This window comes from Eptesicus fuscus, chromosome 8 (genome assembly GCF_027574615.1).
Source record: "Eptesicus fuscus isolate TK198812 chromosome 8, DD_ASM_mEF_20220401, whole genome shotgun sequence".
Classification (NCBI taxonomy): domain Eukaryota; kingdom Metazoa; phylum Chordata; class Mammalia; order Chiroptera; family Vespertilionidae; genus Eptesicus; species Eptesicus fuscus.
The window spans coordinates 11535896-11607984 of record NC_072480.1 but is presented as its reverse complement, the minus strand read 5'-3'; positions in this window follow the sequence as shown (position 1 = coordinate 11607984).

Sequence of the window (72089 nt, the reverse complement as noted above, 5' to 3'; positions counted from 1 at the left end):
TGGCCTCTGTTTCTATGAGTCTGTTTTTGTTATGTGTGTTCATTTGCTTTGTTTTTTTTTTTTTTGTTTTTTTTTTTTTCTTTCTTAATGCTTCTAGCCTCTGAAAATTGTCCATACCTTCTTTCAGCTCTACCATACATTTTAAAGCACATTTTTAAAATGTATTAAGTGTTTCAGGTATCTCTGGACCTCTGGATAGCCAAATATTTAGAAGTAGAAGTATCAAAAGCTAATTCGCTGATCAATATAAGAGTTATCATTCTTGTTTAAAAGTTAACACATTCACCAGCAGAATAAGTGACTTTCTTGATAAATAATCAGTCTGAACCAGAAACTAAGGCAAGCATCCTACTTATTGTATTAACTAATCAGGCAGCAGTGTTTCTACTAGCTCATACCATAAAGATGTTCAAAGGGCAAATGATGGCCTTGCTTCCTACTTTTTGAGAACAAAAAATTAGTTAGACAGGAAATTGCACTGCCAAATCCACCAACCTACCAGCTTTCGTACTTATATTTTCTTTTTACATTTTTTTCCTCTATTTTATTGACTTTATTGGGATGGCAGTTAATAAAATTATACAGGTTTCAGGTATACAATTCTTCAGTACATTATCTGCATATTATATTGTGTGTTTACCACCCTAAATTAAGTCTCATTCCATAATATCTATGTTTTTCAAAGAGTAAATTGTATGTTACTTTTTGGTCTACATTTTCTTGTTATTAAAAAAATCTCTTTATCAGGAACTTATCAAGTTTGAAAAACTTTAAGAACTTTAAAATTAATACAAAAGAACAACAACAACAAAAACATTGTCAGTGAAAAATATGTAAGATACAATTTCTTTTTTGGGGGGGGGAATTCTTAAGGCCTATTTATTTATTTATTTTATTTAATAAATCTTTATTGTTCAGATTATTACAGTTGTTTCTCTTTTTCCCCCCAGAGCTCCCCTCTATCTGGTTCCCACTCTACCCCTGCCCTTACTCCCCCACTGTCCTTGTCCATAGGTGTACAATTTTTGTCCAGTCTCTTCCCACACCCCCACACCCCCTTCCCCTCAAGAATTGTCAGTCCATTCCCTTTCTATGCCCCTGATTCTATTATATTCACCAGTTTATTCTGTTTGTCAGATTTTTATTCACTTGCTTTTTAGATTCACTTGTTGATAGATGTGTATTTGTTGTCACTTTATTGTTCATAATTTTTATCTTTGCCTTCTTCTTCTTCTTCCTCTTTTTAAAGAATACTCTTCAGCATTTTATATAATGCTGGTTTGGCGGTGATGAACTCCTTTAGCTTGTTCTTATCTGTGAAGCTCTTTATCTGACCTTCAATTCTAAATGATAGCTTTGCTGGGTAGAGTAATCTTGGTTGTAGGTTCTTGCTATTCATCACTTTGAATATTTCTTGCCACTCCCTTCTGGCCTGCATAGTTTCTGTTGAGAAATCAGCTGACTACCATATGGGTACTCCCTTGTAGGTAACTAACTGTTTTTCTCTTGCTACTTTTAATATTCTCTCTTTGTCTTTTGCTTTTGGCATTTTAATTATGATGTGTCTTGGTATAGTCCTCTTTGGATTCCTTTTGTTTGGGGTTCTGTGTGCTTCCTGGACTTGTAAGTCTATTTCTTTCACCAGTTTTTTGTCATTATTTCTTCAAATAGGTTTTCAATATCTTGCTCTCTCTCTTCTTCTGGCACCACTGTAATTTGGATGTTGGTATGCTTAAAGTTGTCCCATAGGCTCCTTACACTATCTTCAAATGTTTGTATTCTTTTTATCTTTTGTTTTTCCGGTGGGTGTTTTTTTGCTTCTTTGTATTTCAAATCTTTGACTTGATTCTTGGGATCCTCTAGTCTGCTGTTGGATCTCTGTATATTATTCTTTATTTCAGTCAGTGTATGTTTAATTTCTAGTTGGTCCTTTTTCATATCCTTGAGGATCTCACTAAATTTCTTGGAGGTTTCTAGAAGATTCTTGAGTAACCTTATAACTGTGGTTTTGAACCCTATATCCAGTAGTTGGCTTTCCTCCATTTCTTTCATTTGTGACCTGTTTCTTTGTCTCTGCATTTTGGCTGCTTCCCTGTGTTGATAGAGTGGTCTTGTGTGCTAGGTGTCCTATAGGGCCCAGTGGCTCAGCCTCCTTAATTACCTAAGGTGGACACTCTTGGTGCACCCCTTTGTGAGCTGTGTGAACAGTCTTGTTGTAGTTAAGCCTTGATTGCTGTTGGTATCACTGGGAAGAATTGACCTCCAGACCAATTGGCTGTAAGGATCAGTTTAGTCTACAATGGGAGAACTTCTGTGCTGGAGACAACCTTATGAGGCAAGACTTGCTTCAGTGGGGCTTTGGCACTAACTGATTCTGCCCCCTGAGTGTGTCTCTTGTGGATGTGAAGAGTTGTAATCTGGATGGTCTCACTCTGACCACTGGGTACACTGGCTCTTGGATCTCCAAGGAGGTGCAAAGTCAGCCACTGCCTGAGGCCACCCAGCAAGAGCTACAGAGAGATCTGCAGAGTCCTCCTCTTTGTTTGGGGTTTGGAGGTGTCCAGATGAGGCCCAGCTGTGAAGCAATGCAAGCTGCTATCCAGCCTTGGGCCTTCTTTTGGAGGCTCTGAGGCTCTCTGACGCAGCTGCAGTTTGTTAGGTTTTAGATTGCAAAAGGCCAGGCCATTCATATGCAAAAGCCTCTGCTCACAGCTTGGGTGGTGTTGTAAATTGGGTGGAGGGGGGTCTCAGGGAATCACTAGGGCAGAGCAAACAGCAATGGCTGACCGTAAGCCCTACCCTGAAGAGGTCCCCGGGTCTCTGTGTCCCTCAGCACCGTGCAGGAACAATGATCGCTGCAAGCACCTCTGCCAGACAGTTCTGTTTCTCCCCGTATGAGTCTGGGTTCCCAGAGTCTTGCCCTGAACTGGAGTTCAGAGTAGTCGGGAGCTTGTATCTCCCTCCCTATTGAAAAAGACAACAACATACCCAGTTGCCAGCCTTTTTCTGCATGTGCCTCTGTACCTCTGCATTTCACTTCTGCACCTCTGCACCTCCTCCCAGTCTCAGTGTGCTTTTCTCTTTCCTTCTAGTTGTATAACTTCCACTCAGCCAGCCTTCCCATGGTTCTGGATGATATCCGTTTTGTCTTTTAGTTGTAGTTTTGATTTGGTTGTGTGAGGCAGCAAGTTCAGGTGTTTACCTATGCCTCCATCTTGGTTCCTTCCCTTCTTTATACTTTTTTAAATAACTTATTTATTAAGATGTATTTCACATACCATATCATCCACCCATTTAAAGTGTACAATTCAATGGTTTTTAGTATAGTCACAGAGTTGTGCAACCATCACCACAATTAGTTGTAGAACATTTCATCATCTCAAAAAGAAGCACTGTATCTATTAGCATTCACTTCTTATTTCCCCTTACCTTCCATCCACCAATCTACAATTTGTCTCTGGGAATTTGTCTCTTCTGAACATTTCATATAAATAGAATTATATAATATATGGTCCCTTGTGATTGGCTTTTTCCATCTAGTATATTTTCAATGTTCATCTATTTTATAGTGTGCTTTAGTAATTAATTCCTTTTTATTGCTGAATGATATCACATTGTATGCATATACCACATTTTGTCTATTCATCAGTTGATGGACATTTGGCCATATTTCTACTCTTTGACTATTATGCATAATGCTTCTATGTACATTTTTGTATAAGTTTTTGTGTAGATGGATATTTTCACTTCTCTTCAGTATGTGCCCACAAAAATATCTGGGGGCACTGGGAATATGTCTTGGTATTTATTGTCCCACCTTCTGTTTCTGTGGGTGAAATTTCTGCTTTTACCGAAGCTTGCCCTTTCTATCCATGCTTCCTTCTCATTGTATCCTGGCCTCCTTGCAATCATCTATTTTATTTGTTGCCATGCCAACTATATAACCCCTTCCATTTAGCTACTGGTCTTTACAGTAATTAATTGAAAGTGTTTTCTAAGTTATGGCCTCTACTCCCCTCCCCTCCACTTTTTTTTTTAAATATATTTTATTGATTTTTCACAGAGAGGAAGAGAGAGGGATAGAGAGTTAGAAACATCGATGAGAGAGAAACATCAATCAGCTGCCTCTTGCACAACCCCTACTGGGGATGTGCCCGCAACCAAGGTACATGCCCTTGACCGGAATCGAACCTGGGACCTTTCAGTCCGCAGGCCGACGCTCTATCCACTGAGCCAAACCGGTTTCGGCCTCTCCCCTCCACTTTTACATTCTCACTCTCAGCCCACTACAACTAGGCTTCTATCCCTTGTAGTTGCACATGTCAAGATCACCTTCCTGTTATGAAGACAGGTGATCACCAATCTGTTCTTTTTAAAAAATATTTTTAAAAATTCAAATTACAGTTAACATTCAATATTATTTTGTATTTATTTTAGGTGTGCATCATAGTGGCTAGACATTTATATAATTTATGATGTGGCCCCCTATAAGTCTAATTCTCACCTGTCACTATACACAGCTATTATAATATTATTGACTATATTCCCTATGCTGTACTTTATATCTTGTGATTATCAATTTGTACTTCTTACTACTTTCAACTTTTTCACTGAGTTCCTCAACCCTCCTCCCATCTGATAACCAACCGTAAGTTTGTTCTCTATATCTATGAGTCTGTTTCTGTTTCATTTGTTTTTTCTCTTTAAATTCCATGTGTAAGTGAAATCATATGCTATTTGTCTTTCTCCATTCTTATCTTTCTTGACCTCTGAGCAGCATTAACCATTCTCTTATTCCCTGAAACACTTTCTTATTTTGGCTTCTATGATACCACACATTCTACTGGTTTTCTTCCTATCATATCTTCCTCAATCTTAAGTCCTTCTCCTCTGCTGGACCTCCAAATTTTGGAGTTCTCTGAGCCTCTGTACTGGACCTGCTTCCCCTCTCCAGCTCTACACTTGTCCTGGCTGATTACTATAAGTTCAATGACTTTAAATTCTAACTATTTGTCAATGACTCTGAAATCTGTACCTTTGGCTCAGAACCCCCACTCTATCCCCAGTACCTAGAATAAAGTCTAATACATAGTACTTACTAGTACAAATGAAGATAGAAAACTAGAATCAGAAGATTAAACAGAGCCTTTCAAGAACTCAAAGTGTGAAGCCTGAAGAGTTTCCAATCAGGTGAAATGAATGTAAATACAGTAGTGTATATCATGGACTGACTGCTCCTTGTCTGTTCATGCTGACATCTTCAAAGACTTACAGCAAAAATCCATGAAATTCTTAGTATTCCTTAGAAGAAAAAAATCCATGTGTTTCTTCATGTGAAGCTTGAAAACCCACTGGTACAACCTACTGTTCCTTTAAGTAGTCAAGACTTTAAAACAGAATGAAACATTTAAAACAGGAAAGAAATTCACAAACCCCGGGGCTATAGACTTCAGAGTAATGGGAGCAAACCTTTTTCAAAATCTGGGTTGCTTTATTCAGAAGAGGGGAAGTGTGTGTGTGTGTGTGTGTGTGTGTGTGTGTGTGTGTGTCTATATGTATCGGTGAATGTGTACCTGTGCCACTGTGTGTTTGTGCATCTGTGTGTTTCTGTGTGTTTCTCTACATCTGTGTCTGTGTCAGTGTGTGTGTGTGTGTGTGTGTGTGTGTGTGTGTGTGTGTGTGTTGGGGGAGAGGTGCTGGCCTGCAGTTAGGTTGGGGAGCACTGACTATAACATCAGTGGAGGAAGGGATAGGGAAGGTAATGTCTTAGAAAAATAAAACCTGTGTGGTGTCATGTCTGGCAGGATAGGTACCGATTGACTCAGCTAATAAATCAGGTCCAAGAAATGTAAGATGATAATAAATTGCACATCTCCTTCAATCCAAGGCATTCTCAGATGGACTACTGCAGGGGTCCCCATTAGGCCTGGCTTTATTTGAATTCTGGCTAATGATCTGGAGGAGGGTGTTGGAAGTCCACTAATGACTCTTGGGTTGCCTTCATTTTGAGGGCTGCAGTCATCAGCATGAAATGAAAATAATGCACATTATTTTAACTTTTTATTGCTGCAATTTTGTAGTTTAAAGCAATATGAATTTTTTACCTTACAGTTGTGTAGGTCTGAAGTCTGACAAAGGTCTTCATGGACTCAAGTCAAGGTGTGGACAGAGCTCCTTCTGGAGGCTCTGTGGAAGGATCTGTTTCCTGGACCTTTCCAGCTTGTACCATTCTCTTGGTCCTCGTCCGCACCAGCAAGGGGCCATCAGGTCCTTCTTCCACTGCTGTCGCTCTCTGGTTGTTTGCAGCCAGGCAAGGTTGTCCCATCTGAAGGACTCTTGTGATCACACTGGGCCATTCACTTAATCCAGAATACTCTCCCCAGCTCAAGATCTTTGACCTCAATCCATATGCGAAGTCTCTTTGCCATGTGAGGCAACACATTTATAGGTTCTGGGTATTAGGATGTGGACTTTGGAGGCCAGGGGCATCATCCTGCACACAACACATGTAGAGGTTAGAAATTGGAGCAGTGTAAACAGTCTCAACATTAGAAATCAACTTAAGAGGGAAAATGGCTAATCTAGGCTGCCGATTCAGCAGGCCAGAGATGAGTAGAGATTAGAGACATGGCAAGAGCAGAGAGCTGAGACATACCCTGCTGTGAGCAGGAAGCTTACCACTTAAGTGCCCTCTAGACTGGGCCCAGGGAACCCGTTTTGAGAAAAGCAAAGGGCAAGCCATTGCCTCAGAAGTCTATGGATATTAATCTTAGTGTTTGCTGTGTTGTTCAAAACCAAACATCAGACTAATGTGTCTTAAATAATAAATTATTTCTTCGGATGGGGCGTCTTGAAAGTGGAGACTGCAGGGAAGGAGAATGTGCATGCTGATGATTAAGAGGAAATCAGAGTAGGCCTAAGGACATTTACAAAAATGATGCCTATGAAAACATCTTAAAGCATAGCCAAGGAGATAGGTTAGTTGGTTTAAATCAGATATAAAAAAAAAAAATAAACACTATTGAGACTGGGACTTGGGTAGGCAGGAAAACAGATGTCCAAGTCCTAATCCTTTCAACCTGTATATTACCTTATATTTTGACATTATATAATAGTATATAGCATACTATACTTGCTGATAAAATTAAATTAAGGACCTTAAAATGAAGAGGTTATCCTAGATTGTCAGAGTGAACCCAATGTAATCATAAGAACTATTTAAGAGTGGAGGAGAGAGGCAGAAGAGTAGAGAATCAGAGAGATGGTAGCTTGAGAAAGACAGTCTGATGTTGCTGACTTTGAATGCAGAGGAAGGGGCTAGGATCCAAGGAATGTTAGTGGTCTCTAAAAGCTGAAAAAGGCAAGAAAGTTGATTCTTCCATAGGAATACATTCTTACCAATGCCCCAATTTTAGCTCAATGAGACCAACGTTGGACTTCTAACCTTTTGAACTGTATGATAATAAATTGTGTTGTTTTAAGCCCTTAGGTTGGTGGCAATTTGTTACAGCAGTAATAGAAAGCTAATAAAGCCCTCGCCAGTTTGGTTCAGTGGATAGAACCTCGGCCTGCGGACTGAAGGGTCCTAGGTTCAATTCCGGTCAAGGGCACGTGCCTGGGTTGCGGACTTGATCTCCAGTTGGGGGTGTGCAGGAAGCAGCAGATCAATAATTCTCTCATCATTGATGTTTTTATCTCTCTCTCCCTTTCCCTTCCTCTTTGAAATCAATACAAATATATTAAAAAAAAAGAAAGCTGATAGAACATGTGTCTTTGTGGATCTGCTTCCTGTAATGGAGTATAATGCTAAATTGATGCCCCCTCAAAGTCTAACTGAAAAGATGAATGAGTAAGTAAATGAACCTATAAACTATGGGAAAATCTTCCCAGGACACTTAAAATAATGTCATTGTTTTGCTACTTAAATTAATTTTCCTCTTTTATAAGCTTTATTTGCTGAAGGGCACAACCCACTAGCAGAACATTTCAGACACACATGCACAAATGAACAACTGTGGGCTTCTAAAGGACAGGAGGATGTGTCCCCTTCTCAGTGATCTTAAACTAAGCCCGGCTTGGAGAAAACTAAATGCTATCCAGTTTGGAGCCCAAGAGTGATATGGCAGGATGACCTGTAGCATCTCTAATGTTACAAATCAGGCTGTGAAATGTTCTTAATCTTCTGACTTAGACTCCTGAGTCAGGTTAATTAAGCCTCTCCTGACTGTACAGAATGTCTTGGTCTACCGCAGTGGTTGGATAAAAGTTTCTACTGCAGCCTTTGCTGTGGGAGCTTGCTTGATTTCTTCCATTTCTCTTTTGTTTCTCCATTCAGGATTCAGGCCCATGTGGGCTGTTTCTTTTTAGTAAGAATGCAATTGGCCTGGTTCTCTCATGGGATCTCTGGGCTTGTGGCCATCAAAGAGACTATTGTTGGAGGTGGGCAGTGGGATAGAAGCAGTTATCACTACCTCCAGCAAATCTTCTTTATGTCTAATGGCCTCTTTCCTCTCCTTCCAATTGGGAATGCCTCCCAATACATATTCTCAGATGGGTTTGGAAGAGGAGTCTGCTGCCTTCTGTGTCTGGAAAAGGGACAGTGTGGGAAAGGTCATTCATTGGTAGTCAATGAGAGAAAATGTTGCTATAAATGAGTATGTCTCCAGAGTTAGGGTGGGAGAGAGCAGCTGTGTATACTTTAAAATCTATTTTATCAGATGTTCCGTAACCATTAACTACTATTAATGATGAGACTACATGGCTTGTGTGTTATGGTGTTATCTTTATATATATATTTTTTATTGATTTTTTTACAGAGAGGAAGGGAGAGGGATAGAGAGCTAGAAACATCGATGAGAGAGAAACATCGACCAGCTGCCTTCTGCACACCCCCTACCGGGGATGTGCCCGCAACCAATGTACATGCCCTTGACCGGAATCGAACCTGGGACCTTTCAGTCCGCAGGCCGAGGCTCTATCCATTGAGCCAAACCGGTTTCGGCTATGGTGTTATCTTTAAAGAACCATCAAGTGATATGGGTGAAGAGCAAGAACTCTTAGTGTATAACTGAGCACATTCTTGGAGAACTACTACATCAGTAATTAGATATAGTTGGATAATTACTGATGTAGTAGTTCTCCAAGAATGTGCTCAGTTATCCTAATAGCCCCATAACAGACTTTATCTGCAAATGAGTGTATTGTACAGCACAGCAGTAGGTGTGACTTGTTTTCTGATATTATGAGGAGAATATTATGGGAGGGCACTGGGTGAGAAATATTCCCTTCCAGGTGTATATAATAATAACAGCATAATTCTTCATTTGTTCCAGTTACTGTGCTAAGTACTCTATATACATTATCATATTTAATCCTCAGGATAACTTTATGAAACAAGTGTACGTATTATCCCCAATTTACTGGCACTTAATGAGGTTGAATAACTTTCAAGGAAATTGCAGAGCTAGGATTTGAGCCCAGCTTTTACTGATTTGAAAGCTCAGGTCCTTACCTACTACACAAAGGCAGAAAATATCAGGATGGCATGTGGGTGTGAGGCCTTGGGAATCAGAGCTGAACCCAATCAGGCCACTAATTTCCTGAGTAGGCAAATCACTCAATTTGGCTTCTCAGTTTATTCTCTGGCTAAATGGAAGTAATAGAATTGCCTTAGCAGAAAATTAATGACTATATATGAAGTGGTTTAAAATAGAGATTCTCAGATAAAAAGAGCTAATAGGGTAGAAGGTACATTTGGGAATGACCTTTTGAGACAGGGTGACTAATTAATGTGGTTGGGAAGGTACAAGGAAGATTCTTTACCGTGTCCTCCAGGAAGTAGTTCTCTGCCATTCCTTAAATAATGGGTTTCTTAAGCAACTGCACTTCTTATCTTGCCTTCCCTTGGAGTCCACCTGTAAAAGATCGTTATGAGGAATCCAGCAGCAAAGATTCCTGATAAATTGGTTTAGGTTTTCTAAACATCTTTGACGGTAGGACCATTTCTTTTTTTTCACAGAAAATTTACTACCATGTAGATTGCTCTTTCTAAAATTAAATCTCAATCCTTGCTTAAAATCATTCAGTAATTTTTGGGCAAAGTTCAAATTCTTTGCCTTACACCTCAAGGCCTTTGTCAAACTAGTTTTTGGCAGAGCCCACTTTGGGAACAGTGCTCAGGATGACTCTCCACTTGTAAATCTTCTTTTAGAGAGATGTCTTTTGCACATTTTATTTCTTTGGTTTTCTTATTATTATTGAGTTGAGGATATTACTCTCTTGTCAATTATAGTATGCATTTAAAGTATTTCTTTCAGTGTCTTGGGATGATAGGATTATGTGAAAATTCAACTACACATTCCAGACACATCTATTGACAAAAAATATATAGACATAGTCTTTTTCCTTATGGCACAATGTCTTTAGTGAGTCAAGTAATTAGATAATCATATCCTACAGGTCATGAAAGGGGGAACATCAAAGAACAAAAGGCAGAACCTGGGGAACAATGCATAAGAATAAAAGAAAGCAGAGGCAAAGCCAGAGCTATGAAGTCATGGGAGCTTCTAAATAAGCCACTGAGAGGAAGTAGCAGAAGGGAATCCTACCATGAAGTCTGATTCATTATTGATGAAAACACTCAATTGAGGAAGCATGGATTCATGAAATCCACATCTATTTGGACATTTTAATCTTCCCATTCAAATCTTTTCTCAGGGTGGGTGCGTGGAGCCTCAAAAAGATTCATTTTCCTGCTGCTTCCAGTCCTTTGTTGAGGTGGTAATAACAGTTGTTCAGAAAACAAAACAAAACAAAAAACACTGATAGGAAAGAGAAGAAGTGGAGAGTCTGGGTAATTCTCTAATATGGATGTAAACCCTTGAAGAAGAGATCATTGACAAAATTACCTTTCTCAATGACCATTTCCCATCCTTGTCATAACCTGCCACACTAAAGTCAGTGGATCCCTCCAGATAGCCACTTGCTTCATGTCACCTTCTAAGAGGCTCATACTGGGAGAAAAGGCAGAGATTGGACCTGCAACAAGCTCACTGTGTGGGGTGGATGATGCCTGGAACCATTAGTGCCCTTAGAAAAGGCAGCTGCAGGCCATGCTCAGGTCATGCAGTCAGCACAGAGCTGCCTCGGGCCCTGGCCTCTCTGCTCTTGCTTGACCTGGGAGCATAGAGCAGAACACTATTTGTGTCAAGAGTAAAAGTCCAGATAAAAGGTTTTATGTAGGTGTTTTGTCCATAGTCCACATGGCATCTCCCAAATCTAAGGTGCCTTTGCTGGACATCTATTTGAGCTGGGTGGACACTTTTTCCTGTCTTTCTCCAGAGGCTGATCCATACAAAAGCATGCATTGTTAGTTTCTGTAGTCAGTGGTTCTCTCCATTGTAATGGTGTGAGCCAAGACATTTTAGATAAAAATCAACTAAGAACTTAATCATTGTCTTGGCAATTCACATTGTCCATTCTCTGAGCATCTGTGCTCACTGTTTCTGTGGTGATTCATCTATGTGGAGCACGAGACTTTGGTTGCTTTAATGATGCATTTTACATGAAGGGGGCTCTAGCTGAAGGTATAAATCCCTGTTGCTTTAATGGAAACAAAACCTGTAATGCAGCTATTAATTGGTAGGTTTTTATTTTAACCTCCCTTGCTCTTAAGGGGGCAAAAAGATCTTCCTGAGGGAATGTGGAGTTTAGGTCTCATTAAATTCAAGTGATAGCAAATTGTCCTTCTCATGGGTGCTTCCCAGTATAGGGCCTTTTACATAGTAGGGGCACAGCAGATGCTGAGTCCCTTCTCCTCCCTAAATGACTAGAAAGAAACCCCTGCCTCTGGACTGTGTGGGTCCTGAAGAGTTGTGGATTTGATAGAACCAACAGAATTTGAGAAAGGCAGTGCTACATTCTCTTTGGTTGGGAGATATTACTGACCACAGATTATGGCTCCCTGTGAGCGTCATTTGTTGGGACCCAGTGGTGTCACCCCTTATTTTGCAGGTGTGAAAATCACTGCTCTCTCCTTGTGGAAGTTGGAAAGGAAACTTTGCCTTTCTGTTTCAGAGGCTGCCTGTAGCCTGCTAATCTCTGCTTGCTGCATGCTGCTGATCTAATGGCCATTTCTTCAACCTCTCAAGGATTTCAAAATCTACTGTGGTCTATGTTAAACTGTAGATTCCATAGCTCTGGATTTGGAATATCTGAGGCAGGGTCTCATGAACTGAGAAATACTGAGCCCAAACTTTGCTGTGCAAGGGACTGTCATTAGATTAAGGAAAAGAATAATCTGCAGCTGGGAATAAAGAGTTGGCAACAAGTAGCAATGAAAGGCATGCTTCTTGTTATTGCCACGCATTGGTTCTGGGTGCAATATCTGGGTGCCAAGCATGCTAAATAATGTTCATTTTTTCAATGCCTACTAGGTGCCGATCCTCATGCTGTGTTCTGGGAATACAAAACTGAGTAAGAAATAGCTCTTGACCAGAAAATTTTATAGTCTGTGTGTATGGGCAAACAGACAAATATAAACCAACTAGTTTATATGGTGCAATAAATGTAGCATAAACCCCTGAAGGGTCATGGAATAAAAATATTTGCTGCCATTTATTGAGCACTTATTATGGGCTGGTCTTTGTCTTATATCAATTAAATAAATTCATCACGACAACCCTAAAAGGCCAATAAGTAAAGACGTTGAGGCTGTTAAAGTACTTTGCACAAGACTGCCAAACTAATAAACAGCACAGGAAGATTGGAGTTGCCAAAGGCCATATTCTTAAGAACTGTAGTATAAAGTCTTTCTAGAGAGAAGAATCCTGTTATTTGCTGAACACATACTATATGTGGGGCTCACTTAATTAAAGATTCATGATATTTCCAAAGGTGGCCAGAGCTCTGTAAGGAGAGACACGGTAAGCACAAATAGGCCAGGCACACTTGTCTGGGATGCCACTGTTATATCTCTTCGTTAGAGTTTGAATGGACAGAGGTATGCTGAGCTGTTGGCTCCCTTAGCCTTCCTGGTGGCTGGGCAGGGCCTTGTCACTTCCAGCTCTGGCTCCTTCCTTAGTTTACCCCCGTGTGCTTACAAATACAGGGAACAGACTGTCCTGGTTTCTATTTCCTTGCCTTTTATAAGCCATTGATGCTGTGTGAATGGAAGATATTTCAGCCTAAGGTGATTGGGCATTGCATTTTTCATTTCCATTCTCTGACCACTTTTGAATGTGAACTAGGTCCTCCCCTCTGCCAGTCCTTTGGATAAAACCAACTAGGTTGGTGCTGGGAGAAGCACCCATCTCTTGGAATAGGCGTTAGAGCTCTTTAGTTCCTCCCCATCCATTTGCCATCCCACTGATTCACTTGGCACAAATTTTAGCCATTGGAGTTTTAGTTGAAAACACCCTTCTTATTTCCTCTACTACAAATGGTCATATCTGTGTTCCAAGAATCATGGGTGTTCTAACATTAGCCATGTGCCATGGGTGGTACCTGGTACATGGACTTAAAGATGGGCCGCAGTGACATGTCCTTAATCAATGTACATTTCCATTGCTTTTTTTATAATTTACTATTTTAGGCCAATTATATTAAAGAAAAATAAATACTTCTTTTTCTTTTACTTGGTTCATCAAAAACAGGAAGATAAAAGGTATGAATACTCTTCCTGTTAATCAATAGAGAAACCTCTCTCATCTCCACCATGCATATGCAGCCCAGGGCCGCTAGACTACTGACTGTAAGAGTGGAAGGTTGCCAACTGAACCCTAGGGTATTAAAGAGGCAGGCATAGTAGGTGGGACAACTGTGCCTATTGAATTTAAGAGCTAAACCTGGAGAGACACTAAATAGAGAGTCACACATTGTGAGTTGGAGTGGCAGTGGGTGGAGGCCAGGGCAGGGACTGGCAGTTTCATTCCATGGGTGTAATAAATAAGGTGGCAGGCAAGTGCTGACTAGCAGATGATGCACTTTAGTAGCAGTCAAACTGGAATGATGGCCCTGGCCCTTCTGGGAGCTGGGAGCTAGTAAGATGGGTGTCTGGGGTGGAAAGTTGGAGTGGGGGTGGAGCCTGGAGGACACAGCATTCATTTCAACACCTTGTGCTAGATCAAACACACACACACACACACACACACACACACACACACACACACTATTGTTGCATGGACTCATTAGGTTTCACTGATTCAGTCCAGCACTGAGTCACAGAGTACTAATTTCTGATTAGTGACATATATTTCAATATTAACAGTGAGTCACAAGTATCAAGAAGGAACTGATATGGTTTCAAGTCATACCATAATGTCACTGGGGTTGAAAGACAGTTTTTTCCTGGTTGTTCAGGTGGCTGTTTGCCAGAGAGGATCCATTAGGTACATTCTTGACCAAACAGGCTGGTTTGTGTGCCTTTGTAGCATTCATCTGCTTCTTCCCTGTGCAGAGGTAGAATAAGTGAGATCATGTGCAGAGAATGTTTGAAGGTCTGGAAATAAAAGTCCCTCTCTATGTAGGAGCTACTCTGCCTCTATCCCCTGTCCAAAATAAGTAGTATTTTCTACGGCTTTTGATGGGTTCCAAGAAAACATGACAACATCTGTGCCCAAACTTGCCTAATAGCCCTCACCCCTCACCAGCTTCTCCTTGGAACTTGTGCTCAGACCAGGCTTTGAGCTTCCCTGAGATCACATACATATCTTTTTCCTGTTTACATGCTGGACTTGCTCTCTTCAAAATCATGGTGTAGGCACTAGTTCCCCTGAGCATCACCAACTCTGATGCTCTGAGTCAGTTGCCTGAGGTGAACCATGAGGGCCAGTCCTTCTTTTGCTGATGTCATTTGTGGCTCTTGGTCTTGTTCATCTCTTCATTCTTTCATTGAGATTATATTGAGTGCCTACAATATGCCATGTACTGTGGCATGAGGTGGGGAGACAGAGATAAAAGTGTATGAACCCTGAATCCTGGAGTTGCTTCAAAGCCAGTGGAAGGGAAGTGTACATAATCCCATCAGTCTATGCAACAGATACAGGTGACAAATGGTAACTGAGACCAGAGGTGGGACATCGTGCCCCAAGACACACCTAGATAGATAAGTAGATTATCTCATTTGCTGCCAGATGTAATGGTTACACTGAGCTAAATGTCTTGTTATGTAGCGTTGAGTCATTTATCCAGATTCCTCACTCTGGAGCCACACAGAGAAAATTACACTCCTCTTCCATAATAATGGAACTTTGGGTATGTGAGGATGACTGGATTCTCTTCCAAGGCTAATAGTTTCATGCCATTGGGTCTAGACCTGTCTCTATTTTAATTGCTCCCTTCTGGATATAGTTTAATTTCTCAAGGTCTTTATTGAAGTGGGAAAGCCAGAACTTAATCCAATAGTCTAGGTTTAGCTGAGAGAAAAGTCCTAGAGATAAATAGATGAGGAACAATGAAAATAACAAAATAAAAAGGAGAGGGAATATGTTTTATTTTTACACAATGAAAAGTCAGTTTAAAGACTCTTTAGTATATTATGAATTTTACTCTCTTAGATTTTAACATATATTTGTGTTCCCTGGTGTGTTAATGCTAAAGTCTAAGTAAGAAAGCTTGATGAAAATATGTCACTACATCTCTGGGCAGGCACTATGGCTGGCAGCCCCTCAAGTCACTCTTGACCTCTATTTGACCATTCTCCATTAGTCATTGCCTCAGTATCCTGGGTGAGTCTCCATTTCTAAGTAACTTCCTAATGTAGTAATATATGTGGCTTTCTCTCTCCATCAAAACCATAGCCAAATCTTGTTCTGATGCAGATAGCTACTGAAAAGGATGGCAAAGACAATTCCAGGGCTATTCTGCTCACAGTCTCTGTGAATAATGTACAACCTGAGGAATTCACCTCTTCACTATTCTGAGGAATGCACAACCTGCACAATCACACATTGCACTTGGATGCAGATAGCCTGTGATGTCATATCTGCCTCTAAAACACAACCCAAGAATCCTGTTTCTAATCCTGGGAGGGTCAGAATTTACTTGTCATAGGTATAGTAGATTGGTACTTGGCATTTATTCCAACTATATATCTTCCAGAATCTCTTGCAGCTAGAGTTATGGCAGCAAAGTAGGATTCCCCAATTAGATGCACTCACGCCAGATTTGAAAAGGGGAAATATGACAAAAAGATTACTGCAGCTTTGGCCATTATTTTGGAAAGCAAAGTCTTAAAGGTGCTGTGTTTTTTTCTAGAGCAAAATTCCATTGTATAGTCAGTCTCATGTGAGTAGAGAGGCAATTGTTAGCAGCTTGCTGATAGTTTCCAGATCCCTAGTTCCGGGGTGGTGTTCTAGAACTCTGGTGTTCCTGTGGCAGCCTATTTGGGGTAGAGGGAACAGTTTTCCTCATGGCCAGGTTATCTCTGCAGTACCAGAAGTCATTCTTGGACAGCTAAATAACAGCCTATCCTTCCAAACCATCCAATAATTTTGTAAACACTAAATTTCCTGTATTAAATTCCTTTTGCTTTAAAATAGTTAGAGTACTTTCTGTTTCCTGAAACTGAACCCTGATGGGTACATTTATCAAAGGTAGTGCCTGAAAGGTGATTTCAACTCTTTTACCTTAATTAGTGTCTTGTGATTGCTATTAAACAGCATTATACTAGAGCTTGAGTTTTAGTCCTGTGCGTGTTGCTTATATACCTAAGACAGTGACCTTGAACAAGTCACTCAGCTCTTGATCCTATATCTTATCTATGAGATTAGGCAAGTGATACCTGTTTTACATATGTGAGCACAAGTGGGGAGAATGAATGTGAAAATGGGCTTCAAGTAGTAAAGCATGACTGCTGTCTTCTCCTAAGTCTAATATATTCCCCAGTGAAACCCAATCTCTTTTTTTTTTTCACAAAGTATCAGTTAGAAAATGCATATTTATCACAAAGGAGAAATAATACTAAATTTCCTATCTCCAATTTTATTTAGAGTTTATTGTGACAATTTTCAAACCAAATTTCCTGAAACTGGAGAGTTGACATTTATGTAATAACTAGTGGCCCGGTGTATGAATTCATGCACATTGAAAGGAAATTAATTAGAAGAAATATTTTAATATCACAATTTGCCCTTTCTCTATAATAGAAGTGTCAACTAAATTCACGATTGACAATGACAGATGGAAACACACATGTGGGATTGGCGCCAGCGAGAGCTTTCTATGTATCGCGCATGCACAAGTCAACTTAGTCTTTTATAGATATAGAACAAACTTGCTTAATTAGACCTGCTTTCTGATTTAGCTAAACTTTTTCTAGCCCAGTGAGGCACCCCAACTTCTCTTTCAGGTAATTGTCAGCAACATAGCAGTAAATATCAACATGAAGCAGATTATTATTGTAGATCATGCAGGGAGAATACAGGGTAAAATATTTAACTGCAGCAGTGTTTGACTGCTCAGTGAGAAAACCTGAAGTCATTTTCAAGGTCCACTATTTCTTACTTCTTTTCAGTCAGGTCAAGTTTTTAAGCTTTCTAAATCTCTGTTTTCTGGCTAACGAAAAGAAAATAGGATTCCACTGAGTCTCCTATCTACCTACTCCAGGACTTCTGTGAGGATCAAATGAGATGAGGAATGGGAAAATGCTTCACAGACCTTTGGTTACAGTGTAAAACAGCGGTCGCCAATGGGTGGTCCACAGACCACTGGTGTCCATGAGGTCTGAAAGGTTGGCGACCTCTGGTTTAAGGAAACCTTTGGAGCAGCGGTCACCAAGCAGTGGTCCGCGGACCACTGGTGGTCTGTGAGGTCTGAAAGGTTTGCAACCACTGGGGTAAAACATTTGCACCCCTGTTACTGGAACTCCAAGGAGGCTAGTCGCTAGGGAGAGGAAGATGGGCATTGCTATGTGATGTCATTACTGGTATGGAGGGACGGACACTTAGCATATTAGCCTTTTATAGATATAGATTTCTAAATGAGTAAGTGAAAAGTTGGTGAACTGAAGGAACCTCTCAAAGTCAGAAAACTATTAAGGTAGACATTAGTATTACCTACCATGTGGACTCAGTGACTTAAAAAAAGACCTATGGAAAAGGATGAAAGTTTATAAAGTCAAATAATACCATGCTGACAACAGACTATTCATTCTCTATTCCAATATCTATTGAATATCTGTGATGTTCAAGGCTTTCTGCTAGGCATTAGGCTCTCTCTAGATGTTAAAATAAGTACATTAGGGAAGATTTTACTGTGTGTAAATTATATATCAGTTAACTTGACTAAATGAAAAAATAAGACATCAAAATAAACATAATGATTACTAATTTTCCATTCCCAACAAAGCCTGTTTGTTGTCTATAACAGTCCCTCTGCACAGCACACTATAATTCACTCCTCTGTACAGATAATTGCTCTTTGCCACACCCATACCTGTCTTCACTCCACTGTTCCTTCTCATGGGAATTCCTGTAGATTTCTGCCTATCAAATGGCCAGCTCTTATAGGGCCCTGGTCAAAAGTCCCCTACTCTGAGGGAGCTTTCTTGTTCTTTAAGTCTAAGTTAACCCCACTCTCTGCTGTCCTAGTCATTCATCCAAGTCTAGGATGCTTCATTTTTCTGTCTCATATTTTCTGTTCTAATTATTTAATTAGTTTTTAGTTATTTAGATACATAAGTATAAACCATTGATAGATTTTAGTTAGCTATTTTAGTTAATTGAATCTGGCACAGTTTAGTACTGATAGTGAATAAAGTTTGCTAAATTCATTCTAGTAACATTTTACTGTATTGAATAGTTGAAAGAAATAGCGATAAAATAGATATCAGTAAGGCCTAAATGAGAACCAGTACTATCTTCATTTTTCCTATTATTTCATGTTCTTTTTCTAACTTCTGCCTGCCTACCCTCACCACATGAACAAGAGTACACCCATCTTGTTAGAAGCAGATAATCTAAATATAAAAGGCTAATATGCAAAGTGTCCCCATGGGAGTTCGATCAGGAGACCAGGAGTTCGATCGCTCACTATGACGTGCCCTGACCACCAGGGGGTGGTGCAGAATGAAGGAAGGCCCTGGCTGGCAGCTGGCAGCCAGGGAAGGGAGGCCCTGGCTGGCAGCGAGAAGGCCCCTATTGGTCCTGATCGCCAGCTAGGCCTAGGGATCCTACCTGTGCATGAATTTTGTGTACCAGGCCTCTAGTATATTATAGTAGTCAAAAAGTATTAGAACAATAGGAAATAATACTACCTTTTTAGCCTTAAGTCTATAATGCCAGATACACGAAATTTAAGTATACAATGCCAGATACATGAAATTTGTGTAATTTATTCAGATCATGATTTAATTCAAATAAGTGAAGTGCATGGGTATATTTTTGTAAGCATTATAGAATTACTATTTTGGGGTATGTATATATCCCTTCAAATTCAGGATGAAGGTAATGGGTTGCAATTGCTTGCCTGAAGAAGCAAAATCTAAGGAGTCATTCAAAAATATTCATGTTATTAATGAAAATGCCATACATACATTTGAATAGACTGTAAAGTGTCTATTTTTTATATGTATTATCTCAATAGACACCCCCTTCACAGTAACGGTGGGTAGGGCACAAGTCTGTACATGAAGAAATGGATTTAATTTAATAATGGTCTCTTTGACCTCTTTGAACATATCAAACTCTGTGGTAAATGATTTAGAAAAATATGCCTACCTGAAAAATTTATTAGCTGCCATTTTGTTTTAAGATGTCAGGCTGCACCACTAATGAACTTAATACCCGTTAGTAATTTACTGCTTAGGGTCAGAATCAGCCAATGTTACCCTGTAGCAGGCAGAAAAGCAAAATAATATTCTTTAAAATGAGGGCTTTGCTCATCTGGGTTACAATATTGCTATGACTATGGTCTTGAAGTGCTTATTAAGATCAAGTTAGATGTTCATTTGTTTAAGTAAGAAAATATCACTGTGACACACAGACAGAGATAGACACTGACATGGTTCTCATTCTAGATGAGCCTACAAGCTAATAGGGGAGATGAATACAAAAGCAAAATCAATTCAATAAGAATGTCTATAGCAGTGTGGAGGTGAGAGCAACAGTTTGTCTAAAGAGATGGGGAAGGCTTTTTAGTGATACTGTAAGGTGCAGAAGCTATTTTTAGTCAGTGGAGAGAGGGAAAATTATTTCAGGCAGAGGAAATACTATAAGCAAAAGCACAGAGACATGAAGAGTAGGGATAATTCGTTAATGATCAGTGACTCATCAAATATGTGCACAAATTCAAATTAAGATGGAGGAGATTACACATGAAAATAAAGAGAATTTCTAAATGCTATCTCTGAGAATACACTCTAAAGCAATGTGTCTCAGAATCTCACTAAAATGCAGATTCTGATTAAGTACATTTGGGGTGGGGCCTGAGGTTCTCTATTTCTAACATGTTCCCAGGTGATGCTGATGCCGCTGGTCTGCAGAGCACTCTGTGAATATGAATAGCAAATGGGAGAAGGGCAGGTGATAAGTCTAGTACCCAGTTTGAAGCTAGGTGTGTGTGTGTGTGTGTGTGTGTGTGTGTGTGTGTGTGTGTGTACCGTGTGCTAGATTGCTAGATTTGATGCTATTAGGCAATGGGCAGCAATCAATGATTTTAAACAGAATGGTGACAAGATTACATGTGTTTAGTTACAGTGTGAATACAGTGTGAAGAATGGCTATGAGTGGGTGGAATAGGACACAAGGATGGGAGGTTGCTACAATAATCTAGGGACTGGTATTGGAAGCCTGAACATTAGCAATGGCAGCAAGAATAAAGAGGATGGGGCAGATTCAAGGGCTACTCAGGAAGTAAGACAGATGAGACATGATGATATAAATACCACGCCCGCACATGATATTTTGTGGAAGAGCCACACTCAAGGGGCCAAAGAGCCGCATGTGGCTCGCGAGTCGCGGTTTGCCGACCACTGCTGTAGGCCATCTAAGCAGAGCTGCTCAGAAGGCAGTTATGATTAAGAACCAGGGTGTAGGGGAGTTGGGTGCAGACCTGAGATGTATAGGTGAAGCCACACTACTCAGAGAAAGAAGCAGATAAATGAATGAAGAATTCAGTAAGGGAAGGACCAAGTGGTAGGAGAAAAACAGCAGGCAGTAGTATAGCAAGTACAAGACAAGTGCTTCAAGAAATAGGTCATGTTAATGTCACACACTGCAGAATGGTCACATAGGCAGAGGTAGATTTAACATCTAAGTATTCAAGATGACTTTACTGGAGGCAGTTGCAAAGCATTGTGAATGCAGGACCATGGTTAAATAGTTAATAGGTTAAGGAAGGCATGGTGTCCCAAAGATATACCTGCCCTAATCCCCAGAACTTGTGACTATGTTACCTTTCTAAAAATTTTTTAATTTAAAAATTTTTAAACTTTAAAAAAATATATAGATTTTTATTGATTTCAGAGAGGAAGGGGGAGGGAGATAGAGATAGAAACATCAATGATGAGAGAGAATTGTCGATCGGCTACCTCCTGCACACCCCACACTGGGGATTGAGCCCACAACCCAGGCAGGGGCCCTGACCTGGAATTGGACCATGGCCTCCTGGTTCATAGGTCAACGCTCAACCACTGAGCCACGCCAGCGGGGCAATGACTATGTTATCTTACATGGTAAAGAGACTTTGCATTTGTGACTAAGGTATAGACCTTGAGTTCGGGAGATTATCCTGATGGGTTCAGTCTAATTACATGAGCCCTTATAAGTGAAAAAGGAGGCAGAAGAGTGGGTCAGAGAGGTATAGCACAGCCACTCAATTGCTGGATTTGAAGATTGAGAAAGGGGGTCATTAGCCAGGGAATATCGTAATTTCTAGAAGCTGGAAATGGTTCTGAGTTTATAGCCATGAAGAAAACGGGGACCTTGGCCTTACAACTGCAAGAGATTCTGCCAACAACCAGAATGAGGAGGAAAGAGATTCTCTTCTAGAGCCTCCAGAATAAAAAGCAGTCTGACAACACCTTTACGTTAGACTTCTGAGACCCATATGAGACTTCTGACCTGCAGAACTATAAAATAACAAACTGGTATTGTTTTAGCCACTGTTTGTTGGTAATTTGTCACAGCAGTAATATGAGACTAATACAGAGCAATAAAGATCTAGAGTCATTGGCAGTAATGAAAAAGTAAATCTTTCAAGATGTTTGATGGATAAAATATGATTATGAAGCTTGGAAATATGTTCATAGGAAAAGCTTTGGAGTCTCTTTCTTTGGAATAGGAATTAGGATGGTGTGAGTCAGAGTTATATGCAGACCTTTGACACTACACCCTTTTAGCTCTTCACTGGATGAAGCTGAATTATATGTAAGATCATTGTATTTGCTGCAGGGACTATATATAACACACCCTGGCCTCCCATTTGAGTTTATTTATAAATAGGCTTTATTTTTTTAGAGCAGTTTAGGTTCATAGCTAAATTGAGCAGAAGATACAGAGATTATCCATATATTCCTTCTCGCCACTATCAACATGTAAACCTTCCCACTATCAACATACCACACTAGAATGGTTAATTTATTACAGTCTACGACCCTACCTTGACACCTCATTATCACTGAAGTCCATCATTTACACTGGGTTCACTCTTGGTCTAATAAGTTTTTAACCTAAAAATAAAAAGATCCCATCAGCAAACATTTGGTACATTGATTCCCTGCTGTAATCCCTCCACAGCCCCTTGGCGCTCACACTGCGGCTTGATAGGAGTGTGCACATGCAGTCAAAAACACCTTTAATTCTTCCTGCTCTGTCTCCTTCCAGGTCTCCTGCTCAGCAGTTTGGCTATTACAATAAGTGCTTAATGTGTGCTCTAGCATTGTTGTGGTGTCATTTAGATGACTGCATGCTGGGCTGATACAAGTCAGAGGCGGCAAGCTCATTAAGGGCTCATCGTTCCCAGCTTGCTGGGGATTCAGTCGGTGGAATGGCGGTAAGCCTCAGACAGTCCACTGAGACATGATCCGATTTGTGCTCTTTCCTCATCCTGTCCCAGTCCCTCATGCTCTGTTCCTTATCAGTTCTGTCTCTCAATAGTGTTGGAAGCAAATGCGTAGCCTGGCTGCTTTTCCAGTCTTGTGCATGCCCTGAAAACATAGAAATATCAATTGTTGAAGACATTCGAATGAAAAAGGGTTTGGGGCAATGTAGAAATGGCCATGGGAGTTTTTAAACATCTGTTTTTTATAATTACATACATTTCTGTGTACTTTTATATTTCTCTAGTTATTGCAATTGTTTCAGTTATACTCATTTGGTTTTGAAAAAAAAAAAGTTTCTAGAAGGTTCACACATATTTGATATATATTTAGTATGCCCTAAATATAGCCGCCCCATGGATTTCTTATTAACACTGATAAGGCTACATACATCTAAGCAAGCTCTTCTTTTACTTTTTCTGCATCCATCTACATTTTCCTTTCCCATTTGTCATATGAAACTCAGCTTTTCATTATGGTCATCATTCAATTCAATTATAGTACTAGCTACACCACAGAGTGCTGGATACTGGGCTGATAATAATACCAACAGTAATACTTATTAAGCTTCACTCTAGGTAGAGCAATGATGACTGGTTTTTGTTCAGCTTGTGCTCTAAAACTCAGAAAATGAGCAGCCATTTGTCATTAATTTTGCTTTCAAGATAGCCCCCACTGGCTATGGCAAGCGGCGGCCTCTCCTGATCTCACGCACTCTGCATTCTTGAGCAGGAACCCTCCCCTCTCACATCCTGTGGACACAGAAAACTTGAGCCACGGAGATTCATAACTACTTCCTCCTCTTTCTGGGGCTTTCTTGGCTCTGAAAACTTCCTGGGTTTGCTGACATCACCCTTGTGTGGAGGAGGATTGGCCTGACTGCTGAAAACATACATGTAATTGAATGAATTCTATTAAAGAGGAAAAGAAAAACTAACTCGACTAGACACACCTTCAAAGGCCATTGTTCAACACCCAGCATTTGTGATTCTGCGCTAAGGGAAGGAAAGGAAGAGGTGACCCCAGGAGGCATTTCCTACGTACAGATTAGAAAGAGCCTGGGGAGACGGGAATTGGCCAGGAGGAAATGAAAAGCAGTGTTCTCCTTCCAAATAGGGTGTTTCTGAATCAGCTGACCCGAGGAAAAGAGGTAATGACAGAAGCCTAACGACTAGGAATTTCCAAACAAAATACTGTTATCACCACCTAACCAGCCAGGGACTTCCTAAAACCTAAGGGTTCTATTCCTCACCACACTTAGAAAGCAGACAGTCACTCTTCAGCAGTGTTTCAGCATCCCCTTTCAGTGACATATTCCAGGGCTGAACAGTCCGCATTCTGGAAAACTTTTCTCATGTCTAACCCAAATCCCTCACACTGCAGCTGAAGTCCATCACTTTCTCCTCTGCCCTGGTGAGGATGGAAAAGAACCTGTCACCATTTCCTCCTTAAGAATCCTTCAGACACTTGACAACTTAAAAACAAATCTTATTTTCCCTTGGTCATTCAGAACTTCTCTCCGAATCAGTAAACTCTAGAAAATCCTTGTCAAATCTTTATGTTCAGGGGAATAAGCTCTACCTACCAAACAAAATAAAATACAGAAACAAACATCCCTGTTCTGCTTTGTCAGGGAAAACTCTTTGCCGTGGACTCTCGATTTCTGAACAGAATGCAGCACACAGTTAAACGAATGTTTTGTTTTCCTTTTCTGGGACCCATTGTTCGTTGCATCAAATACAATGAGTGGTTCATACAGCTGCAGTTGTCAAAGTATTAAACTTCCCTTGTGGGTCCAGATGAGCTCTCAGAAAAAAGAGTAAAACTGCCAGGTAGGTGTGTGTGTCCCGTGTGTCTCTGTGTGAGGCTGGGGCAGGAGGGCTGTGGCCCACAGTAACCTTCTTTCCAGCTTGAAGCATTCACTGCCGCTTTCCTTTAGGCGCAGGAGGCTGTCCCCCCAGTGACACTTACACTGAGGAACTGAATAATTCTTGGCAAGGTCTGGGAGACTGGGAGCCAGATTGGGCGGGGAGAGCATTCCATTATTATAACACAATGCCATAATAGGATACAAAATTCTTTTCATATTAATTTTTTATACAATAGGAATGTTGAAGCTTGACTTCTACATTGAAGAGGGAGGTAAAATGCAGCACTTTGTTGTGTTTTTGCAACCTAAGTTATCTTATTCTTCTTGGGGTGCTCGGTGTGGGTCTGAGAGACCAGTCTCTGCTTTGAGAAAGGGATGGGCTCCTCCTGAGGGGGACCGTGGTGTCTCTCACACCAGCCATCTCAGAGCTTTCTCCTGGAGGCCTTCCCCACACAGCTCTGAACCTGGCAGCTGATGCGGCTCTTAGGAAACTGGCCCTGTTGGAAGCCCGGGCTCATTTTTCTTGCCCCATGACCAGAAGGCCTTGAACTGTGAAGACAAAGTGTGCCCAGGCCTCTTCAGAGGAGGCAGCCTGCAGTGCCTGCAAAGCTGCTGGTGTACATGCTGATCTCAGAGAGAAGCGTTCTCCTCCAGCAACCCAGCCCCCGCCCCCCGGGGCATCATCGTGATGCTAACTCGGGGCTGGCCAGGACAAGGTGTCCTCCTCCCTGTGCCACCCTTCCTGGGCCTCACAGAGCCGGTGCCTACCTCGTCAATGTTGTTGACAGGCTGACTCACAGACTGGGCACAGATGCTGGAACCCAGAAACCTGGCTGCTATTTCTAGCTTGGCTCTGGTCCCTGACTTCGGTTTCCTACCATGGAGCCTGGGTGGAGAAGTCATTGGGCAGGTGCTCAGCTAGGCAGCCTATTCTGGGTGGACACATAGGAGACATGGGACTTTTTCTTCATAAAAGCACATAAATGAGTTTAACAGACCTTGTGACCTGGTCTTTCTCAAATGCAATCTCTGACGTTGGCAATGGTAGAGAACGAAATATAGTTAAGAAACCTCTATGAACTCTGTGAAGTTTCAATACATCTTTGAGAGTAACTTAAATTGTTACCCTCAGATCACTGTTGTACTTATTTGTTGAGCATAAGTTTATTTAGAATATTTAATGAAAGCCCTTCATAAAAATCTCCATAAACTTTTTATATAAATAAGCTGCATTCTCCAAGCCTTGCCACTCCCCACAAGATCAATTCCTTTTTAAGCACCCTTCAAGGTAGGAGTGGCTTGGGCAGTATTTCAGACTTTCTTAACATCTTGTGGGGAAATTATGACACATTTTCTTATTTTCTATTAGGTTTATGCTTGCTCTTTGGTTGAAAGGAACTCCATATGTAAATGCAATTATTATTCTCTGAATTTCTTATGTGCAGTTAAGCACCAGAATCTCTTGGGCTGTTTGTACAGGATTCAGACCTGAATGTTTACAGTGAATATTAATAGAGAAAGGCAATAAAATGTATAACATTTAACATTGCTAAAGAGGACCACTGGCCCCAGGGGTTATAACCCTAATGAAGGGGTTCTCCCTCTAATTAGTAAGAAATGGTCCTGGCAGCTTTCACAGCATAAATACCCTATTTCTGAGTCTGCCCAGCAAATGCTTTCAGAGGCTGAATTTTCTCCCAGATTAGCAAACTGGCAGTGGACAGCAGAGGACATTCCACTGAAATCAGGCCATCAGGAGCTGAAGACAAAGGCAGCTGATTCAAGTGCACCAAATTGGAGTTTCTCTAATCAAATATATTAAATTCACCATCATTGTTGATTGTTTTAATGGGAAGAAAAGGCAGCTGTACCCTTCATTTTCTAAACATTTTATTTAGTGCCATGGGGAAGGAGGGGAGGGAAAGCAGGAAGGGAAGGGAAGAGGGGTAGAGATGGCTAAGAAAGCTATGGGAAGCTAATGTCTTTTGTCATAAAAGTAAAATGATTTTGCATGCTGTTCGGACCCATACTGAGAGTTCCCAGTGCCATCATTCATGGAGAAAAACCTAAGACAAGAGTTTATTAAGCACATTTACAGCAAGCTGATTGGTGAGCTTGGGAAAAGGGTGACTAGTGTTAAGCAGATATGTTTTACTGGTTCCCTAGAAGCCTGCCCAGGTGAGTATCTCCCCCCATTCAAACCTGTAAAGATTTTTGTGAGTTTATTTCAGCCAAACTGTGGACAATTGCCAGAAAGCAGTATCTCAATGGATAGGGATAATGCTCTGGAGAATGGCAGGTTTTTACCTTTTTTTAATAAATTACCATCAAAGGGGAAAACTTAAGTGGGTTACATGAAATACATTGGTGATAGATTAGGGAGGTGGGAGAAAGCAAAGTGGGGAAACCTCTGGGATTGGATAAAAAGTGAAATGATGGACACATGCTTCTTTTACATAGATGGTTACAGGATAGTTAACGGTCAACAATTAACACCAAAACAATAACAAAGAGGGAATTTGTGGTATCCGCCCAGGTGCCATTTGTTGCACGCTGAGGGGTCTGGAAAAAGGGAAGTTACAAGATACCTAGATATTTCACAGGTATGTTATCTTAGATGCAAATAGACAATAGGCTCAGTAAAGATCAAGTTGATCTTTGTCAGGGAAAATATTGGGCTAGGACATGACTATCTACTATAAACTGCTTTTAGTTAAATATTTAATTTCAGACCATCCTTCCCTGAACTAGTCAGGTTAGCATGTTCCCCCCCGCCCTTTTTTTTCCGTGCATAGTCCATATACTTTATACAAAAGGATTTAAATTTCAAGACATTTGTGGGAACTTATCTCTACTTCTTGGTAACCTTCCTGGCTAAGAGTAGAATTCACAAAAGACCTTTTTCACCATGTGAGCAATGGGATTCAAAATTCTACTAAAGAATCTGATGGCTCAACCTATAATTTTCTAAAACAGTTTAACAGAAAGTCCCAGTGTGAGGTTTCCTGCCCAGAGTGCAGAACGACATGCAAGGTCTTGGGATGCACCTCTAGCTTCAAAGGAGCGCTTGCGTGGGTGATGTCACTTCCTCTGTCTGCTGCCTTGATAACAGGATGAACCTGAACAAGCTCTGAAGCAGACATTCCACTGTGCAATTAGTTATTTCGCTCCATTGTCAGGCAGGGCACTTAGGTAGACATTGTTTTTGTACTTAGAGAGTTTTGCACACACAAATGCCCTTCCAAGAGGAAACAAAAGGTCTAGGAATTGCCATGTAGGACTCAGAGGCTCACACAGGCTAATGTGAGTCATCCAGAGAAAGGCCTTTGGAAGCTGGTGCCTGTTACCGCCTGAAGCCAGCCTGTTTCTGAGCTGGAATGCGAAAGGCAGCTGGCTGTGTCAAAGGGGCAGAGAATAAAAGCAACAGTGTAAAATGAAGACACAATTCAGCAGAGAAGATGCTATTAAAATGGTTTCTGCTCCTCAGGCAGCTTCTTTTGGAGGGCCCCTTTTTGGAAACAAATGATTCTATTCCTCTTAGAAAGAAAAAGAAGGTGGGGGCTCCTTTCAGGAAAATGTTATCAGACTCTTTTTAAATGTTCCCATTTGAAGAGAATCAAAGGGAATGTGATAAGGCAGTGGATATACTCAGGGGAATTGTATCAAGCCACACAATGCAGGCTAAATGAAGCTCTTCGTCCTTTTTGGAAGAAATATAATAATTCAATCAATCAGCTCTGGTCCCCTGTCATATATGGTGGTTCTTTCCTTTACCATGCTACAGCTGCTTGAGGCAGGCTCAGGGAGGGGGAGAAATTGCCAGTGCATTCCTCCCATATTCCCTCCCTCTCTCACATACAATGCCTTTTTGTTCTGTGGCCCCCATCCCTCAGCGCATGGCCTGAGCTGGGTGGAGGCTGTTCCCAGGGTGCTGCTTAGTTCCCATATCATCTTGTGGTGGCTGTGCAGAGTGAGCCTCCTAGGCCACCTTGGAGTCACATACATGCAAGTTGGGAGGTTCTTGGGAGGTGGTGGCTGTTCTTAGCTTGGGTATGGGCTGTGTTGAGTGTGGCTGTCACTCCCCACTTGTGGCCAGGGCCTGGAGGCAGGAGAGAGGGTGCAGAAGTGCTCATGAAGGCATGGGGGCCACAGAGAGAGTTCAAGGCCGGGAGTTGAGCAATTGTGTTGCAGCCTTAGCTCTCCGAGTTAACTGAGCAAGCCTTAGGCAAGTCACTTAACCTCACTGTAGCTTGTTCAGCTCTACACAATTAGAGGTTGAAAGGGATGATACCCAAGGCTTCTTTCCTGTCCAGCAGAATGCACCTCTTAGTAATAATGGAGGACCTGGGATGGGGAACACTGTGAGCTTCTGAGTCAGATGGGCCTCAGTTTGAATGCTGACTTCACCACTGTGCAGTCTCGTTCAAGTCATAAAGCTTCTGTCTCTCTTTTGAAAATATATTGGGTTAAATAACATCTACCTTATGAAGGTGTGTGAGTTTAAGGACCCAAATTATAATAGAATATTGTATGATTCCCGGGACACAGCATGTTCTTCTAAATGTCAGTTAATGAAAATATGCATTAGTCCAATAGGTTTGAAATTTAAAAAGAAATTATATAGTATTTCCATGTCTTAGGTTAGTAGTTCCTGGACATTTCAATTTCAGAGACAAGTTGGAAAAAAATAGGATTGATTGCAAGGTAGAACTGTCAACTTTTTTTGGCCAAGTTTGTAAAAGGATAATTCTCAACTACTCTCATCATCATAAAAGAAAGAAAAAAAGAAAAAGAAAGAAAGAAAGACAAAGAAAAAAGAAAAAAAGCCATAATGACCAGTCTTTACCAGATAAGGACTCTTGTCCCCATTAAATTGACAAACTGTAAATGTCACACATGCATTTTTATTATACATAAAATGTATATAAATTTTGTCTTTCCTTTTTCTTCTATTTATAATTTACTGTGGATGAGTGACAGTTTGTTCCATTCTGCAGCCAAGATGGGGCTAGTCTTAGAAAACCATTGTCTTAAGGAATAAATTTAGCTTACTTGTATACCTTTATGTGCTTGTGTAAACTAACCTCTGCCACTTATTTTTCCTTTTCACTTTTCTTTCTAATCTGCCTGCCCTGTGTACACCAACACATACATTTCATTTACATTGCTTTAGCTTACCCTACCTACCCCAACATTTTCAGAAGTGAACAAAATGCTTTGCAGGTGTCACAAATCTCAATTCTATACCTCTCCTCCCTCTCCCTTGAAATGATCTTTCTTGGTAGCGCCCTCAGCCTGCCTCCAGGAGAGAGGGCCTCCTTTCATTGGCCTCCACAGCATTTGGGGGCTGCCCAGCCGCACTGCTACTCTGGGCAGATTACTATGACACAGAAAGCAAAAGGGCTCTCCCACCTTCCCCCTCCTGTGGACCCGCCTTGCCTGGGGCATCTCCTCCTCTCAGCCCCAGCTTCTCTCTGTTGGCTCAGCTCCCAGGAAACAAGGGCTTCCATTCACTCAGTTGGTCCCTTGCTCCTTTCCCTCTTGTAGAAGACAGGAGACCTCTGGGCTTAGCCAAGATTGCTCCTTCAAAGCAAGCACCTGGGCAGCTTTTCATCAGCTGGGAATCAGGGCCATCAAGCCTCTCCCCTCCCCCAACCCCCCTCCCCTCCCGGCCCCACTCCCATGGAGTCCAGGGCCAGCGCTAATGGAACAGGAGCTGGGAGGGGAAACTGGATAGCTCACTCTCCACCTCCTCCTGATTCAGGTTCTCATACTGTGGCCGCATGTGTTGTGAATTACAGAAATACCAAACACACCCACAATTAAATATAAGCACTAAAATGCTCTTGAATGCCAAGTGTAAGTGACTGAAATGCTCTTGATTTGTGCTGCCTCTACATGGCTTGCTTCCATGAGTGCCAATGTGTAGTGGAGCTCGTGCTAGGCTGTTCTCTCTCCACTAGCTTGCCTTGTGCGTTCCTTTAACTTTCTGCTGTTAGGAACTAGAGTTGTGCTGGCATCACATTTGCTCTGCGAGAGGCTTGACCCTTCTTGTAGTCATATTTGGCCTTCATGGGAGGTCTCCCCATAGTCAGAAAGAAACACACAGAAAATCCATTAGGCACAATATCAAATCTCTTTCTGGGGTAATAGATGTCGGTGCTACTCACTGAGATCTGAATCAGAAATCTGCTGCCTCCTGAAGCTGAGTGTGGCTGAGCCCAGTGGTCCAGCTGGCTGGCTACGTAGACAACCAAGCACTGTGCCATCTCCCTGCTCCCCATCTGCCCCCAGTGTTAGGTCTGATCAAATAATTGAATCGATACCCCCTCCCCTAGGAACTGACCTTTAGGCCACTTCACAATGGACATTCCACTTGCTTAGACCACATTCCACTTACTAAGACCATTATCTCTCCCCTCCAGACTTTCCCAGAATCCAGACCTGCACAGAGAATTCTCCTCCCAGAAAAAGCCCATCTAGTGTCCTTAAAAAACCTCTGACTCCATATTTGGGGGCTGGTGCCATTTTGGGGCTCAGCCTATCTGGTATCCAGATGACCTAATAAATTTATAATCCCTTGCCACTTTGGCCTCCTGTATCCATCCTTCGGCAACCCTAACACCCAGGTCCTACAATATGCAAATCACAGTAAAGTGCAGAGAGCAGCCAGGGTCTGCCCCCCCTTCCCCAGGTTCTGCTGTTGAGGTAGTCTAGCTCCTGCAAGGTGTGATAGAAGATGCCAGCAAGGAAGTGGGGTGGGGTCTGCATTGAAGCCAGGCTTTGTCTTTGTGGGCTGGTCTCTTTTGAAGTGATTTAGATCATAAAGAACAACAGTGCTTGTTTTTCATTTGGGAGGGTTCAGTTCTACCAAGAAGCTTCTTAAGTGTTAGGAGGTGCACTGAGGTTGGTGTTCTCCCTTCATGTGGTTCGAAGTTCTCATGTTTTACTGATTTTTGATGTGGTGGCTATAGCCAATGAAAGCAACTCCTCTCCTCCCTGCCCCCAGCCACAGTTCAAAGTTATCAACTGAGAGTTTTTTGGTTTCTGTCTTCAACATTTCCTCTCAGACATCTCTGTAGGGCCGAGAATGTCATTTTCTCAGTTACTCCCAGAAGCTTCAACTCTCATACGTCCTTTGCTCATTAATGGGGTTAGTGGGATGCAGGGGAAGGGAGCCAGAGTCAGGGGCATAAGGCCACCTGCCTTGGCAGACATTCCTGAGTGCAGACCAGGTGCTAGGCACCATGCTAGGAACTGAAGATACAAAGATGAACTAAGAAGGGGCCCTCATCCCAACAGGGCTCTCCAGCCTTCCTGGGGACAGAGGTTCGTTCCTTTACCATGAGGTAGGTGAGGGGGACTCAGGGAGGGGAAGAAATTACCAGTGCACTTCTTTGAGGTCTCTTTGAAAGCCAAGACCCTTTTAATAGTCAAATCTCAAGATCCTTTTCAGTTCTTATACTTCTTTACCTTCCTCAAGTTGTGAGCCTGTTGATCATCCCTTCTTTATCTATTATGTTATCCAACAGTTACTTATGAAGGAGCTAATTCATATGCCATGGGAAGTGGTACAGCATGGTAGTTAAAAGCAGGTTCTGGGGTTATAATATCTGTATTCACATCCAGCCCTGACCTGTCTTTTATATATGACCGGGGTAAGTTATGCAGCCTCTCAGGGGCTTAGTTTCCTCATGTATTACCATATATAGGGTTAATAATACTACTTACCTCCTAAGATTTTGTGAAGATTAGATATGATAATATGGGGGGTATGCTTAGAACAATGCACTGGCACATTGTAGGTGCTCAATAAATATTGGCTGCTGCTGCTTCTCCTCCTGCTCCTCCTCCTCCTCCTCTTCCTCTTCCTCCTCCTCCTCCTCTTCCTCCTCCTCCTCCTCCTCCTCCTCCTCCTCCTCCTCCTCCTCTTCCTCCTCTTCCTTCTCTTCCTCCTCCTCCACCTCCTCCTCCTCCTCTTCCTTCTTCTTCTTCTTCACACTGTGACAATCATTGGAAATACATCTGTGAACCCAATAGTCATATTTTTTTCCTCTCACAAAATTTAAAGGCCAGTATGGGAGATAGCCATTCAACAAGTGGGTATCGTGTGTTAAAATAAAAACTGCAAGTATAGAGCTATGCTTCTGTAAACTGCTACTTCACTAGTCTGCTTCCCAGATTCTCTAACCTTTCTTTCTCTACCTCCATCATTGACTTGTCTTTCTTTTTTTCCCCCCACAAAATGTGATTCCACAAGATTCTGTGTGTGTGTGTGTGTGTGTGTGTGTGTGTGTGTGTGTGTTTTATTTCCTATGCCCCTCACACCCTCTCCAACTTCCCAATACAGCTGGCAGTGACATCTCAAGGTGAATTGAAGGCTTAGAATCTTCTCCATCAGGACTCATCCTCAGGTAGTGGTGGGGCAATACAAGGAAGTGCTTAAGTGTGGGCTTCCTTGTCAGGGAGAGATGGCTTCAGATGGCCACCCCCATCCAGTGGTCAAGTCTCCTACAGTCCCCTAATCTCTCTATGACTCACTTTAATGATTTCAAAAAGGGAGATAGTACTACTCTCTATGTGGGATTAGTTGACTATATTGTCAACTATATATATATATATATATATATATATATATATATATATATACACACACACACACATATATGTATATATATCATTATTTATATATATAGATTATGTAAACACATGTTTACATACACACACATGTGTGTGTATGTGTGTGTGTATAAACATACATATGTGTATATAAAAAAGTCTCAACTCAGTGCCTGGTCCATAATAAGCACTCAGTCAATGGTAGTTCCAGCTCCAGCTCTAGCTGTTTTTATGAACTGAGCATCCCTCTGGGGTGTGGTTATTGGAGCAGAGTTTCTGGAATACAGAAAAATAGGCCTGTACAGTATCATTCAACCTTGTGTCGTCTCTAAGCTAGGAATATGGGAGACAAAGTTGGCAGAGATGGGCTCATGCTCTTGAAGGAATTCACAGTACAGATTTATGTACAGGTGATTCTAATGCAAGCCAAGCTGTATAAGGCAATCAAACTGAGGGCACATGTCTAGACACTCAGAGAGGAAATAGTTCTTTTTAGGCCATTAGAGAAGATATCTTTAAGCTTAGAGATTCTGGAAAAGGTTAATGTGGGAGATGAAGCTGGAGGAAGAGCATTCTTATCAGAAGGCAGAGGAAAGTGAGCATATGCACAGATGTAGGCCATCACTTGGCAGGTTTGGGCTCTAACCATGGTGACTGGTGCACAGCAGGCACAGAGGGACTACATCTGGAATGCAAGCTGGAGTCGTAGTGGAGGGTTTTTAGCTGTTAGATGGGTTTGCACTTTTGAGCTAAAAATGTGATGGCCTAGAATGACTTGAAGAATCCACCAGGAAGATCCTAAATTGTAACGAAAAGACATATTTAACAAAATAAGGAGGATTTGTAAAATAAGGACATAAAGTAGAGTTGAATCTTGCCAGTGACAGCACCTTTTTTTTTGTTTCTATTGGCAAAGGACTCTGTCGTTAAGTTATAGCTCCAAGGCTACCACCATCAGGTTAAAATTGTCAACAGATTTCCGTGTGTAATAGAATCTTTAACATTTTTATTACTTAAAAAAAGAACATGGTGCCAAAGCCACAGACTTGGTGTTATTAAGCCTCGGTATTTGAGCTGGCTATGTGAGGAAATAATCTAAATACCAGTCTTTCCCCAATCTGACCATCTATTATCCACATCTGAACCGTCCAATGGCTTCTCATCACCTAATTAATAATTTCTAAATTATTAGGCATGAGTTATATCGTGCTTTATGCTCTTCCATTGTCACTCTTCTCCTATATACCTATTTCCTGGCCATATTTAACTCCTTGTAGAAGCTTGAACCATGCTATACACTGACTCTGTGCTTTCCCTCTCCATTTTCTTGGCCTGTTAATCTTTATTCTCCTTATCCAAAGCCCTGTTTTGATGCCACCTGCTCTGACAATGCTTTCTGATCTCCTGTCATGGATAGTGCCTCTCTTTTGTTCTGGCATAGAAACCTGTGCCTATCTTTAGAGTGATAAAATCTTCTGCCATATTGTAATTGCTAACTTAATGGACCATCTTCCCCACATGCTTGTGGGCTTCTGAGAGCAAGAACTGCTTCTCTCATCCTATATTGCCAGTTCCTGGCACATCGTATGGATAAGAAAAAGATTTCTGAATTGAAGAAGAACAACCCTAGGAATCTAAAACATTGCATTGTTTGCCTCAAAACTCCATTTTTTTCTACACATAATTTTTAGGGATTAAATGCATTAAATCATTCCAGGGGCCTGGAGATAGCATCTAATCTTGAGTACTTAATATTAAAAAAATAAAATAATTTATCCTGGGAATGCTAAAAAAGGCAGGGTCCTCTTGAGGAATTTAAAATGTTCTGCTGTGACCTAGGCCAGTGCACAAATATTGTCTTAGACTTCCTGCTTCAGAGTTGACTGGCCTACCAACTAAGCATATTTCTGAGCACTGCTCTCTACTCTCAAATCAAATTCCTGGAGGGCAGGACCCTAGAATTGGCATTTTAAAAATTTTCTCCTAGTAATTCTGATCCACCCCCACGCCTGAGGATCCTTGACCCAGGCAGTACCATATCAACGTAATATTGGTAGATATAGAATGGAAGGGCAGATTGAGAAGTGACAACCCACATCAACACAGTGTTTATGGTTCAAGAATTCTCAGCAAGAATCAAACCTCTAGAGTTAACTGTATACAGCAGTCCCCCTTATCCACAGAGCATATGTTCCAAGACCCACAGTGGATGCCTGAAACCTTGAATAGTATCAAACCCTATATATACTATCCTTTTTCTTATACATATATACCTATGATAAAGTTTAATTTATAAATCAGGCACATTGAGAGATTAATAATAACAACTAATAATAAAATAAAATGATTATAACAATATACTGTAATAAAAGTTATATAAATATGGTCTCTCTCTCTCTCTCTCTCTCTCTCTCTCTCTCAAAATAATCTTATTGTAGTGTACTCACCTTTTCACTTCAAGGAAGCACTTCACAGCTTCTCTTTGGAATATCAAATTGCCAAGCATCACCACTCTTTTACTTTGAGTTCGTGATTAAATAAAATTAGGTTTACTTCAACAGAAGCACTGAAATACTGAGACAGTCGATCTGATCACTGAGACGACTACTAAGGAGCAGGAGTGTACATAGATTCTGGACAAAGGGATGAGTCACATCCCAGGCTGGATGGAGCTGGACAGTGTGAGATTTCATCACACTACTCAGAACGGTATACAATTTAAAACTTATAAATTGTTTATTTCTGGAATTTCCATTTAATATTTCCAGACCATGGTTGACTGTGAATAACTGAAATCACAGAAAACACAACCATGGGTAAGAGGACTACTATATTTTGCAAACTGTCATAGAAGGATGTCTTGACTTCAAAATTCAACATCTCTTCTGCTTCCTTTGTTCTGTGATTTTTGAAACATTTATAAAATAAGAAATAGGACCAAGATTTTCTGAATTTCATATTATCCTACTTGGATATTGGAACAAAGGCCATGGACATGATCAGTCAGAACAGCTTGAGAGGTGAGGGATTGTCATTAGAAAGACCCTGTCATAGAGGGAGTGAGGAAGGGCTATGTCCCTCAATTTGTAAACAAATAAATAGAGAACTCCATAGGGCCTTGGGGTGACAGGTCTCCAGGTGTTTTGCCACTTTCTGGTTTCAAAGATTAAATCATAAATTCACAGATATGAGCTCTCAGCCTCATAACCAGAGGACTTCCATCAGACTGTGGACTCCTCTCCGGTTGGAGAAGATGGGAAGGAATTCCAGGTATGGTGGCTCTGGTGACACTCAGGAGGGGGAGACCAGTGCTTCCCATTGAAAACAAGAAAAAGAGTGGACTAAGGACTTCCAGTGGGACTTTTCCTGCTTTGTATGTTATCATATGAAAGGGCTCAACTGCTTCTGCCTGCTGTTTCCTTCCTGGGATGAATTGTGATTCTGCTGCTGTGGCAAGGGAAGGCTTTGAACCACGTGGTGACTGAGACAAAAAAGAAGGGGATGACCATCTCCCAACTGGGGTGCTTTGCTGATGGGTGATTCAAATACCATGTCGTAGTCATCTGGAGACAAAAAGGCTTAGAGGTAAAACCCTGTTCAAAATAATGCTGTAACCACAAGAATAAAAGAAACATCAATAAAAATAGAAGCATGACTGAAATTTTCCTTACCTTTGAAAGTAAAGGCAGAAAGAAAACCTGGATATATGTTACAGGTGGCTAAAGAGAAGATTAGGGGATACATCTCTGCCAAATAAGGAGCTGTGGTCTGTTTCTTCATTTAATTTATTTTTGAAATTGATAATGAGATAGAAATCCTTGATATTAAATTGACCTAGAAGCAAAGGAAGGAATTATTTCAGGTGTTGTTTTAGCCAATTCCCCCAATACTAACAGTGAAGGAGACTTTTTTTTTCATGTATATACTAGAGGCCTGGTGCACAAAAATTTGTGCACTGGGGGGGGGGGGGGGCCTGCACCCTCTCGCAGTCTGACATCCTTAGAGCTGCCGCAGAGGTGGGGGTGGTTGTTCCACCATTCAGTCGATTTGCATATTACACTTTTATTATATAGGATATACTAGTATATATATATATATATATATATATATATATATATATACAAAATACAAAATTTAAAGGTAATATTATATATATATATATATTACCTTTAAATTTTGTATTTTGTATATATATATTAACTAAAGCTATTTATGTCAAAATACAAAATTTAAAGGTATATTATATATATATACATATATATATATACCTTTAAATTTTGTATTTTGACATAAATAGCTTTAGTTAATACAGGATTCTAATTACATTGTGAGGCTATCATAATGCAATTGTAATCTTTGACAGTGACAAATCTAAAAGATATGGCAAGATGCAATGATTAACATTTACTGTGCAGGCACTTTAAAACTCATTGGCCCTTAAGTAACTGAGAGAAAGTTCTGTGTGACAGAGCTGTATCTAGACTCTTACCTTGCAACTCCTTTAAGTTCTCATGAACACAATCTAGAATAAAAGAAGTTCTAGTCAGGCAAAAGGCTGTAATAGAAAATATAAGTCCTGGGTTAAGAAAACTCAATGTTTGTCTATTAAATAGTGATAAGAAAAACACCCAGAAAAAAAAAAAAAGTTAGAGGTGATTATTTGTATTTAAATAGATTTTTCAGATTTACTCCAACATTGTCTTAACCAAATATTTGTCATGATTTACTTCCCCATTATTTTCTACACACAATTTTTAGGAATAGATTTAAGACATAAAACAAGCCAAATATGTTTTATTACCCTTTTGTTGAATCAGTATATTTTCTACAACTCTGTTCTTCGAATAAAAAGGTATCATTTTATTTTTTTTAGCTCTGGCTTAAAAAAATTGAACATTGACTCCAGTCAGGTCTCCATGACCCTGCAATATTGAAAGCCAAGGACTGTTGTTATTTATATTTCTTGGACCAGTACAACTCATCTACCTGACATGCTGTGTCTCTGTGTGATTCTGGAAGATAATTATAACTGGTTTTGTTAACTATTAAAGTACTTAATGTGGCCATAGTCACCCAGACCCACACTTGCCACACAATTTAGCTTCCTACCTTGGCTAAACCATCTCCCTTCTGCTCACCTCAGAAATATGCTTCTGGACTTCTCATTGAGAATGGTATCTGAGGGCGAGTGTGTTTTTAGGTGGTAATCCTGTGTTACCAGAATATATCAAAGTATCACATCGTGTTTCTACAGTGACATGAAAACTTCATAAGAAGGGATTTCTGATAAGGCAATTTCTCTTAACTAAAAGTGTCTTGTCCCTTCCTATTCTCTCTTTGAAATATCATTTCCTCTTCCTCTCATCTGCAATGTTACTACCGCTCTCACAAATGTGTTAATTAATTCTGATATTAGTATAAGATTTATTGAGCTCTCACTGTGGGTCAAATACTGCACTGCTCTCACTGTGGGCCAAATAATGCACTCAGTGAAAATATAGTGCTTGTTAATTAGGCCAAACACTGATCTAAATTATTTTAAGATGTTATTTATTCTTCATAACAACTATGAGAACTTTTAATATTATCATATTCATTTCACATCTGAGCAAAGTGACATACAGAAAAGAGATTAGTTCACTTGCCAAGATTATATAGTAAGCAAGTGGTAGAGCTCACATTGAAACCCAAATAAGTCTGGCTTCAGAGTTCATGCTCTTAACTACTTGCCTATGTTGCCTATGAAAGTTTGCTGTATCTCCTAAGACACACTGTGTTCCTACAAGGTAGATACGTTAATGCCCTCATTTTGTTGATGGAGAACCTGAGGCACAGTTGGCTATGCAATTGTCCTGCCATCATACATTCAAACCCAAGCCATCCAATTTCAGAGGCCTTCAGTTTTTTCTCCTATGAGGTTCCCCTAAAGGTGACAATGCTGGAGACTATTTTCTGCAGCTAGTGTTTAAGAAGAATCTCCATGCAAAGGGCTAAGGTGGTTAATGGCTACTGAAGGGTGGATTATGTGCTTGAGAAATGCAGATGAGGTTTACAATGCTTTCCGGGCATCAGGCACCACATCTGCACCCTACTGAGTCTCATACACTCTACTGGAGATTCAACTTCAGAGGCAGTGAGGAAATTCAAATCTCTGGGGTTCGACTCTCAGATTCCATGACTCTAGGAGTCAAAGCTTTGTCTGGAACTAGAACAACTTCCCTGGCTCAGTTTAGTGCACCTGCAGATTCCCCATTAAACTGCCTGCCAGATCCAGAATAATAATTCTTGGGGGTGGAAAGAGATATTATTTGCATTTGAATTAATGTTGAGTTCAGAGACACAGATTTCTCATCAAGAAAGATTTAGAGCAATTGCTGATATCCTGGGGAATCTGTGACTAGCTCATTATTTCCATCTCACAGGGTAGTACTAAAATTTTTAATTTTTTTAAATCTTCTTTCTAAAGTTTGGTTCTCCTTATCCCCATGATCATAATTATAATAATTTTGAAACATCAGTCTGCTCAGACATCAAGGTGTTGAATGGATAATTTCACTTTAATGAATTTGTCACATACGGGCTTATTTTCCACATCTGTCCTAAACTGAATAGCTAACTGGTTAATATAAAAACCGTTCCATTTCATTAGCTTCTCCCTGTTGGTTTCCTTGAGGTGTTACTGATGCACTGCCAGTTGCAAGCCCTGTCAGGTTTCTTTTCAGGCAAAGCACAGATCCAAATCTATTTTAAGGCACTGGTTTCAACTAAAGAGAGTTTTAAAAAAATGAAATAGTTTGATCCTTCAGGTACCCTGCAGGATTCCACATACCCCAAGGCTTCTGCGAGATTAGAAAGTACTTGTCATGGGCTTCATAAACACTTGTACCTGAAGCTGTCCTGGGTAAACTGTGCAAGTAAGGTCACAAAGCCCTGGCAGAAATGGAGAGAGAAAGAGGTTTGGCTGATGAGCACAGGGAGGGATAGGAAAAGAAAAAAGAAGGCAGTGGGGTAAAAGGGGTCCCCGGAGGCTTTACTGGTCTAGAGTTGGAATATAACAATTTCTAATGTTTTTAGGAAGGAGTTCTCTTGAGGTAAAAAAGATGTCAGTGAATTACTGAGCATTTTGGAAGGGGAGGGTGTGGTTCCTCCTTCATAGGTGGTGGAGAAATGATCAGTAAGAAGCTCTGGGCTGCAAAACCTGATGCAAATCATCAGGAGGTGTATTATCTCTCACAACAAGAAGGTAGAGTGAATTTCAAGGATGTTTGATTCAATGGCTTCATGTCATCAGGACCCAATTTTTGGTGTCTTCCTGCCCTATGTCCTTGGCATTGGTTTCTTTCTTAAACTTTCTCCTTAAGGTTGTATAATGGCTACCAGCAAAAACTGGGGCTTTGTTCTTTCTTGCTCACTTCCCTGGAATTGGGGAAGGGGGAAACTATTATTCAAGGAAGAAAACTCCTTCACTTCAGTCTGATTGGGCCAATTTAGGTCTTGTCCCACTCTGACACCATAACTATTACCAAGGGAATGCCATGAGTTGTTTCTGAAGCCTGAGCTCCAGAGCAATCCCTGGCTAAATGTATGGGCTTACCTGGATCACCCTAAACTAATCAATGTCTGCTCTTGGGCCTGGTGATGGGATCAGCTTTCTGTGAGACATATGGACTATTTGGAGAAAGGGTGGAGTCTGAAGAAATTAAGAAGAAGGAATAGAATTATAGTACTCACTATGCTAACCTACAAAACAGTGCCGCTAATACTACCATGAAGTAGGTAAGGATCTTAACTGAAGGCTACTGACCCCAGAGTAGATCAAGACTAGATTGCCTTCCCCTTCCTAATGATCTGAGACCAGACTCTTTGGCTTGAGTGTTTATTAGACCTACAAACAAGAAAAAAATGGAAATAAAAACAGAAAACAACACCACAACTTAGCTTCTAGAAGGAGTGGGCATGTGTGTGGGAAGCTCTGTGTGCTGGGTGTGTCCAGTTTTGTCCTCCACAATATCCCATAAGAGTTTAGAAGGGGCATGCTCTGTGCATCCATGGACTTCAATATGTAACCAGAATAAAGAGTGAAGGATGAGTCTCAGATCTTCATGGTCTACACAAAGTGTCCTCTTGCTTGGTAAAACTGGTAAAACCATTTCTCTAACAGTCTTAGACTCTGTGCATTTTGGAAATGTTTATGCACATTACTTCAAGTGTACTTTTATGCCTATTAGTTACGCAGACATGTTTTATAATTGTCCTTTCTATTTACTTCTCAGTTCATGTTTTAGGAATAATATGTTGTATCATATTTTTAAGCTAAAGGTTAAGTATGCATGAGGACACAGCCACATCCTCCCAGATTATCCAATATTTGTGTCACCAGTGTTAATTTTAAGTAGTTGTGAAGTTAATCACAGATGTCCCCAGGAAGAGCTGGATGTGAGTAGATCTTGCAATGCATTCAAGTGGGATGAGCTTTAATTAGCCCATGTCCAGTGAGACATGCAAGAACAGAAGCTAAACGTTTGGCATCAGTGATAGGGAAAAGAGAGCCATGGAAGCCAGAAGTATGAAAGAGCTTAATATCTAGTGCTAGGTGTACAATTAAGGACCAGTTAGTGGCCCAGAGAGGAAAGTCAGGGGCTCAGACCCCAAGAACAGTGAAGAGAGAGAAAAGACAGAAAGAATTAGGGATATACAGGGACTAATGGCCAGAATCCTTGTGCATTTTTCTCTCTCTAAAATGGCAGCCTGACTGATACGCTGGTACAGACGTGCCTGGGTGGCTCTCCCTGTACCCGCCAAGTTGTTCCAGTCCCGAGGTAAATGCTAAGGCACTATGGCCAACGGGAAATGAACAGCCAGGCCATTCCAGAGAGGCTTGAAACTTCCAATGGAGCATAAAGGGTTAAGGCTTTTAAAAAAATATTTTTATTGATTTTTAGAGAGAGAGAGGAAGGAATAGGAAGAGAGAGAGAGAGAGAGAGAGAGAGAGAGAGAGAGAGAGAGAGAGACAAACATCGATGTGAGAATGAAACATTGATGGGTTGTCTCCTGTACATACCCTGACTAGGGATCAAACCCACAACCTGGGCATGTGCCTGACTGGGAAATGAACAGACAACTTTTTGGTGCATGGGATGATGCCCAACCAACTGAGCCACACTGGCCAGGGCTAAGGTTAAGAGTGTTCAAAGGACCCCTGTGAAAGGAAATGAAAAACAGTGAGAAGAATGGAAGATACTAGTCTGTGATAAAGAGGCTGCTAAGGTTAATGTCATACCAACTCTTACCCAGAGTGGGGTCTCTCAGCTTCAGTATGTTGAACATTTGGGGCTGAACCTTTCTTTGTTGTAGTGGCTGTCCGGTGCATTGTAGGATGTTTAACAGCATCCCTAGTCTCTACCTCTTATATCATACTAGAGGACCAGTGCATGAATTCATGAATGGGTGGAGTCCAGCCGGCTGCCCCAATAGGGCGGATCCGGCCTGGTCAGCTTGGGAGACGGGCTCTGACATCACCACCCAGCAGAGGATTTGATGGCATCGGCAGTGGCTTCAGAGCTTGTTGCTATTTTGTTTTTATCTCCTTTTTCATTTAAACCTCTCCAGGTTGCTTGTGTTCGAGAGAGGAGCAGCCTTTGCAGCCTTCTCAGCAGAGAGCATGCCTTCGATCTGGGTTCACACGCAGCCGGAAATACGTGTGGATCTTGCATTATTTGCGCTATTACCAATAAAGAGGGTTTTAGATTCTGGTACGTAAATATGTTTCCTGATTATCCAGCAGGGAAGGAGGCTGAGCGCAGCCACAGGCACAGCCACAGCTCTTCACTTGCTCTCAGGCCTCCATCCAAGGGTGGTGATGCAGGCACTTTGCACATGGAGAGGGCTGGGGAGCAGGGTCGGGCAGCAAACGCAGAACACGGCCATCTGCGGCCCTGCTTTTCCCAGACCTCTGTCTCAGTCTAGATCTTCCCGCTCTGGTTCTGTAGTGTCTTCCTCTTGAGGTGGATTCAGGCATCTGCGGGACATGATGTTTATCACATGCTGTTTCTCCATGTGGGTGGTCAACACAGGGTTCCTGAATCAGGCTTCCTTTGGCATTGTGGTGGTAGGGGAGGGGGACATCATGAGGGTGGGAACACAACCCGTGCAGACTCCTCACTGAGTGTCTTCTGTGTACCTTCTGTAAACCTGGTGGGTGTCTCCCCTCAGAAGGGGTGCTGACAACTCAGTATGTCTGCGACCAGCAAGTAGGGGGCCTGATGGGGCAGGACCAGCTGCGGGAAAGGGCTGTGGGAGGTTGGGGGGTCAATCAGGGCCTGGATCAGGCTGGTTGGCTGCCACAATGCACATCATAGCCACTGGTTGTCCTGGCTGTTCTGGTCATTCCACCATAATGGTCTCTGGGCTTTTATATATATAGATGGTAGCACACAAAACTTATGTGTTCAGTAAACACATAAGGCAGTTGGTATTTCCTACCATTACCTCTGATACCCTCATTTCCTGGGAGCTCCAAATCCTGAGGCTCCCTGAGCTCTTTTCAATCTAAGTGGGACAAAGCTGGGCCACAGAAGCCAGCCAGCTTCTGTGTAAGGGAAGGTTCTGCTGGTAGGACAGGGGCTGGGATGGGGTGGAGGGCACTGGGAAGGGCTCTTGGGGCTAGAGATAAAGATTCTCTAGAGAAGATCCTTAAACTTTACTGTGCAAAGAAGTTACCCACTATTCTTGTAAAAATATAGATTCTGATTCAGAACCTGGGGTGGGGCCTGGAATTCTGCATTTCTAAATTCTGACGCTACAGTCCCCTTTGAGTAGTGAGGGCCTAGAAGCATTAGTGAAGTAAATCTATTCTTCTGAGTATTTCTCGGTAAAGCGAGTTGTTAATAAAGGAACTGACCATAAAGAAGGACACAAGAGAGTCAAAGGAATTGTGCTAAAAAGATGAGTGAAGAGGCTGGAAGAAAAGGACAAACAGACCTTCTCCATCTGATAAACAGATTAGCAGAGACAGAGGCACAGAGTGGCTTAAGAATGGCAGTTTCAGAGAAGTTTATAAAATTACAGCTTCATACAGCAGGTAGTAAATTTATGGAACCAATTATCCCTAAGCTTTAGTAAAGATTAAAAACACAGTTACAAAAATTCTATAAATAAAATAGTAAATTACATACTTGCAGTAGGTTATGAAGGAAAGGAAGGATATTTTAGGACACCTCCCTAACTTTTGAGGTTGACACACATGTAAGCTCTTTGCTCATAGTTTCTAAACCAAAAATAGGGATTTATGATTCACAAAGGATTCCTTCCTTTTCTTCCCCTGTCTCTGGATGTAGATACTGGAAGATGGAGTATGGATGCTGGAACATTAGCATTTCCAGAACTTTGATGGCTTCTGAGAACAAAGGGCCAAACATTTGAAGTGAGTACTGTACCAGGGAATCCAGGGTCTTTGGATCTTCTTTTCAGATACCACACTGGACCAAGTTCTTATTATTCTTGTGGTAGCAGGATGTGTGGAATGAAGCCTTGATGTGTTGTTTTGTACATTGGGGCTAGATGGTCTGGATCTCAACTCTGATTGTTTCATTGCCTTTGTTTCTCTTGCTGATTTCCTACATTGGCTTATAGGATAATGTGTCTTTACTTATTCTGGTCATTGCATTTACTGAATTCACTCATTTATTACACAATTATTTGTAAACTAGAGGCCCGGTGCACGAAATTTGTGCACAGGGTGTGTGTGTGTGTGTGTGTGTGTGTGTGTGTGTGTGCGTGTGTGTGTGTCCCTCAGCCCAGCCTGCACCCTCTCCAATCTGGGACCCCGAGAGGGATGTCCAACTGCCCGTTTAGGCTTGATCCCAGAGGACATCCCTCTCACAATCCAGGACTGCTGGCTCCCAACCACTTGCCTACCTGCCTGCCTGATTGCCCCTAACTACTTCTGCCTGACAGCCTGATCACCCGCTAACCACTCCCCTGCCAACCTGGTTGCCCCTAACTGCCCTCCGCTGTCGGCCTGGTCACCCCCAACTGCCCTCCTCTGCAGGCCTTATCACCCCTAACTGCCCTCCCCTGAAGGCCTGGTCACCCCCAACTGCCCTCCCCTGCAGGCCTGCTTGCCCCAACTTCCCTTCCCTGCAGGCCTGGTACCCCCAACTGCTCTCTCCTGCAGACCTGGTTCCCACCCCAACTGCCCTCCCCTGCTGGCCATCTTGTGGTGGCCATCTTGTGGCAGCTATCTTGTGGCAGCCATCTTGTAGCCACATGGGGGCAGCCATCTTGTGTTGGGAGTGATGGTCAATTTGCATATTACTCTTTTATTAGATAGGATTACTACATGTCCAACACTGAATAAATAAGAAGAAACGAAAACTACCTCTCTCCTCTCATGAGGCTTACCATCAAGTGGGGGAAAAAGGTGCAGCAAAGTTTGTAATTTTTAAAGTTACCTTTTCAATAACTTGTAATTTTTAAATTTACCTTTCAATAACTTGTTAAAGTGCTATGAAGGATAGTTTATAATTATACACATTCAGAAGCATTCTTAGGTGGGATGGTTCATGGAAAGCCTCTCTAAGGAAATGACTTTCAAATTGAAACCTGGAAGATGAATATGACAAAGAATAATAAGAAGAATATTCTAGGAGTTTACAAAGATGCTAGAGAGCATGGAGGCTAATGTCAGTGGATGTCATGGTTGGGTGAGGAGTGCTGTCTGCTGATGTTGGACAGACCCTTCACAGAGGGCCTTCTAGGCTGCAGTAAGTTCAGCCATGTAAAGATCTTGAGCAGGGGACTGCCTTCACGTGCCTTAGGGCTCAGGATGTTCCAGCTTTCAACCAACAGATGAAGACCGAGGCTTGAGTTTAGATCTGGAAACTTTGGCTGCCCAGTAGACACAGAGTGATGGGCAGGGGCTGCTTCAGTTACCCATCTGGATGGACACTAAGAGTTCTGTGTCAGTACCCAATCTTTGAGGCACAGGGTGACATTTTGTCAGAGAATAGCGACAGCATGAACAAGGGCGATACATTAAAGCAAAGAACTACATCCTCCTCCTTTGGCATGGAGTAGAAGTGAGTCCCACACAGAGCACTCAGGCTTTTGTCGGGAATTACATTTTGTGCTTACAAACTCTTTTTCCAAGAGTAACAAGCAAGAGCTGTAAAGACCTCAAAACTACTTTATATTCTGAATTCTGACATCTGCATAGGTTTGGGGGGATAATTTAGAATATTATTATCTGCTAAAAGGATCAGCTTCTTAATGGTAACTGGTAGATGAAGCTGTGTCTCTTTTTACAAACATCATCTTATGGTGAATTTACTTTGAAGAAAATAAATTCACATTATTTTCATTTGCCTTAGTCTCTTTGATCACATTTACCTATAATCTCTTGGACTATAGATATGGGATAATTTTTAGCTCATTATATTTAGAAATTAGGTATCACTGAGGAAGAAAGGGGTCAAGTCTCAAACCAGGAAATGGAAATTTTTCTTGTTTTAGCTTGTAAACCCCTAGATAAATTTTCTCATGATTGACTTGCAATCTGGGGAAAAAGGGAGAAGGATGGAGCTTGGAAGTATGTGGTATAGTTTTCAGCAAATAATTCACTTTTCTTGCATCAATTTTAGCATAAGACATTTTTTTTTAAAAAAAAAAAGTCTTATATTGTTGAGGTATCCTCTCCACATACTCACCTCTGAAAAAGATGTCTCAAAGTTGAAATACAGCGAAGATGAAATTCAGTACTTGCCTCTACAGGAAGGTACATATCAGATTAGAGAGACTGAATTGCCTAAGACTATAAAGTCAGTATAACTGAGGATTTGTTTTAATTCTATCCAAGGGTTATGCATAGCTTGTTTTTCTGAGTATCTCAGAGAAAGTTGGAAAGAAGTTGGGGCATGGTCCCATTCTACCTATTTTGGTGTGAAATTTCCCCATGTCCAGATACTGTCTAGACTTGGAGATGAAAGAGAAAATAAATACTTAGAAGATTTGTATGTAACATGCTTAGGAAACTAGAGTTCTAAGATCTGAGTTCTAAGGCCTCCATCTTCCCATCAGACATCAGCTCAAAAATGAAAACATAAATAGATAAATAGATACTAAGGAGCTCAAAAGAGAAAAGGATGATACACAGAAACAATGTTAGAGGATAATCTTCTGCTTCATTATCAGCTATAACAATAATTAAAGGGTTTTGGAACCTCAGTGGCCATCACTGCTCTGCTTAATAGTAATTATTGGGTAATTACATATCATTATATGAGAGATATATAATTATATAATTGTTATTATTAAGTATGATGTTGACCATTGTGGTTCTAACTTCTTCATTTGTGGGGCCTCTTTGGGGATGGTAATTGAGATGATAAGGGATGAAGTAAAGAAGGAGGAAAGTAATTGGGTGAGGGCATGTTTGCTTGGCTCAGCTACAACAATGGACAGGGAGAAAGGATCTTAGGAATCAGCGACACCTGTCCTGGAGCTGTTTGGTTGCATCTCTGACTGACCTGTGAGATAATTATTCTCAAGGAATTTCTGGAACAGTGTTCTGGCTTTATTTTTCTCCACTGCCTTTGCAGAGTTTCTAACCAGGGCATCACTGAGGGCATAGAACAACTTTGTGTGACATCCTACCTTGGTCAGACTAAGGTACTCTGGTGACTCTGGCTACTTAGCCTCTGTCCTGTGGAGGTGGCCTTTGGGCAGCTCTGAGGTGTATGCTTGAGTCTGAAGCATCGGTGCTGTTCAGTGTTAGTGTAGGGAAAGGCAAGCCCCGGCTTGTTCGCCTCTGTCTCCCTGTAGTCCATGTCACAGTGGAGGAGCTGCCATCCAGGAAGGGAGTAGTTTTCCAAAGATTAGTAGAGAATAGGGTGGGCTTTGTGAAAAGGCAATGCTAGGTGTGCCCTGGCTGAACACTTCTCACACGAGAAGTTTCCTCTCTAGAGGAGGAGGTGATTGCTAAGGAAAGAGTTACAGTCGTTTTCAAAATGGAAACAATGCTGCGAATCATTCTATAAATAATTAACTCGATTCCTTCTTCACAAGCACATTTTCAAACGCTCAGCAGGAAAATGACCCATAGATGCACACACCACAGGGTACTAAGAGACATACCATTAGGAGCAGGATGAGGCCCACCTCTGTGGTTTACTTTAATAACATACTTCCTGGAGAGAGTCAGGTGGAGAGAAAGCCATTCGAAATTAGACTGGATGAGGAAAAGTAAAGGACAACCGAGCTCATAAAATCAAATCTTTAAAATAAAATATTGAATTTCTCTGGTTCTTTCTCTCCTGAGAACTCAGATTATTCTCAAGTATCCGCATTTATTTATTTATTTATTTATTTATCCCTTTACTAGGAGAAAAAAGTAGAAGGTAGGAGAAGTCTAAGTGTGGGCAAGTTATGCCTTAAAATAAGGATCTTAAAATACGACTTTCATCTCCTCAAACTAGTGTTTCCATCCCTGGACTCTGTGATTAACGAGAGTTTTCTCTTATGTTTGTGTCTAATACATATACAATTTTCACTCACCTCAGAATTAGAACACCAATTTCGAATTTTCACATTTTACTGTAAGATAATATAAGGTTGGTGTGAACAGGAGGTAAATTTAGCACTAAGATGAATAACTGGCTTGAAATCAGGGGAGTTGAAGGGTAGAGTGTTCATTCTGGGTAGATCAGTGCTGGGTATTTTTAAGTAGTATTTGACATTTGGAATTTTGGGCCAGTCTGGGTGGCTTTGGCCGTATTGAGTCAGCCACACTGAGTCAGGAGAAAGAGTCATCTTTGAAACCACCTCCACCACCTGGAAGGGGTTCTTCCTCAGGTGAGTTTCACTTGGTTTCCCAGTTGTAATAATTCATGGGTGAGGATAAGCTCCATTTTGTTGGCCAACTGCCTGATTTTTCAGTAACCATGTTAGTTAGAAGTGAGGCTACAATAGCCTTGGACCAAGAAATAGAAGATTGGGTTCTCACCTTGACCTATGCTTTATCATTCAAACTAAGACACCTTTGAGAATCCCAAGAGGCCCTCTCATATTAGCAATGGAACACCATGTAGAAATAAAACTGTTCTGGGCAAACTGGTGTATACAGTCCCTCCACATTGGTCTCTGGTAAGTCACTTAACCACTTGACACTCAGTTTTATCAATTTTAAAACAATAAAAAATGCCTGTCCTGTTTATCTCACAGGGTGTGAGGCTCAAGTGAGATAGTAAATACAGAGAGTGTTTTTAAAAGAAGAACTCACTTTACAATTTATCGGTTATTTCCAGAGGTAAAAACAAAAACAAACCAAAAACAAAAAACAAACAAACAAACAAAAAAAAACACAACAAAAAACCCAGAGATGGGTGAAATGGGAGAAGGTGGTCCAAAGGTTCAAATTCCACTTATAAGGTAATTAAGTTCTGGGAATAAAATGAGTCATGATGACTATAGTTAACAATACTCTATTGCTTATTTGAAAAGTGCTAAGAGAATAGATCCTAAAGGTTCTCATTAACAAGAAAAAAAATGTAATCATGTGAGGTGATGGATGTTAACTGAATTTAGGGTGGTAATCATTTTGCAACATATACATATGTCAAATAATTTTGTTGTACACCTAAAACTAATACAATGTTATAGACCAATTATATCTCAATAAAACTGGAAAAAATAAAACATATGAGAGAGGGAAGTAAGTCTGCAAATAGTTTTATTAGTGATCTGTATCATTTTTTACAAATTAAGTGAATAATAAAAAATAAGCCCAGCCAGCGTGGCTCAGTGGTTGAGTGTTGACCTATGAACCAGGAGGTCACGGTTCGATTCCAGGTCAGGGCACATGCCCTGGGTTGCAGGCTTGATCCCCAGTGGGGGGCATGCAGGAGGCAGTTGATCGGTGATTCTCTCATCATTGATGTTTCTGTCTCTCTCTCCCTCTCCTTTCCTCTCTGAAATCAATAAAAATATACTTTTAAAAAATGAGCTAGATTAGCGTTCTTTACTAGTGTTAACCCCTGAACTCAAGCTCCCAGAGTTCCAATTTTTTATTACAAAGAAATTGCTTAATTGCTACTTTTCTAACCCTTGTACACCTGTGGAGCCAATTCCATTACTGGTGCAAGGAAGAGTAATGTTAACCCAACAGTGGAGGTTATACAAAAATCTCCTTTTTTTCTCTCTTGGTCAGAGAGTGAGGAAAATAAGTTGTTGTTTTTTTTTTTGTTTTGTTTTGTTTTTACCAGTGTTTTGTGTCTCTTTTGACCATGTTCATAAGAGTTAGCATCAGAAAGCCAAGGAATGCCATCTAGTTCAAGGTTTAAGTGTGGTTTTCAAATGTTTAAATAATGACTAGATAGCCAGCTTGTTTGCCTGTTTGTAACTATTTTGATGGTCTCTAAGTGGCAATAATTAAAATATTATTGCTTTTGTATCATTTAATTACCCCATAACAAAAAGCCTACATATATTCCCTTCAGCTTCATTAGAAGAACGTTGCTACAAGTGTGTGCTATGAAAATCTCTGTGTCTGTTACCACACAGGATAGGGTGGTAGGGGGGTTGGAGAACTCTTTAAGTATCCATGGGCCCCAGAGCCTAATTAACTCTGCTGCATATGCAGATCTTGACTCAGAGATAGAAGCTGGAGCTTTAAGGTCAAACTTTAAAAAATATATTATTAGGAAACTTGTTATAATTATATGGTGAAAGCATAGTGTGCTTGGAGCCAAATGTTGATTAATGTTAATTTTAGGGTAAACAGAGGGAGAGAAAGACAGGAAAAGCCAGTGGACACAAAGCTAAAAATATTCTTGAGTTGAGACTCAGCATCTATGAGTGTCCAACCTGATAATTAGTTCTGAACAGTGATTACCTGTTCTTACATAATTAACCTTGAGGCTCATCTGATTGCTAGAGCTTCTCTCCTAGAATGTACCAATCACTATGATTCACAGACCACTGAACTAAATCCAGAAATGCCTGCACTCTATGGAACTCCATGCTGCTGGTTCAGAACAAGTATCTTCTCTATGTGGAACATAGGAGGGATATTGTTCTTTAGGGACTAAATCTGTTGGGAAGGTAATAACAATGGCAGCGATGTAGACATTCTTACTGAGGACGATGTAATTTGGAAAGGATACACAGATGTTAAGAGAAACGTGCAGCTTAGCTTAATTAAAGCCACTTGAAGAGCCTTCCCATCCTGGAGTCCTTCTCTCTGTTTCACTTGGGAAAGCTTAGAAAAGAAAATGTTAAGCAGCCCTTCAGCATTCTGGCACTGATTAGTACAAGCTGCATCCAAAATAAAGAGAAAGTAAGAGGCCCAGGGAGGCAGAAGAAGGCTTTTTAGTCTGTATAAATGTGAAATAAAATAGAACTGGGTTGAAATTAAATGGAAATGGTGGGTGGTGAGCAGAAGAGACTGTTGGGGCTGTTTATCATTTATAGATCCTCTGAGACTTGGAGAGACTAGAATCAGTCATAGTAATCGATTAATTTATATTCTAGGGCAGATATTGTTGATTGTTTACCAACAGCTATTCTCCTTTTCCTCCTTATAAACGGAACCCTGGTTTTGTTTGGATAATCTGCCCTCCCTCCCATAGCTTCGTGTTTCAATAAGACAGTCATGGTTATCTCATCTCCCTTCTAGACATTGGTTTAGGCAAGAGCACATTCTGCCTAGTGAGATATGAAGGAATGTTTGTTGGGAGTTGGGGGCATCTGGGAAAGATGTTTTGCTTATAAAATAAGACTGCCAGTAAAATGCAGGCACTTTTAGCTTCTTCGGCAGAATGGAGGTGTTTGCATGTGGTGCCAGAGTCTGCCATCTTGCGTTTTTGAAATGAGCTAGCTTGAATAATAGCCATCCTGTCGAGGAGGGCAGGGCTGAAAGGCAGGAGGAACTTTGCTCGTAGATGATGTCAAGGGGCCCATGAATTAACTAACCTTCAAACTTCTCACTATGTAAATAACACTCTGGTTGAGTCAAGGTTCTGTTACTAGCAGTTGAAAATACCCTAACTGATAAAGTACCTTTTTAAGGAGGGTTTTATATATCTTTGATAAATCCATTTCTTTGCTGCATACAAGGAGCCTCAAATCCTGAGGAAGGGTTTTCTGAACCCCACACTGAACAATGCTTAAGGTCAATAATAACAACTATAATAACCTGCACGTGTTTAGGCTATATATTTTCTGAAGTACTTTGACATTGAACCTGACCTGTGAGGCAGGTAAGATGAATATTATTATCCCTATTTTCAAGATGAGAAAACAAAAGATTTACCTGACACAAGAGAGCTAGGATAAAATGCCTAAGTCTGGCAAAGAGAAATGTTTTGACCGGGAGAAAGTGTAAATGGAGGAAAGGATTAAAAGTTTGAAGGCCTTCAGAACTGGCTTAAATTCTCATTCTACTTCTTATCAATATTGTGGCCTTAGACACGTAACTTAAATCTCTATGAACTTTAGCTTCTTCATCTGTAAAATGACAGTGATAAGCCCATATCACCAGGACATTTCAAGAAATTAGTAAGAAAATGTATTTAAAATAGTGAATCTAGTGCTTGGTACATTATAGATTTCCCCCTCCTAAGCACTTCACCCCTTACTGAAAGAAACAGAGGTCACTCCTTTCTTGTCACTATTTAAAGATGAACTGGGCAATGATAAGTCCCAACTAATGGCAAAGGACTAGATAGAACTAACTATTTCTAAAAATCCTTCAAAATGCAAGGAGTTTATGGCAAGAAGGAGAAAATAAAGCAAAGAATTAAAATTGAAAGTGCTTCTGCCCAGCTGGTGAAGGCGAATAATACAAAAACAGGATGCTGCAGGATGGAGACAGGGCTGGGAAATTTATGTCGGAATAAAAATAAGACCATAAAACAGGCCAGGAAGGAGCTGGCCGTGCACAAGTACAGAATAAAGAGAAGCTGGGGCTCTAGTGTGTGCACACTAACTATTAAGTCAGTTGTTTTGCTCTTACTAAGAAAAAGGCAATGGTGTAGCCTTGGAATTCATAAACAAGTGTGCAGCAGGAGGGAACTTCACGCCCACCCTTGCACCCTGATCAGCCTCTCTTAGAGTTCTACATTCTTTCTGGCCTCACCTATTACTAAGGTGGAGTGACTGAGAAGGGATTTGAAGACAATCCAGAGAAAGCAAATGAAAATGATTAAATGGCTGGAAGGCAGGACTGAAGGAGCAGCAGTGATTTCACTTACAGAAATGAGGGCAGGCTGAGAGTCCAATGATTTCAGAGCCTGAAGTGATATTGTACAGAGGTCAGCGTTCTGACCCTTTCACCTTTCTGTATCCTTTGCATCTGGTCAGAGGTCGAGATGCATCAAATGTTCAGGTAACTCTTTGCTAATGATATTGGTGATGTAAGTTTTAAGTGTCTTCTGGAAATTTAGGTTGAATATTATGGAGAACATTCCGACACTAAGTATTAGAGAACCTGAAATATAAATGTTGAAATCTTCTTTTAGGAACATTTTAGAGAATACTGTAGAAAAACTGTATTTCATCTTATGTATTTAAGCCAAATAAGGCCAAATAAAAGGAAATCAATATTAAAAAGCATGTAGTTAGGTAATTGGAATCTATGTTTATGTCCCTGCTTTGTCACTTACTAACTGTAATTTTGGGCAAGTTCTTTAGCCTCTCTGAGCCTTACTTTCCTTATCTGTAAATTGGGAATAGTAATAGTACTTACCTCATAGAGTGTGAGAGTTAAATGCAATAATGCCTATTAGCACTTACAGAGTGCTTAGAACTTGGGAAAAGATTAAAAAGCACGCATATTGTGTTCAGGTCAATAAATATTAGCCTTAATTACTGAGTAGGCCAAATTCATTTGTTTTAGGAGGTGCCTTAGAATTTCTTAGTCTCGGACACTTCTGGTAATTCACTAAACTACCTTCATTCCTGGCTCTGGTGGCTCTGCTGCAGCGCCCAAACTCCCCTTCCAGATCTACTTGCACTCCCTCCCTGTTGCAGCCCCTTCTGGAGAGGGAGACAGACTGGCTACTGTTGTAACACCTGCCCCAACTTGGTCCTAATCACACAGTGCAAGAGCGTATCTCTGACCCATGAGGTAGCCTGCTCCTATTCGTCCTCTCCCCTTATTCTGTCTTTGAGGGATTTCAACAGAGACACAGGAGACCAGGACTCGGTAGTGATCTTCAAAGATGGAAGTCACCAAGATCGGCAGTGAAATCCTCCATGCCAGGACTGGCCATGTGGGCCATGATGAGTGGTCTGTGAGCACAGAAGCTGGTCTGCAGAGAGGGGACAATCAGTGAGAGACCTGGGGCCTCAAAGAAACAGAGAGTTCAATGCTCAACAGCCTCCCATTTCGTCTGAGGCTTGGCTGCACTTCTTGCAGATTTTCTATAATAATCCCCTTGTAATCTGAGCTGCTTAGTTCCTTGAAACCACATTACTCTTGCCCTGGACAGTGGTCCACAGTCTCCTCTGTCAGCTATGAGGAGCCACTCAGTAAATGTCGACGACCAAAGCAATGATGATGACAAGGAGGGCAGGGGTGTACATGAATAATCTGCTTTAAAATTTTTCTCCTTAGATACTGCTGTGCTCACTGGATTTTGTATTACTGTCCTATCCTTTGGCCAAAACAAGGCACACACAGTAAGCTCCTTGTTTTTTTGTTTTGTTTTTTTGGATAAAAGATAGAACTTCAGGTCTAGTGTCTACTGATGTCCTCTTTCAGGCCACCTCTTACGCTTCTGCTCTGTCTTTTGTGTTCAATGTCTGCTACTCAGACCCTTGGGTACCTGACATCCATTTTTCAGCTGAACCCTGGGTCCTTCAGTTTAATATTTTTCAAGTTAACAGTTCTACTAATTAGCATAATTAATTATATTTTATATTTGAAAATGTGGAATAGCATCTTTTTTTTTGGAGATGAGGCTCTAAAGTCAGTATATGAGGCAAAGGTTAAGTGCGCTCAAAATTACTGGGGAAAGCCCTTGTGTCACCCTAAAGTAGATGGCAGCACATGTGGTTTGTGTACATAAACTGATACAGTGATATTCATGTATAAATGTTTACTAATGCATACAATAATACCAAGTGTATGATATTGGGTTTTATACAAACTACAGTTCCTGTTTTCCTCTCTCCTGTCTCTCTTTTTGCTGAGCACCCATAATTTAATACACGTAAGTTAAATGCATATGTGAGGCGCTGTGCTATACTGAGCTACACTGCCTTTCCTTCCTCAAGAGCTTCCAGTGGGGGAGAAGGTGCTTGTCACCTCTGGTCCGTGCAGGAAAGGGCCTCTCACGGCCCTTCTTCTTCCCACACTTGCCTTGCAGACACGTCTGCAGCCCTGCAGGCAAATACCCTCCCCTGAGACCTAGTCAGAAAACTAAAAGGAAAAAAGGAGCTGGGAAAGATGCTAAAATTGTCAATTATTCACCTGGGACACCTACTCTTGACTTCCCTGGCGAAGGCAGAGTGTGAAAATGGGGCGGGGGGGGGGGGGTGGGCGGGGAGTGAGTAGAAGGGCAATTTGTGGTTCTCAATCTCATATCATCTTACCTGTAATTTTAAGCTCTGAAGATCAGGGTGTTAAACTGTTAAAGTGAGGCGGCTGGAGCCTCTGGTTTCACCATGCTCAATTGAGCTTCATATCAGAAACTGGCAATCCCTCTGAAAACTTCAGATTGCTCTTCAAATATCAGTAACGACATCCCCAGGAATGAGAATGCTCTTGTTCCCATGGAGAGCAGCTGTCTGTCGTCATGTGCCTTTAAGTTGTGCATTCAGCATGACTGACTTTTTAAATAAAAAGCACCTAGTATGGTTTACCATATGTCTGATGAAATACTGTAAATATGAAATGCAGATCTTTGTCATTCACTCTTGAACAAATACATATGCTATCACAACTCAGAGTAATTTATTTCTCTTTATTTTAAGTGTGCCCAGTGCCACCCATCCAGGTGCACATCAAATACACCAGTAAAAATGGAAAATAATTTCTTAATTATTTAAACATCTAAACTTTATTTGTAACATGAAACAGGTAAAATGTTTTGAATAATAAAATAACAAAAATAATAAAATGTATTTTATAATTTTGTAAAATATAAGAGAAGGCTATGGGTGTTAAAATGAAAAATAATAAAATAAAATTATATAATAAAAATTTTAGGGGAAAATGGGCCAAACATGTATCTCCTAGGAGTTGGAACCTTGATTCAGGGATTTGGAGATGCCATTTGGTTCTGTTGTGCCCCATGTCATTGAATAAACCACAGGACTATTTAGTGACCCATTTTTCTGACCATCCGTAGAGAAGAAGAATTCTGCCTAGGTCACGCACCACCTGACACAAGGATGATCAGAGGAGTGAGAGAAGTAAATGCTTAATAGCTAACCAAAGTTCAGAAAGAGAGTCTTATATGGTATGACTTCATGCATCTTTTGAAGCATGGCAACTGGCTTACTAGTTACTTTTCAGAGAATTGCAGAAAAATTGTTTAGAAGCTGGTGGTCCTGTAACTCTGCGCCTGGCGTCGAGGATGGGGGCAGATTGGACAAAGGCCAGAGAAGTGCTCTGTTGTTGGGGAGGAGGGAGAATGTCCTCCATCCTGTGGAAGTGGGTGTGAGCAGGAGGCTGGGACTGTATAACTTTGCTGCCCCCTCAAGGGTTATCAGGGACTGGTCTCTGTGATGAAGTGTGAAGTGTGTGGGACAGTTAACTGCCAGCTGCCTTGGTCTCTTAGCAGCTTCTTAACATTCTGGCTTCCTGTGTGGCCTGGCAGTGTCCCTGGAGAGGCCAGGCTCTCAGCATCCCCTGAGGCCATGCAGCTCTGTGTAACAAAGAAGAGGCCATTCCTGGCTGCCAATGTCACACAATTAGCAGGCCCAGCTTCCAGAGGAACAGTTACCCCAAGCTTGGCCTGGGCGCCACCCTGGCTTGTCAAGCAGCCTTCTCCATGGAGAAAGAAAAAGCTGATTCACACCATATGCAGAGCCTGGCTCTGGTCTTCCAGGTCCCTGGCTCTTACACAACACATGCCAGGTTCTCCTCAGAAAAGACGGAGCACTCCAACCACCGAGCTGCCTTTGCCAGCAGATCAGTTCAGCTCTCTTTTCCAGCCAATGGACTCCCCTCTGAATTTTAGATGAGGAAGTGACCTTAAAAATCAGCAAATCCACATGCTTTCATTTCAGAGATAAGTCATTAGTCAGGCTAATGACCTGATTACAATCTGCAAGCTGCCTATCTCCTGCATCTGTCCAGTGGAGATTTGGGGTGGCAGAAGGTGGCAATAACCCAGGATTCTTGAGTCCTAGTTTGGGGACCTGCTGCTATGCCCCCCTCCCCACACCCCACTGTAGAGTGGAAGCCCTGTCTAATCTTCTCTGTCTAGCTGTGCCATGCCTTCTCTAGGCCACTCCTGCCTCTGGGAACACGGGGTCCTGTGCATTAGTTTGCTATGGCTGCCATAACCAAGTACCAATTTCTCATAATACTGCAGGTTAGATCAAGGTGCTGGAAGGTTTGGTCCTTTCTGAGGACCCTCTCCCTTGGCTTATAAATGGCTGTCTTCTCCCTGCATCTTCACATGGTCTTCCTTCTGCAAATAGGCAAGTCTGGCCTGGCTGTGTTCTAATCTTTTCTTCTTATAAAAGACACCATTCAGATTGGATTACGGTCCACCCTCATTTTAAAGTAATCACCACTTTAAACATCATATCCTCAAATACAGTCACATTCAGAGGTACTGGGGGTTAGGGTTTCAACATGTGAATTTTGGGGGGACACAGTTCAGCCCAGAACAGCCTTCTTCTACTTCAGCCATCTGAAGCCTGCTCCCACCTTCTCCAAAGGTACTGGGCTTCCAAACACCAAACACTCAGGAAATCATTGATCAATCATACTGGAAACCTGGAGAAGGAGCCCTGTCCTCTACTTGCCTCTCTGGTGGGTGTGGCTTGCAGTCCCCTGAGGCAGTTTCCTGCCTGAGCTCCCTTTCTCCTTCTCATAAAGGGAGCTCCAGCCTGGAAGGGGAGCTCATGTCACTGGTCTCTAGCAATGCAGGCTGAACCTCCAGTTTCCCACAGCTGTTCCCCTGCTTTTGTGGTAGAACTGACTTATGTGAATGTTAAAAATCAGTGAACCTGATTTCTTTTTAGATCAGCAGCTCTGTGCCATGGCTCTTTTCAGCTGCTCTTAGGCCATTGCTACCATGCCTAATAACAGCAGTGCTAAGAACTTTATGTAAATACTAGAGACCCAGTGCATGAATTCGTGCACAGGTGGGGTCCCTCAGCCTGGCTGGCAATCAGGCGGATAGGGGCTGTTTCACCCAGCCCCGATCCGTGCTGGCTGGCCAGGGGTAGGGAACATGGGAGGTTGGCTGTGGGAGGGCACTGACTACTAGGGGGCAGCTCCTGCATTGAGCGTCTGCCCCCTGGTGGTCAATGCGCATCATCATGACCAGTCGACCAGTCTTTTGGTCGCTTAGGCTTTCATATATATAGATTTAATAGAGTGCCATAATAATTTGGTAAGGTCACTATTATTATTCTCTGTTATAAGTTGGAATGTGAAGATTCTAGAAGGTAAAGGGAACATAGCTGGAAAACAGAGGGATTCGAATTTGAACCCAAGTCTATGAGACTTCAAGACTTTACTTCTAATCATGATACTGCACCGCCTGCCTCCTAACCTGAGCAGCTTCTTTATTAAAATCCCATATATTTCTAGGGAACTTTTTCTCATCTCCTGGAATAGTTCCCAGTTCCAACCCCAGTATTATTCTTTCTGTATAATTTCTTGAAGACAGAGTTCAGTGCAGTGTGAAGGGGCGGGGTGGATTTTGGGGTCAGGGTTCAGGTTCAAATACTGACCACACCATGTACTAGCCATGTGACCGTGGGTAAGTTATTAACTTTTAATGAGCTTCAGTTTCATTATTTGTAAAAGGAGATAGCCTTTATCTTATAGGGATGAAATTAGATAAGGGTTGTCTAGCATGCAGTACGCACTCTGGATTAAAGAAGGCTCAACAAACATGATAATTAAATGTATTTGGAACTTTTGATTGAATTTTGCATTAAAAATTTAAAAATACTTATATTAATATTATGTTAATAATAATAATGTTTAGGTATATGTACATATACTATTAAGTCTACATTCAAATACCTCCAATTGTCCCAATAATGTGTACATATGTATATATATTGATGTGTGCATATAGTATATATTGGGATAATTTTATGTGTACGTTATTGGAACAATTAAAGGAATTTGAATGTGGACTTTTTATTAGCTGTGAATTAAAGTGGGATTCTGTAATAAATCTGACAATTTCAAGTGACTGAAAGTAACCTCACAGGATGATCTGATCATAATTCCTAACTGGGCAGGTCATAATGAGTAGTCAAGCCATAGGCCTATAACTTCTTTAGTAAATGTTTAATCTTTGCTTTAAGCAAGCCCTGTCCATTGTTTTTGTGCATCTAGGTTGACACACCTTTGAAATGCCAGAGTAGCCTTTTTTTTCAGACCCCTCAGAGGTGTAACCAATCTCAAGGGAAGCACATCATCTTGTTAACTACTCTGAAGTCCAATCATAGAGGTTTCCCTACCTTGTTCTCTCCTACCTTTATGTAATCTTCCCTACCTTCCCTCCTTAATTCCTAATCTATAAAATAAACTGCAAAACTGTAATTCTTCAGAATATTTGGGATCTTGATTCCCAGTATCTCAATCAGTTTGGCTCAAATAAACTCTTATAAAAATTCTCTAGGTTTGGATGTTTCTTATCTTGACTGAGCTAATAGTATGGTATTAATGTTACATTTCCCGAGTGTAGTCATGCATGGCATTGTGGCTATGGTGTTGTTCCTTGGAGACTTATGCTGAGGTATTTAAGAATGAAGTGTTACAATATCTGCCACAAACACTCAAATGGTTCATCAAACACATGAATACACTACGTGTGCTTATGTGCACACATGTGTACACACACACAGAGAAACAGAAAGCAGATGTAGCAAAATGAGTATTCATTGTATTTTTGCAGCTTTTCTGTAGGTTTAAATTTTTCAAATTAAAAAGTTTTGGGGCAAGAGGACTTCATGCAAAATGTGTGATACAAGCCTGTGGGACAGCACAATGGGATATGGGAGGCTATTTTTATTTTTCTCCTGTTCTCTGTCATAGCCATAGGATACTACCTCTTTTTAGCATGGGAGTCAGCTTTCCTGTTTCCCCAGAGGGCTCACCACCGCCTGGCTTCAAGTGAGAAGCCCACCTGCCCTCCCAGCAGTGTTCCCACTCAGCATTTTAGAGATTTGCAAAAGCCAAAATTTAACGTTGCCAGAATTAGAAAACAAAATATACAGAATACCCAGTTAAATTAGAATTTAAACTCAATACTTTTTTTTTTTTTTTAGTATAGGTATGTCTCAAACATTGCATGGGTCCAAACTTGTATTAAAATTATTTGTAGTTATTCTGAAATTCAAATTTAAGTGGGCATTCTGTATTTTATCTAGAAGCCCTACCCACACCCATCCCCCATCTCACCCTCACCCACTCAGCTAGAGGTCATGGTCTTCTATGAACACTGAGGCTTAAGACCCAATAGAAAGTATTCTCAGTCCCACGACAAGGTTTGCAAATTGCCACAGTGACCCTGGCCCTCTGCCCCACAATTTATATGCAGGCACATGGAAGGGCAGCTGGTTGAGCAGGGACAGAACTGTAGGCTTCAGGGAGGAAGAGAACAGCTCCGGCCGTCCTGCAGGTGACTAAGGCACGCTGCCTGTGTGCCGGGTGCCTTCCTCTGTCCTTCCTCCGTTGCCCTGCTCTTCCCCAGCTCAGCCAGCCAGCCAGCCTCACAGCATAGCCCCATGGCTGCCAGCAGGGAATTGGGAGCTGGCTGGCTAGGGTTTGAATCTTGGCCTTACCACTTACTGGCTGGGTTCATTTGGGCAGTGATGTATCTAACCTATCTCAGTTTCCTCATCTGTAAGATCCAGCTAATAACAGTACCTCCCTCACAGCCTGGTCATGAGGTCACAAGGATTAACTGAGCTGATATTTGCAAAGGACTCAGGAAACTGCTAGGCACGCACATAGTAAGCCATGTATAAGTGTTTGTTAAATAAATAACCCCTTTGTGTAGGAAGGCTAAGGTCTCTGTGTTGTAAACCTACCATCCTGAGGCCCCTAGACTCTGCAGAGACTTCAACCTGCAGTTTGTTTGACAACATGGGCAATGTGCTCACTGCTTGAGGCTCACTTCTCGCTGGGCAATTGGTGTGAACTCAGGAAGGTGACATGGAGGCAAAAAGTTTAGCAACCTGGAGGAGTGACCGTGCCTCTAACCCAGCTAATTACCACCTATCAGGACTTAGACACTGGGGAAAAGTGGCTCAGCTTCTGAAAAACAAACCTCATGACTATCCCATCACCACAATAATTTGGTCTTTGATTGTCTTCTTAGGTCTTTGATGTCATTTATTTTTTACTCCATCAAGGCCTCCTTCCCTCCTTTCTCTTTAGTTTTCAGTTCTGTTTCATGACTTCCTCTCCCCCATTTAGACTTTTGCTTCTTCTCATTTTTTTTTAAAGGGAGAAAAATCACTAACATGGTGTTCAGGGCTGTTGAAGGTTATGGTTGAGGCAGGTCAGCTGTTGTCCCCAGTCAGCCCCAAAGGGAAGCATTTGATGGTGGCAAATTGACTCGGGGCCAGGGCTGACCTGAGTCTTGTGTCCCCAGGTGGATGGGACTCTCAGTGGGGGAGAGAGGCCACAGTGACTCATTCTGGCAATCACCTGAAGGGAATGATGCTTAAAATGACAGAGCTGATTTCTTCAAGTACAGTAAGAAATGGTGACTGCCTGGGCTGCTAGGACCTCTCCCTCCTCCTAGGCAAGTTAACATGAGGAGGAATCTCCAGATATTTCCAGTTCCCAGCAGCTGAGTCAGCTCAACCTTCAGATCTTTCCAGCTGAGGTCCCAGACACACTGGACCAGAGACAAGCTGTTTCTTCTGTGCCCAGTTCAAATTCCTGACCCACAGAATCCATGAGCATGGTACAATGGTTGTTGTTTTAAGCCATTAAGTTTTAGGTTAGTTTATGATGCAGCAATAGTGACCCAAACAGACTATTTCCCACTGGCAGGACCTGTGCTTTAGTGGGGTCTCCTTTTCTTGTGCTTCTATCACTAGCCAAGCCTTCTTATCCTATATAATAAAAGCCTAATATGCAAATTGTGCCCTCCAGTGGTCATTGGACCACTAGTTCTCTGGGAGACTGGGAGTTCGACTGTTCGCTATGATGTGCGCTGACCACCAGGGGGTGGCACGGAACATGGTGGGTGTTGGCTACCTGGGGGTGGGGGTGATGATGGGGACAGAGGTGCGGTGAGAATGCAGGCTGTCTGCCAAGCTCACACTCTCTCCCCCTGCTACCCTCCCCCTGGACACCAGGACTCATGCACTGGGGAAGCCCTCTCCCCACCCCACCCACCCCCGGCATTCAGGTGCCAGGCGCCCGCGAGGAGCCCGCCCTGCACCCACATAGCCTCTTCCCAGTGAGCTGGGCTGCAGCCACTGGGGCCGCAGGGACTGGTCGTGCTCCTCTTGGGTTCGCACAGGAGCCGGTCTGTGAGGCCTGCTGGGAGAGTGCGCTGCCCACCCAGCTTCCATGCAGTGCTGCTGGGCAGCTCAGAGGCCCATGCTGTGCCCTGGCCTGCAGTGTCCAACCACACTCACCGCATCTCTGCGTGGGGACACAGGCACTGTGACTCAGGTGGAGGGGCGTGTGTGGGGGCCCAGGGCCCCAGGTGCTGCCAACAGCCCAGAGGTCAGCTGGGATCTGCCCTTCCACACCAGATGCCCATGCTTCGATTGCTGGCCAGGCCTAGGGACCGCACCCCTGCACAAAAAAAACACACACACAATGCCAATATATAAATACAGGCCTCTTGTATTTATATATTGGCATTGTGTGTGTGTTTTTTTAAATAACATTACTATAAAAATAAAAATTCAAGGTATAATTTACTCATTATCCCATCACCTAAACAAAGATTTTTTTTTTTTTTAATTTCAGAGAGGAAGGGAGATAGATAGAAACATCAATGATGAAAGGGAATCAACAATTGGTTGCCTCCTGTACGTTGGACCGAGACTGCAACCCAGGCATGTGCCCTTGACCAGAATTGAACCTGGGACCCTTTGGTCCACAGGCCAACACTCTATCCACTGAGCCAAACTGGCTAGGGCTAAACAAAGATTTTTTTATTTGCTCACACTTGTCTTTTTTGCCTACGAGTGCTTCATATCTGCTTACTGTGTGATGGGATGTAAAGAACCAACATTCCCTTCCTCAATGCCCTCTACCAAAACTCTCTTTCTTATGGAGACCAGCCTAGATTTATATTAAAGAAAACATTATTCCATGATACTTGTTAGAGATTGTAAGAAAACCTTATTCAAAAGGGGGTCATCAGAATGGTTCAGGGACCACAGCAATAGGGTCTTTCAGCGGGCAAGAGAGAGTAAACTCAACTCCAAACACAGCTTGGGTGAATGGGAACTTACAGCCAAGGAGCAGCGTTGGTGTTGGTGGATGGAAAATTACTAAGGAAACATTGGCGGTAAAGGAAGATTCTGGCTAAACTGACCTAACAGGATGCTTGCTGAAGGCAGTCCAGGGTGATCTGACATGTCTGGGAGATGGTGGATGATGGGGAACCTGATCAGATATTGAGGGTGATCAGATATTGAGGGTGGGGAATTCTGGTTAAACTGATTTAATCAGGGTTTTCCTAAAATTGGATAATGTAGAGAAGAGCACAGAAGTCCAAATGTCAGGCCTTGCCCAAAAATATCTCAGAGGGTCAGTAGAGTTTTATCTTTGTCTTTCATAAACTTAAAAAAAATATATATATATCTTAGAGTTGCAATCAAATCTTGCTTTCCTGAGATACACTTTTTCACTGAACGATTGACTTTGAATATCATTGATATTGACCTATTGTGTACTAATTTAATAGTTTAAGGCCAAAGAACATGTGATTTACATAATTTCCAAGTTATTGTTGTTAGTGGTAGAAGATACCTTCGGTCACACCTCTATTCCACCTGTACTAGTTTTTCCTTATGTTTTTCTCTTTTCTTCTATTACTACTTTTCCCTAAGATAGGTTTGACAATCATATTGTCTGCAACATGGGAATTCAGTAAATCCCAAATATCTAGATAACTTCAGATATTATGAGCTCAATATGAGATTTAAAGTTCTCCACTGTGCATGTTCCTACTTTTGGAGTCTTGATTAAGTACCAACTCACTCTGCTCTTCAGATCAAGTTTCAAATTCTGTGCTTAGGTCTTTGGATCTACCAATTCCCTTGTCTCCTCCTATCTCTCCCTGAGGTTTTTTTTTTTTTTTTTTTTTGCCTGTTTCCACTGCCTTTTCCCACCATTAGGGCTGGAGGTGGTATCAAAGCATTTCCCTCAAGTGTAGAGCCAAAGATGCTGACATGGGCTTTTGTCCTCAGGCAATGCAAGATGACCTTTGAGAGTTTATGTTTTACTAAGGGAACATCTTTAGATTGTTTAAGATAGACTAGGAGAGCCAGGGCAGGGTTTACAATGAGGCAAATGAGGAAGGGTTGTATAAATTCAAGTCTGATCTATCTTTATTAAATGTTTGATATTTTGCTTATCGTGCATTTTTTACATTCATTTTGATCTTTAAAACACACAGCTAAAAATAGCATTTATCTTTATTTCTGAATTTGGTCTCTCACCCCCTTAAATTTTGCACCCAAGGAGAGTGCTTTACTCATTAAAATTACCAAAAAAATTTTAAATATATTTTTGAATGGCCTCCATTTATAAAATTTACAATCTACCATTCATTCATCTATAGACTAATGTGTGTATTACAAGGATTTTTTTACACTTTCTTCATGGACTGAATTGTGTTTTACCCCAAACTCACCCCTCACCCTCCAATGTGGCTGTATTTGTAGATGAGGCCTTTAAAGAAGTAATTGAGATTAGATGAGGTCATAAGTCTAGGATCTTAATCTAATAGGACTGGTGTGGTGTCCTTATAAGAAGAAGAAGAGACACCAGGAATGCGTGTGCCCAGAGAAAAGTCATGTGAGGACACTGAGGAGGAGGCCATCTGTAAGTCAAGGAGAGAGACCTCAGGAGAAACCAAACCTGCCAACACCTTAGTCTTGGACTACCAACATCCAGAACTGTGAGAAAGTAAATTTCTGTTGTGTATGTCACCCAATCTGGGGTGTTTTTTTATGGCAGCCCTATAAACCAATATATTATCTTTTCATAACAGACATTATATGGATTTTTCCACCTACATTTTTGCTATAAAATTAATATAATATAACCCATGACAGTTATCTACCAGAATGAACCTGCTCTAATCAGCTATGTCTCCCACTGTTGGTAGTTTCTTTTGCTGAGTACCACCAGAAAAATTGGCCATAGGTCAACATCTGAAGAAGCTACAGATTGTACAAGACTCAGAGTATAGCCTTTGCAGTGGCAACAAACTGTAAAAAGGAGTATCAGTGGGCACTGCTTGTCGATTTAAGAGATAATCCAGGTAGGAGGGCTCATTTGTTTCTTTTCCTATGTATGTGGCTACACCCAGCTCTTCCTGCAGGATTGAGGAACTATTCCTTCAGCTTCTGGGTGTGGTGCTGGCTGACATCCCTCTATCATCAGCTTACTCTGGGAACTGCCCTCTATGAAGACAGACTCTGTTTTCAAAAACTGCCTACTTCTTGAGGTCGACCTCAATCAAATGACTGGTCAATGCAGGCAGATAAAGATCTGACCTCCTTGTCCCAAATGGGGATATTTCTGAAAGAAAGGTCAGCCCAGCTTCAGAGCTCCCCAGGCTAAGTTCTTCACCAAGTCCACAGTCCAGTTTTACCCTCCAGCCAATCCTGCTTCCCTCCCTTCCTCCACAGGTATTAACCCAAAGACCACCCTCCAATAAATGTCCTGTTTCCTAATCTCTATTGCAGAGTTTACAGTGAGCTGACCTGCAACATTTCCCCATTTATCTACATCACTTCTTACTGCCCCAAACCCGATTGCTTATCCATGTCATATCAAGGCAATTGTCTATACGTCAAGGATAATAGTTAAGCTTTTGTGAAGCACCAGGTGACATTTCATGACTTCTGGTGAGCAGCTCTGGGGTTAAGTCTTGAAGGTTGTTCCAGTTCTAAATGCCTTTCCCACCAGGTAGTTTTGTTGTCATCCAGCCTTAGGAGTTTTTAAACAGGAAGTGTAGATGTTTCTTGAAAAGGCCATGTATGCTAAGCGGCCCCCAAATTTGAAGTTGTTCAGAGGCCAAAGAAGAAGCAGGCAAGTCCAACTTGTTTTAAAAGAGAACTAATAGAAACACAGTTTTGGGCAGCAGCAGGACTGAAAGGGTCCCTGAACCATTCAACCACCTGTTTTATATCCCCACTAGAGTGCCCACTGCACGAAATTGCACGAGACCCAGACCTGGTATGCCGCGGGACCCACCTTGAAGACAGTTGTGGATGAAGATAAGAATAGTTTCCTGCCCTAACCTTTCCTTCTCAGGAGCACTTAAACTGACTTTCGTTGGAAGATGAGAATTGAACAGAGCAACACTTACTTGTTCCCATGAAGAAATCATATAACGTTCAGCAGGTGCCTTTTGGCATTTGGTCCACGAGGTTTTTATAATAGAGACTAGAGGCCTGGTGCACAAAATTTGTGCATGGATGGGGGGGGGTTTCTCAGCCCAACCTGCACCCTCTCCAACCTGGGACCCCTCAGGGAATGTCTGACTGTCAGACACCCCTCTCACAATCCAGGACTGCTGGCTCCTAACCGCTCACCTGCCTGCTTGCCTGATTGCACCTAACTGCTTCTGCCTGCCAGCCTGATCACTCCCTAACCGCTCCCCTGCCAGCCTGATTGACACCTAACCGCTCCTCTGCAGGCCCGGTTGCCCCCAACTGCCTTCCCCTGCTGGCTTGGTCTCCCCTAACTGCCCTCCCCTGTTGGCCTGATTTCCCACAACTACCCTCCCCTGCCAGCCATCTTGTGGCGGCCATCTTTGACCACATGGGGGCAGCCATCTTGTGCGAGAGTGTGAGGGTCAATTTGCATATTACCTCTTGATTATATAGGATAGTATTCCATTGTGTAGATGTACCACAGCTTTTTTATCCACTAATCTGCTAATGGGCACTTGAATTGTTTCCAAATCTTAGTATTGTAAATAGCACTGCTATGAACATAGGGGTGCATATATCCTTTCTGGTTGGTGTTTCTGGTTTCTTAGGATGTATTCCTAGAAGTAGATCACTGGGTCAAATGGCAGTTCCATTTTTAATTTTTTGAGGAAACTCCATACTGTTTTCCACAGTGGCTGCACCAGCCTGCATTCCGACCAGCAGTGTTATAGGGTTCCCTTTTCTCCGCATTCTCACCAGTTGATTTGTTGATGGTTGTCATTCTGACACATGTGAGGTGATATTTCACTGTTGTTTTAATTTGCATCTCTCTGATAGTCAGTGACTTTGAGCATTTTTTCATATGTCTCTTAGCCATCTGTATATCCACTTTAGAGAAATGTCTATGTAGGTCCTTTGCTCAAATTTTTAATTGGATTGTTTGTCTTCCTTTTGTTAAGTTGTATGAGTTCCTTATATATTTTGGAAATTAACCCTGCTGGGGTTCTTTTTCCAACCTTACAAAGGGTTCAGCATTCTGGAGAAAGGGGCTGCGCATAAATTCAAGAAGGACTCCAAGGACAAAAGATAATTTTGAAAGGCATTGGGGGTCAGAGGATCTTCAGCTAAAAGGAATTGAAGACTCACCTCGTCTAAGGACCCCATGCTATTTATTTAACACAATTTGTCCTAAGGCAAGGTGGAGATAATACACTTCAAAGGGTAGGGTTTCAAAGGGTACAGAAGCATTGTCAGTTTGGGGAATAGCCTACAGCTGTTCAGGTGTTTGGCCAACAGGAGGCAATAAAATGCCCTGAGCTGTCTGGCAGCTAACAATCCTATTCAGGTTTGGGAGAAGTGCCGTTTAGCCATTTCCAACAGGTAAACTACATATGTGGCTCACCCTTGTTGAGCCACCCTAGCTTCACCAACCTTTTGGTGAAACTCTTGTACTTATTACATGCTGGAATTGGTTCTCAGCATAACCCCTTATTGGATGTATTATTTCCAAAAATGTTGTACTATGCAGTGGGCTCTCTTTTCATTTAGTTGATTGTTTCTTTTGCTATGCAGAAGCTTTCTATTTTGATGTAGTCCAATTTGTTTTCTCCTTAGTTTTCTTTGTCCTAAGAGATGTATTGGTAAACATATTGCTAATGAGAGATGTCTGAGATTTTGCTGCCCATGGCTTCTTCTAAGATTTTTATGGTTTTATGAATTACATTTAAGTCTTTTATCCCTATTGAGTTTATTCTTGTGTATTGTATAAATTGGTGGTCTAGTTTCATTTTTTTTTTTTTGCATGTACCTGTCCAATTTTCCAAGGGGTTTTAATATATGCTGCAACTTGGATCAATAAATAGCTACTGTTAAAAATGACCAGGGCTCTGTGGGATAGTATTGTGGTTGTATTACTGGAGAGCTGCTGTAGTCTCCCCTCCTTGGCTTTTGTCATGCTCTGGAGAAGGAATTCAGATGAATGACAGGAAGCAGTGTTGAAACAAAGCAAGCAAATTTATTAGAGAAGCAAAGCAAATTAATTTATTAAGAAAGCACTTGGCATGAAGCACAAGCAGGTAAGTCAGCTCATCTGAGCACAGTGCCTGATGGGGATTCAAGGATATTATACTTTTCCCCCCTATTGATTTCAAGATTTCCTTGCAGAATAGACTAGATTTCAAAGCCCCCCTTTTACCTTGTTGTGGCTTTTCCCAGAATTTGGGAGAACATATGGAGATTTTATCTTGGCAATTTCCAAGACTGCTGACTTTTTTGTTCAGTAGGTAGCATAAGCTTCCCCTTTTTCCCCCTTCCCTCCTCAACTGATACCATCCAAATGCTTTTGGGGTCCTTGTTATTTGTCCCCACACTTCATCTGTCCTTCAGTTTAGCTGGCTCAGCTGGCACTTATTGGGTCTTTGCTCTCTATTTTCTTAGGCCAGGGTGACTTAAGTTACATATTCTCTAGTTGGGGAGGAAAGGTATAAACAATTTGCTCTCAAGTGTCCTTGGTTGGGGAAGATAAGGTCTTGCAATTCACAGGCTCACTGCAAGCCCACACTGTTTGGCCTTGCTTAATTTTATTGTCTCAGTTTCCCCATTCCACTTGCCCAAGATTTTTTTCTAGCTTCTCACTATCCTGCCACAGTTGGTTCTGGATGTCAGGTATAAGTATGGTATGGGAGCTTGAGCAGTCACTTCATTGACATCCTTGATACTCTTACTCTCTTCTTTCACTGGAGATGAACCTGGCCCAAGATCAAACCTACCCAAGGTTGTGCGGATGGGTACACGAGTTTGAATCATAACCAATATGTTCTAACTAACACTCTGGAATCTTGTACATGGTTGCTATCTTTAGCCTTGCTAGCTAAACCTCCTCTGGTCCACCCCCTGGTGTACTCGAGGACATGAGTCTTCTAGTCCCCTCTCTTTCTTGGCTGTCCTATGTTGCTCTATGTGAGTATGATATTTGGGCTAAATTCCTATGAGTAATTTCTGTTTCCTCTGTTTTTTCTCATAGTTAAGCCCCCCAAAAGTTCTAGCACTGTGGATATATAAACTAGGAAAAGTTTAATTCTCTGCCTCTGATCTGCCTCCGCTCTCATTTAATCATTGAAAAAATGTTTTAGACACTTGCCATCAGTAATATTAAAATCTCTACTGAAAATGCCCACCAACACCTCTGAGTAGTAACTTAAATGCTTAATAAGGCCCATTCTGCCTTATTTTTCTCTTTGATTCCCTGCTAACAGCATTCTGTCCTTCACTAGGGAATTTATTCTTCCTTTCCCTTCCACATGATTTTTTTGGAGCTGTCAATCATACCAGCCCATGCCCTGGCTACACAGGTGAATATACAATCAAAATTTGGTTGTGATAATATAATAATGCCCTCCCTCACCCTCCTGCCCTAAACATGTTGATGCTCTATCCTTAGAACCTGTGGATATGTTTTACATATTTGTTGCCATTTATATATGAGTATGCTATTTACTATACATTGCCATTACATGGCAAAAGGACACTGTAGATAGAAAGAGGGTTGTGGATTTTAGGATGGGGAGATTATCCTGGATTATCTACATGGGCCTGTAAAATCACATGGAGCCTTAAAAGTAGAAAAGGAAAGAAGACAGATTGGAGAATGTGACAACAAAAAGAAACAGGAGAGATCTGAAATATGAGGACTTGACCCACCATTGCTGGATTTGGAGATGGAAGAAGGGCCATGAGGCAAGGAATGTGGGTAGCCTCTAGAAGCTGGGGATTGCCTGAATATGAGGAAGGAAATAGGAACCAGGGACCTCAGTCTTATGAGCATAAAAAAATAAATTCTGTTAATAAACTGAATGAGCAAAGAAATGGATTCTTCCCTAGAACCTACAGAAGGGAATATATACTTCGAACACCTCAACTTTTGTCTAGTGAGACCTCTAGAACTATTCTATCTAATAAAGAGGTGATATGCAAATTGACCATCACTCCAATACACAAGATGACTGCCCCCATGTGGCCAAAGATGGCCACCCCCATGTGGATACAAGATGGCCACCACAAGATGGCCAGCAGGAGAGGGCAGTTGGGAGGGACTAGGCCTGAAAGAGAAGACAGTTGGGGGCAATCAGGCCTGCAGGGGAGGGCAGTTAGGGGTGACCAGGCTGGCAGAGGAGGGCAGTTGGGGGCAACCAGGCCTGCAGGGGAGGACAGTTAGGGGCAACCAGGCAGGCAAGGGAGGGCAGTTAGAGGCAATTGGGCCAGCAGAGGAGCAGTTAGGTGTTGATCAAGCTGGCAGGGGCATGGTTAGGGGGTGATCCGGCTAGCAGGCAGAAACGGTTACAGGCTATCAGGCAGGTAGGCAGGTGAGTGGTTGGGAGCCAGCAGTCCTGGATTGTGAGAGGGATGTCCGACTTCCCAGTGGGATCGGGCCTAAATGGGCAGTCGGACATCCTTCGAGGGGTCCCAGATTGGAGAGGGTACAGGCTGGGCTGAGGGACACCCCCCCCCCATGTACGAATTTCATGCATTGGGCATCTAGTAAGATAATATTTTTGTGCTGTTTAAAGCTATTTGATATGGCACTAGAAAATGAGAACACTGGCCAAATCTCCTGGCCACAGTAATTGGCCCCTGGATGAGCATGTGATTTAAACTGAGCCAATTAGAGTTTTCCCCTGAAACTAAGAAATAAGCTATTTCCCTTAATAGGAGCTATAAGGACACATGGCCCTAGACCTACCAGGGGCATGGTCCCTGCTAAGTAGAGAAGCTGATAAA